Source organism: Sardina pilchardus, chromosome 21 (assembly GCF_963854185.1).
Source record: "Sardina pilchardus chromosome 21, fSarPil1.1, whole genome shotgun sequence".
Taxonomy (NCBI): Eukaryota; Metazoa; Chordata; class Actinopteri; order Clupeiformes; family Clupeidae; genus Sardina; species Sardina pilchardus.
In genome coordinates, this window is record NC_085014.1 from 30820763 (window position 1) to 30887728 (window position 66966).

Consider the following 66966-nt stretch of genomic DNA (forward strand, 5'->3'; position numbering starts at 1 on the left):
GCTGTTGGAATCCTGCAATCTGATTGGCTCAGAGAATACTGCAATCTGATTGGCTGTTGGAATCCTGTAATTTGATTGGCTGTTGGAATCCTGCAATCTGATTGGCTCCCAGAACCCTGCAATCTGATTGGCTCCCAGAATCCTGTGATTTGATTGGCTCCCAAAATCCTGCAAGCTGATTGGCTCCCAGAATCCTGCGATTTGATTGGCTCCCAGAATCCTGCAATCTGATTGCCCACCAGAATCCTGCGATTTGATTGGCTCCCAGAATCCTGCAATCTGATTGGCTGTTGGAATCCTGCAATCTGATTGGCTCCCAGAATCCTGCAATCTGATTGGCTGTTGGAATCCTGCAATCTGATTGGCTCCCAGAACCCTGCAATCTGATTGGCTCCTAGAATCCTGCGATTTGATTGGCTCCCAGAATCCTGCAATCTGATTGGCTCCCAGAATCCTGCGATTTGATTGGCTGTTGGAATCCTGCAATCTGATTGGCTCCCAGAACCCTGCAATCTGATTGGCTCCTAGAATCCTGCGATTTGATTGGCTCCCAGAATCCTGCAATCTGATTGGCTCCCAGAATCCTGCGATTTGATTGGCTCCCAGAATCCTGCAATCTGATTGGCTGTTGGAATCCTGCAATTTGATTGGCTCCCAGAATCCTGCAATCTGATTGGCTGTTGGAATCCTGCAATCTGATTGGCTGTTGGAATCCTACAATTTGATTGGCCTCCAGAATCCTGCAATCTGATTGGCTGTTGGAATCCTACAATCTGATTGGCTCCCAGAGTCCTGCAATGAACTGGTTATGTGTGCTAAATGGGCTTTGGTTAGCCTCAGACTCACTCACTATGAGGCTGCGCAGCTAATGCTAGTCATAGCTATGCTAGTTGTCCAAGGACTAGCGTACCATGCCCGTGAAGTAGCTGGTTGTGGTTATCCAACATGGCGGCGCAATGTTAAGTCTATGGAGAAATTTGTAATAGTTTTCAATTCATAGTTCAAAAAGTGTAAAAGTTCCAAAGTTGAAAAATTCATAGCTGAAGTCACATAAAGCCCTATTCGCACGGGATTAGTATTACCTGTGGACCTTTGGTGATTTGTGATAATTGCGGAGAATGCCTGAGATCTTAGTCCCGTGCGAATGTGCCATGTCTGTAATTTGTGAAGTAAAAATTCCGCCGCAAATTACCTACTGTATTTCGCCAAACACAGACGTCCGGTGATAATACTAATCCCGTGCGAATCTGCATCTCAGTGATTGCTACTGCAATTGCATATCTTTTCTACTTTCTGCGTTGTTTTCGGACGTTAGCATACGACATATCCGGGTGTAATGTCAGTGAAAATAGAGTGATTTACAGACTTTGCTTATCCCGTGCGAATGCGCTGCAAGTAACACAGAGGTGGGGCGATAATTTGAAAATGACCAGAGGTCCACAGGTAATACTAATCCCGTGCGAATAGGGCTTAAGTAAGATCTACGCGACACAGTTTGAATGAAGTTTCTACGTTAAACGGTTGAGGCTGAATTAGACGCACACATTCGTTAGAAGAAAAATAAGAAGATATCGGATAACAGTAGAGTGCATTTCCATGCACTTTAACTAGAGATGTAATTCCAAGGAAATTACGAGTGCATGAAAATGCAAAAATGGTGAGGACTTTTATTTTGAAACAGTTGTGGGTAGAGGATGCAGTTGAACAGGATATGTAGTCTTGAGAGAGCCAAAAAGCCTGAGACAGAGAGTTGCTGCCAGGTGGCTTTGAACTAGCCTGGATGCCAGACCGAAGTTTAGCCCCGCCTACATTCTTTTTCTGCAGGGAACTTCGGTCTGGCACTGCTCCGTTCAGCTGCTACTATTTGAGATACAGAGCTGTTCGGACCAATCACATTGTCAGGGCGGGCTTTACGTGATGATTGACAGATGAACAGCAGTGAGGTTCACGGCTGCATGCGTCCTCGTTCGACGAGTTGGGTGTGAGATGTGATTTTGATTGCAACAGAAACGCTACGGCTATGAATGCATAATTTGTTCATGCAGTTTGGCCTTTCGTTTATCTTAGCTATTGAAACGGAGGTTTTATCACGGATTCACACAACTATTTCTGAACACTTAGACCAACGTGGATATGTGGGAAAACTTCAGTTTCACTTTCACCAAGTTAAAACAGCATGTTTGGGTGATGTTGTTCCCGTTTGTTTAAAAATGTCTGTTTGCTCGTTGGGTTAACGACACACTTCCCCAGCTGTTCATTGCATACAGTTTGAAGGAATTATTTTTTAAAGCGAGGGAGGAGGTTTTCCATATAGCCTACCCTGCTACATATTTCGTTGTCTTAGATTTCGCAGATACTGACAGCCAATAACTTGTTCTGTTTGGTTTGGGCTATCCAATGAGTGCAGAGCTATCCCCCCCGCCCTGTATCAGTTGAATCACGCCCCATAATCGCAGCTGAATGGAGCAGTTTCAGACTCATTCTGACAAGAATTGAGTATGACGTCGTCAGGCTAGCTTTGAACACCTGGCTTAAGATTCTAATTGCTTAACGACTTTATTGTGATGTCATAATCCAATGTTAAAGGAACCGTATGTAAGAAATGTATTTCAATTAGTCATAAAATGGCCGTGATATGTCACTAGACATTTAGAAATCATGCTAATTTCAAATACTTATATCACTGACAACAGTAGTCCGGCCAAGATATTTTCATTTAAAAGTGAAGTTGCAGCCCTCAACTGATGTTGATGTTGTTATGTTGTGTTTTGGTTTGATGCGCCGCCCTACACTTATCTACGATTCCAAGGAATTACCAGTGCATAAAAATGCAAAAATAGATAGATAATGTAGATATGGTTACTAAGGTGTAGCTAGGGTAAACATGGTGGTTGCATAGTTTACAGAGAGTTGATAGTGTGAAGGTAGACAGTTTAAAGCTGAAACATTCCAGTTCTAACTTAACTAATGATTTCTATTCATGTTAAAATGTTAACTATGGTAACAATGATAACCAGGTTGATTGGTTAACTTAGCTACTAATTTCTTGCAGTTATGGTATAAAATGTTAACTATGCTAACTATGCTCACAGTGCTAACCTGGTTGATTAGCTAACTTAGCTAATGATTTCTAACAGTTATGCTAACTATGCTAGCAACGCTAACTATGGTAACAATGCTAACTTTACTAACAATGCTAACCGGGTTGATTAGCTAACTTAACTGATGATTTCTAGCAATAATGCTAAAAATGCTAACTATGCTAACATTGCTAACAATACTAACCAGGTTGATTAGCTAACTTAACTGATGATTTCTAGCAATAATGTTAAAAATGCTAACAATGCTAAAATTGCTAACAATGCTAACCAGGTTGATTAGCTAACTTAGTTGATGATTTTTTGCAGTTATGCTAAAAATGCTAACTATGCTAGCAATGCTAACCACGCTAAATAGCTGACTTGCTAGTGAGGACTTTTACTTTTAAACATTTGTTGCAAGGGTATCCATTGTGGCCACTATCAGGAAACAAGAAGTTACTGCAGTATAATCATGTTGGTTGGTATGGAAACGGTCATAAACGCTTAATTTTAATGGTTGCTATGTTGGTTGCTAGGTACATGGAAGTTTCATGTAGTTGACTGGGGGCATAGTTGATGATAACTGACAGTTGGAATGGTTGAACAGTTAAATAGTTGAGTAGTTTCAATGGTTAAATGATTTAATAGTGTATTATTACAGTGAGGACTTTTATTTTGAAACAGTTGTGGACAGAGGAAACAGTTTACAGGATATGTAGTCTTCAGAGAGATTGTATGCTTAAAGCCTGAGAGAGAGAGAGCTGCAACAGGTGGCCCTGGCCACCTGGCCTACCATTCTAATTGCTTATTATACCGCTCTCTAGAATGTTGAGGGAGCTCCCATTCACTTTGAATGGACCTCTCAACATTCTACCGGTCAGTTATGTACGGGATAATGGACGACACGCCGTGCGGTTATTCAAAGTTAATGCACGTTCTAGACGGTGAGGCTACCGCCGTTCATTCCGACATACCAGCACTCCGACATTGACGTCCAATTGTCGTAGTTATGGGAACTATATGTCTCTTTATGGGAAAAAGTCCCACCACTCCGACATTTGTTTTTTTCATGGTCGCAGTGGCGGTATTTAACTTTTTTATCAAACAACGTGCCATTCCGACATGAGGTCATTAATAGGCTATTATGTCATAACTATATCCAATTGTGTACATTAATAAAGATTCACATTTAAAATGTCATTGTGAAGACTTCTTGATATGGTTATGTGTCTGTTGCGTGCACGACTCGGGGAAGTGAAAGCAGTTGTATAGACATGGCAAGTTTTCTTCTCTGTCTCATTATTCGCGGACTAAGTGGAGCTAAATTAAGTTATTATTTTGCTGTCACTTCGTCTGTTTTATGGCCTAGAAGGTTGTATTTGGTATCTGTGGATAGCTCTAGCTCTCCTCTTTTATCTGACATGCAAGCCGTATCTTTTTAACCACGGTTTCACGAGTAAATCAAACGAAAAGTAGCGGTAGCCGAAGCTGATTCTTATTTGTTTGTCACTTCGTCTGTTTCTATAACACAAAAGGATCGATGTGTTTGGTATCAATGGAAAGCTCTGTTTCTCCTCTTTCATTTGATATGCGTGTTATGTCTGTGCGATGCCTGGTGCCGGAGTAATTCAAGCGAGAGCAGTGGCTGCGTGGGTGAACGCAGAGCAATATAGACTGTAAATATGATATAAATTCATGATTTTATTTTTATTTTCATACTTGATCGTACAGACACGTGTCTAGTCTCGTTGGAAAGTCCCGGTTCTGAGCTCTTTCATGCAATATAGGTCTCATCTCGCTGTGACTAATAATCGCGGACAGAGAAGAATGGGTGTGTTTTTGACGCACTTTGCGTCCGTCGGGCTCATAGGGTCCGTTAAATTGACGTGGAAAAAAATAGGATTTGTAAACTGTCGGACTGGGGGTACTAAAATGTGTCGGATTGGCAGCATGTCGGAATAACACCATGTCTGAATAGCGGCATGTCGGACGAAAGGGATGTCGGTCTGGCGACATGTAACCAGACGGTGATACGGCCCGACGCGAAGCGGAGAAAAGTGCATTAACTTTGAATAACCGCACGGCGTGAAGTCCATTATCCCGCTTAATCCACTGTTGCCAATTGCGTTGTGTTCGTTTCCGGTGCTAATTTAAATGTTTTAATCGCTAGAACGGTATTGTTTGTAGAACTACTTTTCCCAGACACATTTCAACTAATTTCTCAAACTGCGGTTACTAGTTCTAAATGGATGGTTGCTATGGCCAAAAGCCAGTCGTTAGTTCTAATCTCCCGTTGTCAAGCTGCCATATCCCAGGATTCTGATGAACGTTAACTTTGAAAGATTGCTATTTTTCTTAGCCTACTGCCACCCTATGCTGCCACCTAACTAGCTAAATGACACCTCTGTCATATGCTAAACGTTACTATGATCTGAACGTCTGTATTTTACAGCTTGTATGTAACGTGACATTTAAACTTCACAACGAGTTTGGCGAATTAATATTCAAGTGTGATACGGCCAACAAATTGGAACTACTTCATAGCCGTGCGTATATCTAAAGTTAATGCACACCCTTATAGAACGCAGGACAATGGGGAACTCAACCGAGCAGTGGAATAATTTTGCATAATGAGCGCTCTGAAGGTATAATGACCGCTGCCAATGGCAACGGGTTCACTCCGCTAGTTGTTGCGGAAGCCACGAAACGGTAGCCAAGTTATTGCTAAAGACACATTTCTTTTCTCGTTTTGGCAAGTAGCCGTATAATAAGTGCGATAATGTATAGAACGCCGGTCATTATCGGCAAATAATTCCCTTCAGGACGAAGCAAAACCCCTCCGCTGCGCGGCGGGGTTCAGTTCATCCTGTCCTGTCCTGTTGAACACTTAAAGTAAGAAGTTCACTCTTAAATGATGTAACACTTCTAATCAAATTATTTACAGTGTAGGCTACCTTAAATTATCTATATGAATTGATTTGAATCTCATTGAATTTCAATTCTACTTCCCTTAATTCAAATTCGAATTGTAATTCTGCATCCTGTTCTTGACCTCAATTCAAATTCAATTCAAACTCAAGAATTGAATTGGAATTAAGGAGTCATTCTCAATTCAATTCTGAATTTTGCACAAGCCTGATGTGTCTCCTAAAAGCCTCACATTATGATGTAAAAAGAGTAGCCTATAGACCCCTTCACAACGGTATAAATATCCGGGTTTGCGTGACGTCACTGGCGGCAGAAAAGTTAGGCGGCTATTGAAAAGCGCTAGGAGCCTAACGCGGCTAAAATTAGTCCGTAATTAACCTTTGCTGAAAACGATATAAACAGTATGTACATACACTCAGTGTACGGGATTGGGAGGATTATTTGAAAAAACTTACATTATCAGGTGGGACCATTCTGACAGATCCCTATTCTAAGTGAATGGAAAGAAGACGTAGCAGGATTGCCCTCCGTTGAATGGCCGGATATTTATAATTACGTTATTGAAAAACCGAGCGTCTACAGTAAGGACAAGTTGCGGGTGTATAAATCATTGGATATAACTATTTCCCAAATGGTCATGTCCAAGATTTACAATACAATGACGTGTCGGATGAGTTTTGAGTTGTAGCTGATGGCAGTTGATGGTTATTTTGCCTCCAGTGAACGTAGTGACGTAGGCTCAGCAACGGTCTATAGGGAGGGAAAGTAATCTCATCGCCCCCTACTGGTTGCGTTCCTAGAGGCTAGCGGGAGTGGATGGGATTTTCTTTTAGAAAAAATATATCTCGGCCCATGATGGGATCTTAGTTAAATGCCTTCAATATGCTATGCATTTAGGTCAGCTCTATTGCTTGTAGTGGTCATACTTTATTTTTTAGGATCAGTTTAATTGTTTTGAGTTTGTTTGTAACATGGTGATAACGAGTTCACCAGTTTGGGCGCTTCATCTCCAACTGATCAATACGGCAATGTGCTAAACTGGCTTTACATATTTTTGTAGTAACAGAGAGCGATAAACCGCGTGGTAATTACCTTTATGTTGGGATAACTTGTTGTACTCACACAAGAGCTGGCAGTAGTGTGATTGTCAACTAACTAACCAACTAGCTAACAGGCTAATAGACAAACCATGAGTAACGTTGAAGGGTGTCACGTCACTTGTAGTTGTAGTCCATTTATGAAATGAAAAGAGCAATTACGTTTTTTTAAAAAATAAGGCGAAATAGGGTCTGATATTTTAGACAGGGTCAATTTTCAAGAAATCAGAACCCCGAAGGCATTTTGTGATTAATTTAATTTAATTTTAATTTAATGTCGCTTATAGAGCGCCAATACATTACACATGTCTCAAGGCGCTTTACAGAGTGTTAGACATTCAAAGAGAGCCCATGAGTGACAGGGGCAAGGAAAAACTCCCTAGAATTGGAGATACATATAGGAAGAAACCTCAGACAGACCCACGACTCAAGGGCCCAACCCATCTGCCTTGGGTCAGTTACAGTACAGTCATTTGTAGTTTGAACGTTACAATGACAATGAAAGTTCAAATAGTCCAGTGTAGGGAATAAATTGTCCATTAGTAATCCATTAGTTATTTCGGAAGGTGATGGGTCGCTGGGATCCGAGGGCCAAAGATTCGGGCAGGGAACCCCAGCAGGCGATGTTAGGGCAGTCATAGGGATGGTGAAGGCAATGGCGATGGTAGGGCAGTCAGAGGGATGTGACTTCAGGTGTGATGAGGGACAGGCACAGAGATGGTTGATGGCTGGTAATGGTTTACCTCACAGGTGAGGTATAGGGGAAAGGGAAGAGAAATAGAGTGTGTTAGTATTACTGTAAGTCATATTAAGTATTAATAAGTATATCAATGGTGATATAAATGGTTATACTATAGAGGGTTTACAAAACGCTTTTACACACCTCTTTTGTGGGGACAGGTGCGTAGGAATAGGTTACCCAGTTAAACCCGAAGAGGCATCCCGCACATCGTCCACCACGCATGCAAACATCCACCCACCCACCACGCACGCAACATCCACCCACCCACAATGCCCCCCCCAATGCCCCCCCCCGAGGCGAACCCACACACCACCTCTGAACCGCGCGTCGGAGCAGCATGGCCGAGCATGGCCAGCCAGAGTCCGCCCACAGGCGGCGCCACCCATCCGCAGACACCCCCCACCACCATCCGCGAGCAGAGAGAACGGGGCCCGCGCCAGCCCCACCCCAACCACAACACCACGCGAACACACACCACGGCCCGACCAGGACACACAGTCTGATCCGCCCCGCCGCCCAGGCCCCCCGGAAGCAGCGCCCCCAGAGCAAAAGTCCAGAATGCTTCATGTCTTTGGACGTGTCATCCTGTCATCCTGTTGACAGGGTCAGGAGGCGTAGGGAGGAGATGTAGTGTAATTAAAAACGTTAAAATCATTGGACATTGGTGTAATGTAATTAAAATCGTTAAAACCATTGGACTTCCACTCTAGAAACACCACCCCAAGAAGGCCCGGACCGCGAGCCCAATCCAAATACAATGCCGCAACAGCCCTCCCCTCCGCCATCCACTCCCAGCATTCCCACCTCCCCCGTCCCCCCCATCCCACTAAATGCACAGCCGTGCACATCTGATCAGACCGCCTGCCCCAGCCAGACCGCCAATATACGCCCACGCAGAGCCACTGGCGAATGGAGCCGACACGAACCCCACCCCCCCCCATCTACAGACGGCGACGGGAGGCCCCCCGCGGACGAGCAACGCCACCCGCGAACGGACCCCGACCGGCCCAGAGCACCCAGCCACACCACCCAGGCGCGCAGCCCAGACATGATGCGCAAGCCCACCCGGGGAAGGCCCATGACCGAAACGGCGCAAATGGACAAAAGTCCGCATGCGCAGTGAATGAACAAATGCCCGCACGCGCAACAGACAGTACGCGGGACCCTCCCCCCCAAGCTACACTATGGAGGACAGGACAGGGAGAGAAGGAAAGAGGGAGAGTTGAGAGAGACAGAGGGAGAGGGGAGAAGAGGAGTTGTACGGCATGCCACATAAGAAGTCCATGACAGCGCAATGCTAAAGCAGCATAACTAAGGCATGGTGGAGGGTGGTCAGCACCAGCTCAGGTGTGGTCAGTAGCCACCATGGGATGCATGACTGGGGCACCAGTCACACAAGCCCACAGCAGAGGTGGTCCGTTCCAGTAAGACCCTGAGGTGGTTGAAGTTCCACACTGCACCATACCTAACTATAGGAAGCACTAAAGAGATATGTTTTAAGTCTAGACTTAAAAATAGGGAGGGTGTCTGCTAATCGAATTGAGGGAGGAAGATTATTCCAGAGGAGGGGTGCGCGGTAACAAAAGGCCCGCCTCCTACTGTAGTTTTTGAAATTCTTGGAATTACAAGAAGTCCAGTATTTTGTGATCGTAAGGGTCTGATTAATTATGTTATACAACTTTTCTAAGGGTATTAAAGGGTGCTGAATCCAAATCTGCTGTATATGAAGCTCAAAAATGTCCCATAATGCCTCAAAATTGAGATTCAAAATGGCCGCCTCCACTAGGCTGAAATCTATTTTTCAGTATATCTTTTTGGCTAAACAAGGTACAAATATGAATTAAATGTACTTTTGTAGGTTTTCCTACATGGGCAATTGGATGCCATATTCAGATTTGTGAAGTAATGTGAAGAACCTGCTTAGATATTGTAAATATAGTTGTTTTTAGCTATCAGTAATGACTCAATTATTATTATTATTACTATTATTGTTGATACTGTATTATAAGGCTGCATTTACTTTTGTTAATTTTATTTTGAGGTCAAATGTACAAACAAATACAAAAAGTTACTTTAAACTTTAAATATAGTTGCAAGCGGCGATGGCGGGCCCGAGCACCTGTGGTGCACAACCTGTGACATTTTGAAATCTAACAAAGCAACATGTGCGTTTGTCAAATGCACATATCTCATGTGTGTGCTCTTTGTTTTTGTTTTCTACATTGGAAGCACTTGCTCACTTCTTGTCGGGTGATGTTTTACATTGATGGTCACTTGGTGGCATTTCACCACAAACATGTATGGGTACAATGATACGCTTCCAAGTTTTTAGTTTGTGAAATACATTTTGTGATATGCAGTGCAATGCAATAACAGTTGGTAGTCATCCTACAAATCTGCTTCCAGCCTACCTGCTTGGAGGGGCGGGAGCTATACCAGACATGTGACTTAGGCATGTCAGTACAAGCCTTATCATAGTATCTAATATTTAAGAAAGTTTCAGACCAATTAACCAAAGTGTCAATGTCTGGGACATTTCCTATTTAGTCAGCTGGTGGCACTAGACCAGGTTAGCAGTTTGGGCATGTGGACATCATCAGATCTATTGAGTTGTTAATCAAATAAGATCAAAAAGCAGGAAGATCCATGAGTCATGGTGATATTCATTGAACTATGTAGAAGTTACAGGGACAGCTTATTTGCAGTCCTCTTCAGTGTTCTGGCAAGTATTGTCAAGTTTCCTGCAGTTGCATGCGCCTACATAGCCTGTAAAATCCAGGCCCTGATAATCTAGAGAGATTAAGGGTCTGGCCAGGAATAATGTAATGGGCCAACTCGAGGGGCGGCACCAAGCATGCATTTGAAAATCTCACTGCACACAACTGGATAACAGTATGACCAATGTTTACTCTGACTTCCAATGTTGGAGTAGCCTGGCAAGCCAAACTATACAGAAATGTATAGTCTGGGGTCGGACCATTCACAGAGCTGAAGACTGTGGGTGGGATGAACAGTTGTCTTTCAAACTGCCTCTGCACGTAATAGGCCAGCATTTGTGACCAATCGCAGCCGGTCGGCAAAAGGGCAAATACATCCTTCTTTAAAACGAAAGTCTAACTCTTCCCAAGCAGATTCAAATGAGCGCGCTTCGTTAGCCTCATCCATCCTTCGTTTTTCTCTATGGTTGTGCAACACGGTCTCACACCCAACTCGTCGAACGAGGACGCATGGTCCAGCCCCCTGGCGTCAATATCGGAAGCCGAAGGTGAGCTAAGGCGGGCTCAAGGACTCTGTAAACAGATGGAGCAGTCTGATTGGCTAGGCTGGTCTGGAGCCTAGCGCAGGCTTGGCCTCAACGGTGCGACCCTAGACCATCCCACTAGGCAAAAATATTTTTGCCCGCTAGGGTGCCTCTAGATTTCTAGGCTAATGTTGGAGTGCTGTCATCAATTTATTTTGCCTCTAGCCCACCTATATCATATACACCGATTTGATTGGTTCTGCCGATGCAAGCGGTAAAAGTAACGTGCATCAGTTTGTTGCCAGAGTGTCTCGCTGAGACAATTCATATTGTGCTCTCGCAAGAACTCTGGATTTCCAGGGTAGCATCTACATGACATCCTTCTGAACAGAATAGGTTAAATACAATAGAATAGTAAGATTACAACCAGTACAAGTACAGGTACATTGGAATACTCTACTAATCTATTATATTTGTGAGGCATCCCTTGGTACACACACATGAAGGGAACTCCCTGAAGGCTTTAGGCATCGGTAACAGAGACATTAGCTGGGAAGTTGAACCCCATTCCACTAAAGTGAAAGTATACCACTACCGGTGCCTTTTGCTTTTTTTAGCCAGTTGGGGTAAAGCAAAAACATTAATGCAAGAGCATGATGGTTAAAAGTGTTGTGGGTGTCAAAAATGTTTAGATACGGGTTTGAGGTAAAGGGTATGTGTGGTGGAATGTTCTAATAAGAATAGCGTTGTATCCATCATGGTCATGCTGATGTATTTGTGTTAAAAGCAAACCCTTGGTGCGATTAAACCAACATGTTACGCCAAAAAGAGAGGCTGATCATTTAAAGTACATCATATCAACTCATAGGTTCACAGAGCAAAATGGATTGTCAAGCAAAACTGCACTGTGTATGTTTTGTGCAGTGCAACATGAAGCCATTTTTGTGACTGAAATGGGGACTGACTATGCCAGACCCAAGTTTTTGTCCTCACAAAAATGCTTGGTTGGAATGGCATGTAATACCCAGAATACAGTATAGTCACAGAATCATGATTTACTACTTTAGTTTTGCTTACATCAGTACACACACAGAGACAAACACACACACATACACACACAAACACATACACACACATTCAATGCAACAGGTTTTGTGAACTCAATGATCTGAAGTGAAGATATTCATGTAAGCCTTACATGTGCATGATTTACAGTACACCATATCAACACACTGATTATCGTCTTAATGGATTAACAATCAGAACTGTACATTTTTGTGATTGAACTGGGGGCTGACAATGCAGACCCAATTCTCATCCTCACAAAACATGCTTGCCTTATGTCACATATTAATATCCAGAATTCAGTATGCATGTGCAATTTTTACAGCACACCATATCAACGCACTAGTTAAGATTTTAAATATATGGATGTCAAATCAGAACTGCATTTCGTATTAACCTGCCATTCAATAGAAAGTCATGCTTATGATTAAACATCCTCACAAAACATGCTTGTCTTACATGTCACATATTAATATCCACAATTCTGTATACATGTGCAAGATTTACAGTTAACCATTATCAACACGTTAAGTTGTCAAATATGGATTACCAATCAGAACTGCATTTAGTAGATATCACAATCAGATTCATCAGATTAGATGTATATGACATCTAAACACGTAATATTCCTGTCTGGTGTAGCATCACCAGCTGGCCAAAGTCAGAATCATTGGAATTTATTTACAAAATATTAGTTAAATAAATCTGATGATATCCACATGCCCAAACTGCTAACCTGGTCTAGGGCCACAAGGTGACTAAATAGGAAATGTCCCAGACATTGACATCTTGGTTAATTGGTCTGAAACTTTCTTTATATTAGATAGTATGATAAGGCTGGTACTGACATGCCTAAGTCACATGTCTGGTATAGCCCCCATCCCCCCAAGCAGGTAGGCTTGAAGCAGATTTTGTAGGATGTCTACCAACTGTTATTGCATTGCACTGCATATCACAAAGTGTATGTCATAAACTAAAAACTCGGAAGCGTATCATTGTACCCTACATGTTTGTGGTGAAATGCCACCAAGTGACTGCCATCAATGTAAAACATCACCCGTCAAGAAGTGAGCAAGTGCTTTCAATGTAGAAAACAAAAACAAAGAGCACACACATGAGATATGTGCATTTGACAAACGCACATGTTGCTTTGTTAGATTTCAAAATGTCACAGGTTGTGCACCACAGGTGCCTGGGCCCGCCATCACCGCTTGCAGCTATATTTAAAGTTTAAAGTAACTTTTTGTATTTGTTTGTACATTTGACTTCAAAACAAAATTAACAAAAGTAAATGCAGCCTTATAATACAGTATCAACAATAATAGTAATAATAATAATAATTGAGTAATTATTGAGAGCTAAAAACTATATTTGCAATATCTAAGCAGGTTCTTCACATTACTTCACAAATCTGAATATGGCATCCAATTGCCCATGTAGGAAAACCTACAAAAGCACATTTAATTCATATTTGTACCTTGTTTAGTCAAAAAAATATACTGAAAAATAGATTTCAGCCTAGTGGAGGCGGCCATTTTGAATCTCAATTTTGAGGCATTATGGGACATTTTTGAGCTTCATATACAGCAGATTTGGATTCAGCACCCCTTAATACCCTTAGAAAAGTTGTATAACATAAATAATCACAAAATGCCTCCAGCACTTTAAATAAGCACATTTTCAGAAATTCTGCCTAGACTATTTTCACAGGTAGTAGATTATTACATTATGCAGACTGAAAAAAATATTTTTGGTGGATAAGATCGCTGGTATAGCTGCGTAGTATAGAGCATATCGTGCAAAAAGAGGGGTGGATGATGCCAAAATCTACATATTGAATGCCATCCATGAACACCAAGAAAGCCCAAATTCTTTTGCACGACTCCTATTCGCGGATTTCCCCTCTGCCTTCAATACCATTCAACCTCACATGTTGGCCAAAAAGCTCATAAGTTTCAACTTAGATCATCAATTAATTCTGTGGATCACAGACTTTCTGACCCAAAGAACACAGAAGGTGCTGGTCAACGAGGTTCTCTGACATCAGCTACACGTCCACTGGCTCACCCCAGGGTTGTGCCCTCTCACCGCTGCTGTTCATCCTGTACGCAGATGATTGTCGAAGTCGCCATGCTGATCGTCACCTAGTGAAGTTTGCCGACGGCACTGTTCTCTTATCATTGTTATCTGGTTCTGTCCAAGATCACAGCCCTGTCCTCAGTGAGTTTGTGGAATGGTGCGATAGCTCCTTTTTGGAGCTAAATGTCACAAAGACCAAGGAGATGTTCATTAACTTCAACAGGCATGGAGGATGCAGGACCGCCACTACAATACATGGGGAACCAGTGGAAGTTGTACATGAGTACAAATACCTGGGCACTGTCATTGATGACAAACTGCGTTTTGACTCCAACACAGAGGTGATCCTTAAAAAATGTCAACAGCGCAAGTATTTTTTGAGAAAGCTATACTCCTTTGGAGTGAACAGGAAGATCCTCACAGTTTTTTACACCTCCTTCATTGAAAGTGTACTGACTTTTTCATCTATATGCTGGTTTCACTCCCTCTCCATCAAAAATAAGAATCTCCTCCAGAGCATTGTGCACAGCACACATGTTCTAAGATCATTGGCCACCCTCTTCAGTCACTGACATCGCTGCATGATAAGGCTACACTAAGGAAAGCCAAATCTTGGAAGACTCTACTCATGTTCTACATGGAGTTTTTGAATGGCTGCCCTCTGGCAGGCGTCTGCGCTGTCCTCTTGCTATAGGACTAACAGGAGGAAGGCAACCTTTACCTTTGAGGCTATTCGCCTTTTGAACTCAAATATGCCCCCAGCCCCCTTCTCCCTCTCCTGGGACTAAATATGCCCCTAAATATGTTTCGGGAGTATTTCAACCACGATTGCACTGTTATCTGGTCCGTCTACTTAGCTCAGCAAGGGTTGTTATAGCAACCATAAACTCTGAATGGGACGGCGCCTTTAACGAGTTCAGTGCTAGGATAAACGTTAGCTAGGTTAGCTAATAATAGTGTTCAATCACCGCTAACGTTATTTCATATACTGAGATGTTATGTTTTGACTATGTTACATCTGTTAAGAGCATTACAAATAAAGTGGCCAAATCTGCTTATGAGTCACATCGTAGCTGGTTAGCCTAAGGCATGGTCTAAAACTCTTTATATCCGGATTTTTCCAGAAGTCAATGGGAGAAATGAATGAGAAATTTACTTCCGGGCAAGCACCTCTCTCGGAGGAGGGGCGGGACTGTTGAGCTCTATCAGAGCCCGGCTACGGAGAGCCTTGCCACTCGCTATTAAGTCCCATTGTAACGACTTTTGGTTGCAGTTCCACCAGAATTCCACTGGGGGCGGTCGCCTGAGTGCAGAATGAATGGGAGTCTATGGAGCTAGACGGCTAAATTTGGTTCTTTCACCCAATTGTCGTTGAGAGATCTCAGATTTGATTATAGTTTTTGCAAGTTCAACATGGGTTATAGGTCAAAAGTTGAATGAACGAGTACTTCCTTCCGATTTCTTACAGGTTGAGTTGTTGTTGCCCATACCACGCTAGCATTCTGCTAATGAAGCTTGAGTGTATGACATCATTTACATTTTAAAAGACGTTTTAAAGCAAATAAGTGACTCTAAAAAGTCAAACACCACGCAATACGTAATTTCTTTGCATCCCCCTTCGAAAACAATATTCAAATTAATTGACACAAATGTATATTTTGAGAAAAGTGGATTTTGAGGGGTATAGAGCTCCACAGTCCCGCCCACAGCCTTGTCTGGAAGTAAAAATCCAATACAATTTCTCCATTGACAACTGGAGAATAAGCCATAAAATCGTAACCGTCCATGGTAGACTTAAAACCAGCTACGATGTGACTAAGCGATTATACCGGCTCATATAGATGTCAAAAGTTAACGGGGCATCAACCTTGTTTTTGAGAAAACAATGTTTTATTCAGGATTTAACGAGAGAGTACTACACTACCCAACACCCTACCGTGTAAAACTGGTGAAAGCAGAGCCTTTGATTGGTAGAGATCGCCGTTGCCATGGCAATCCCAGACAAACTGTAGGGGAGCGCCGGGTCAATTGAGACATGGGGCAATTGAGACACAGCGATTTCCTCGAAAACCATGCAAGCTTGAGCCGTCAGATTTTGACACTACGTCTAGCACATAACACATACCAATCCTGGCAAAGCTCGTGAAATTACGTCACGCCATTCAAAGGTTATTAGCGGGTACCGATTTTCGTCTACGGTAAGTAAAATCTTACATGCGGTAGTTTTTTTGTGATCAAAAGTTGTATTTTGGGTGCCATGCAATAATAATATGATCAAACAACAGATGAATTCGTACTTAAACAGGCCCTAAAGTATGCAATGTCATAGTTTTGAAGTTTAGAGGCAAAACAGGTTTAAGTGTCAGTAGTCGCTGGAGGTTCAATTGGTACAGCTGTTTAAATGTCCCTAACGCGAACCCGGACGTGGCCACATTACACGATCAATATCTGTATAAATCACCGAATTAATAACTGTTTTGCGATGAACAACAACTGATTTGAGTTAAAGGAATACGCCACCCAAAAATGAAATTAAGCTAGTCTCGGTCACCCCCAGAGTTAGAACAGTGAAAAAAACCCGGTTAAAATCCGTCCGGGCTTTCTCCTGCTTTGGGAGCAGCGATGTTAGCTTTAGCTTAGAACAGTTGCTGTAGATGAAGGGTGTCAGTGAGCACGTCCTCCAAAAAGTGACCGACGAAGCACCGCTAGCTAGGCGCAAAGTTTTCACGTAGCAGTCTTGTAAACTCCCAACTAGATTCGACTGGAACTTCACAAGTGGTGCTACGTGAGAACTTTGCGCCTAGCTAGCGGTGCTTCGTCGGCGATGAGGCTGAAAATAGTTCCAAGTAAAGATCTGCCCAGGTAATAGTCTCGTTCGATTTTGCATTATGATTTGTACTCGTTTTGAACACACGGCTCCCAAGATATATTTAGAAAAAAATGTAGACGTCTCGGTCACTTTTTGGAGGACGTGCTCACTGACACCCTTCATCTACAGCAACTGTTCTAAGCTAAAGCTAACATCGCTGCTCCCAAAGCAGGAGAATGCCCGGACGGATTTTAACCGGGTTTTTTTCACTGTTCTAACTCTGGGGGTGACCGAGACTAGCTTAATTTCATTTTTGGGTGGCGTATTCCTTTAACAACAACTTATTTGAATGAACAACATATATTTTGAATGAACAAAACATGAATCCACAGATATTCAGCGAAGTGAGGGAAACAAATTATACATGCGGTAGATTTTTTTTGTGATCAGAAGTTACGTACGGGACAAAAATATTTGTTTGACCTATTTATATTGCGAGAAATTATGTGAAACTTTCGGGATGACGAATACACTAGTATGTTGTCCGATATGCTCCATAAAAACGTGAGTAGGGTCAGTAGTTTCTGTTTAAAACATGCTGTATTAATTGCCCCTCCTTTGTGTCTCAAACGACACGCATAGGTGGGGCATTTGAGACCCATGTCAACTTACGTTCAAAGTTTGAAAACAGCGCGATCATCCAACATATGTGTTAAATTACACTTGTAACTAAGACACAACACATGTGAGTTGTTGATCACATGATAAAAATGTTTGTGTACATCACGTAATCTTTGAAAAGATTGTTTAACTGAAAAGTGTCTCAATTGACCCGGCTCTCCCCTACTCAACTTTCCCCGCGCCTATCGTCCGGCTAGCGTCTCGCTGGAACTTCAAAACTTAAAATGGCTGCAGGGCTGTCAGGACCGATGTGTGGTCTTCCGAAAAAGAACAGTTTTCTCATCTTGAAGGTTGAATTTACTCAATGGAAACGGTAGGAAGTAATCATCTTCTTTTCTCAGATTAATATGGAACCATGTTAAACTATCGTTAGGCTGCAAATGTTGGAAATGTGTGTACGTTTGCAAAGCATCATGGGATTTGAGTTCTCTAACTAGGAATTTAAGATATGTACACAGTCTTGTACCTTTCGCTTTTTTTACATTTTCTGTTCATTTTTTCACTCGAAATTACAAGTTATGCTTATGAGTCACATAGCTGGTTAGCCTAAGGCATGGTCTAAAACTCTTTATATCCAGATTTTTCCAGAAGTCAATGGGAGAAATGAATGAGAAATTTTCTTCCGTACAAGCACCTCTCTGGGAGGAGGGGCGGGACTGTGGAGCTCTATTGCTCCATAGACCTCCATGCATTCTGCACTCCAAATGTGAGCGCCTCTAATGGAACCAGCGTGGAACTGCAACCATTTTAAAGGAGTCATAGAACGCATTTTTTTACCATTACAAATTGATCTTTGAGCCTAAATAATGTCATATGTAAATTTGTGGGGCTGAAAACGCCCCAGGAGCACTGCTAGATCGCCTAATACAAGGTCATAAATAAGCCTTGCAATGTAACAGTTTGTTTTTCCCGCCCACTCAGCAAGTTCATGAATATTCAAATGAGATTCGCGCTGATTGGTCTATTGGCCGATATGTCCTGAAAGTTGATTGGCTCAATCCACCGGTCTGAAGCTAGAGCAAAGTGAAACTACGTTTACTGCTGGTAAATAAAGCCAAAGTCTTTGATAAAGCTATCAACAATGGATTTAAATAAGGAATACAGCCGTACATGTATAAACCGAGTCAGAAGAAGGTTCTGACGAAGATGAAGTGCAGCAGATTCCCCAACAGAATGAATGTGTTAGATTGGTAACTCTCCAAAGTTAGCTGTAATAACGCTAGCATTACAACGTCTCTGCCATAGACCACATATACTAGCATCGTAAGAGCAGTTTAACAAGAATTATTAATCGAAGGTATGCAAATGAGAGGGGGTGTATCTAAAGGGGGATGGGCGCCTATTACGTGTTATCTGAGCTCTGTTCAGATTGGAGCATTTCAACACGGCTGTTTCTATTTCCCAATTTGCATACGAAAGCAGGCGGGGGACGCGGTAAAGTCTTTGGTGTTGTCCTTTGGACACTGCTCGCAGCCTAAATTCAACAGGAACAAGGTGAATGTGGTTTTGAATTCTAGGACTCCTTTAAAACCGGAAGTATAACGACAGTGGCAGTTCTCCCCTTATTAGACATTCTCTGGCTCTATTTATTTGAAAAGTCGGTCTATGGGAGTAGGACTTATTAACATTGGAGCATAGACTGTGAAAAGCATGGGAGCTGCTCTTCGATAGGAACGCAACCGCTTGGGGCGCTGGTTTTCACTTTCCCTACCTATAGTTTTCTATCAAATTCCATCAGATTGGTTAGCCTATAAACTAGGCTATATTTGTTGCAGTTTAAAATAGTAGTTTAAATCTACAGAAACTACTAGTTCTATTTGTGCTCACATTTTTTTTCTAAATGTTAGGATAAGGATGACTTTAAAACGAAGATAATTAAATTCCGACTTTTATTTTGAAACAACAAAAGACGAATGACGGCCATATTAGAGTTTGCGTTGTCGCTAGTTACACGCAGTATCAGAAGGAGTTACATGCTGTTCTGTCCAGTTAGACATTGTCAGCAGACTACAATCAAAAGCAGGTTTGTCATCCACTTAAGTCTTTTGTTGATTATGTATTTAAACATACTACTGAATGGGCTATGAATCACAGTTTGTATCTCTGCCCCCCCCCCAACAGGGTATGACCTACGTTACTTCCCACACAGTAATTTACGCGATGGAGATTGGAGATCAAATGCATGGTCGATATTTAGAACGTGTTGTCTGTTTTGTTGTCTCTACGTGTAAAGCAAACACGTAATACCCATAAAACGGAGATTACTGTCTGTTCTTGTTTTGCTATCCGATCGACGCCATGTTGAATCGACGTCACGATGTAGATGAGAATGGTCTAGACACCTCCACTGGTATGTGCTTGCTTGCCCGCTGCGTCTCTCTGTACTTCTAGCTACCATGCATAGGCCTAGTTGCCTGAGTCTCAATCGGTCTCAAACGTCCCCCTGACGGACTCGCATAGACTTCCCGCTAAGTACTTCGTATGGGCCTGCTGTCCGTAGGTGAGATGTGCACGAGGTTCTCTACCCTTTCGGTAAATTAGCATTCATGCAGACCACCCAATAATTAGCTACAATTAATAGTGTTGTGACCTGACATAGGTTTTAAAACTAAACAACATTTTGCAACACGTTTTTGGTGTTGTCCATTTTAAAAGTGCTTAAGCTATGTTGGATAAGATCACTACTTTTGAAGTTCAAACCCAAAAGGACATCTTTTCGTCGGGGATTGGCTGAAACAGTTTAAAAACTATGGTTCAGGCTGGGACATGTTGTGTTTGTGGCCTAAAAAAATCAAGTGTTTGTCATTTTGTTTTGTTGCCATTTTATTTTCAACTCACTTGAAACTTAAACTAGCCTGCTTTTGTTTGAAATTATAGAAATTATATGTAATGAAAAATCGTTAAATTTAAAGTAGATTTTGTATTTCTTGAAAAAAAACACCAACAAACAATGCAAAACAGTGTGTACAATGTAAAATATATTTAAATATATATTTCTATTGTACAGCGGTAAAAGTTCGTCAATATTTTGTGGTCCATGGCAAATTTCTGCAGACGTCACTGAAAGAAGAGCCGATGTCTTGCTGTCTTTAACGTGATGATCCAGTCCAATCCAATAATATCCAATTTGCTTTACACAACAATTACCCATACAGCAGCTTCACATACTAGGCTAACCAGTACCTGTTGGCCTGGGGTGCGTTTCCCGATAACGATGGATAGACACACTTACGAGGATTTTCTACGATTCATCTTAAGATCAATCGTTTGGTTTTTCCGACTGTTTCCCGAACGCGCGTGCACTGATCTTAAGATGTTCTTAAGGGGAGCTGTCCACGTTAATGGTTCTGAAATATCCCCTAATTTGATGGTGATGTCAGGTGACTGCACGTCACAGCTAGGCTTACCGACTGAACTTCGGATCTATACATTAATTAACATCAATACTAAAATAGAAAACCATTGACATCTGCGTAAGCATCCCGAGTATATCCCACACACAGGCATACATTGTTATTATTTAACATTAGATTCATGGCGCATGCACTTACCCGCTACCCTACACATTTCTGATTCAAGCGATGGACTACTAATATTTGTCTATGTTCTGGTTGCTAGGTGACGGTAAACAAACTCGTAATTCTTGATTTTGCTCACAAACGGACGGTTTTACCCGTTCACTGAACAAGTTTATGGTAATTTAGCACCACGTTTCCATCAAAAAGATTGTTTTTAAAATCCTAACTTGTTAGATTCAGGTAGGCCATCCCATCTGTTTCTGCACGCATTACAGGTTTGGGTGCAAATAAGAAAATGCCTCCATTCCACTATTTACACCCGGGTGCAAATAATCTCTCAGAAATATGTTTTCTCACTCTGTGAAAAGAAAATCTACAAATCGTGCGTCCTTGTCCTTTATATTGATGAGGAAACAAGCGGAGGTTAGGCTACTTATATGAGCAGGGATGTGTGGGCGCGATCCAGATCCAGATCCGGCCGCCTTGTTTTGTTTTCGATCAATGCTCTCTGTGTGCACAAGTACAAATCGGTTTTGCACATCGCTAGGTGGTATAATTGGTGCAAAAGTATTCGTCCCCGGAAAACAGCGATGGAAACTCGCAGATGTAGACTCAAGCACTTGTATCAATTCACTTGTAGTCGTGCAAGACTTTTATTAATGAGAAAATATTTCACAGATGCACAACTTCTGTTGCATTAGTTCACATTTGGGTTTACAAATGCACAAACGAAACTGTTGGGAAAACAGAGTTGGGAGCATGGAATTGTCCAAAATCTGTTGGTTAATGCTGAAACAGTCAGTTCCTCTCACTGGAACTAATGGACCAAGCTTAGCTCAGGGATGGCCCCTTCCTGTTCTAATATAACTGCACCAGTGCACAAAGCAAGGCCCATAAAAACATGGAGGACAGAGTTTTGGCAGACACCTTTTGGTATGTTCTTTGCATTTTGTTATTGAAACGTCCGTGGCCATGCTCCCACTAGCAAGCTTGTTGCATTTTGCAAGTGAGATGTCCATGACCATTTGTGAGGTCTTTGCGTTCCACAAGGCGGGCCCACCGAAGTTTGAGAAACACTGATCTACACTAGTTGCTTATTTGATCATGGCCTTATGACCAATAATGACTGAAACTGAATTTTGAAACTGTATGGCATTTGATATTAACAATTGGCATGTAACATTAAAAGCATGTTGCATTAAAAGGTTTGGACATTTCAGTTAAACCTTTCTGCCTGTTAATTTCAGTGCTGTCTCAACTGTTCCTGATGTCGGAGGACCTTTATGAGAAGTTTCTTACACCTGAGGATCCCTGCCCGCTTCTGTCCCAGAGGGTAAACTTGAGTGATGATGGCACACCGGATATAAGCGAGTTTGAATGTCAGTTGTCCTCTTGTCATCGCACAGATCCACTGCATCGTTTCAACACCAACAGGTAATCAAAAATGTTCGAACAAGGGAAAAAGGCTTCCACCGTTGTTCCCGGCTTCCACCGTTGTTCCCTTGAGCAAGGCATTTAACCCCAAGTTGCTCTGGGGATAATGTAATTCCTTGTGATAAAGTTGACCTATAAATCACTTTGGACCAAATAAAGTGTCTGCTTCATGTAATGTGTAATAATAATGGATGTAACCACTTTGCCCCTTGCTGTTTGGTGCTGGAGAGAGCTCATTATTCGTTATTATAAATTGCTACCACTGGTTGCATGAGACAAGACTAAAATACTTGCAATATCAAAGACGTTTGTCGTAATGTCAAGACTGTCAAGACTGTAAACAAGACTGACTTAAAACCACTTGGATTGTCTTTGTACATGTGATAGATGAGTGTGCCCTTTCTGAGTGAGTGTTTCACTCTGACTTTGGACATTTAGTTTCCAACTGGTAAAGCATTTGAACATCGTATGGTCTAATGCCAGCTTATTTATTAGCGATACAGTTCTGTTTGAGCTGCTGCAATACATGTGTCGTGTGCTACCTTTGGTAGCAACAGCCTTTAAACATATTTCAAATAGAGTGCGTAAGTGTGATGTCATGTTTCCATAACAACCAAAATTTATGTTCTAAACAAACCAAATTCACAATGTGAAATCCTATGCCAGATGATTGTTTTACAGAAAAAGCCACGTTTTTGCGCAAATTAATTTACGAGTTGACATCGGTTGACATTAGCTAACTTCATGTAATCATAGATTAGCCTAGCTTGCCGTTACATTATAAACTTTTTTTTTCATGTTGGCGTGAACGACTCACGGTGAAAGTGTCACGTTGCCCCGGTAACGTGATTTCCTGTTCTAAACAAACAACCTGCAAGTGGCATTTTCTATTGCCTCACCGTGTTGTTTCTTTCAAAATGAAAATAAATTATTTTTAAGCAGTAAAAATCACTACCATGTCGAGGCGTTTATGTAAGGTTCTGGGGCCGGATTCACGAAGCCTTCTTAAGACAAAAATACTTCCTAAGTGGTGCTTTCTTCTTATCTTTTGTCTTAAGAGCAAATTTAAGAAGATTTGATATTCATGAATATCAAAACAAATGGTATTCTTGAAAACAAAGATCTTAAATGTATTCTTAATTTTCCTCGCAACTTTAAGACAACCCTGCACCTGTTTTTTTTCCCTTCCAAAGAGCACCTCAAACAAACTTTTTCTGAGTCCAAGAAGCGCTCCTAGACAAACGTTTTCTCAACCCTGCACCTGTCTTAAAAACGTTACATTGTAAAGTCGGGCCTCTCATAGTCATAAATATAAACACATTTACCAGTTTTAGACAGCTCGTTTGAAATATCAGCCTTTATTATGTGTACTCACGATATACGAGCCAAACATTTATTGCTAATTTTAGCTTGCTGCTATTGTTTTCGGTAGCTCAGTCCTCTGTCTGAAAACTCGCATAACCCGAAGGGTTCCTACCAGCACTCGGCGCACGTCGACGTCAGAGTAGAACACGTTTCATTTCTTAAATATCTAAAGTCCATGGAAATGGCTGTATTTTCTAGTAAAAACGGCAAATTCCAAGAAAGTAAGCCTACCGTTTCAAAGTTAAGATAACCGGGAGTGCCTGAAGGCAGACTTTTCCTCTTAGCAACGGTTGCCACTTGTAAACAAAACTCTACCGTTTGATCGCGTTTAGTGTACGAATGGTGCAGGGCATTCTTATCTAAGTTCTTAAGTGGGAAAACAAAGAAGTTCCTAAGATATATGACAATTCTTAAGAAAATATTGGTGAATAGCATTTAAGAACAATCTTAAGGACTTATTTATTTTCTTAGCAATCAACTTAAGATTTATCTTAAGATTGTTTTCGTGAATCCGGCCCCTGGTGTACTAAAAGGAGACGTTCACGCTAGCATGAAGTTAGCTAATGTCAACCGATGTCAACTTGTAAATGAATTTGCGCAAAAGCGTGTTTAGTGTTCTTGTGCAGTGTGTAGGAACTCTGACTTAACACCAAGTTAAACCGTTGCCAATGAAGAGAGAGTCCGTAGTAAGATTCAGCGTTTACTGACTTTCACATTCAAAAGACGTACGGTGAAAACTGTGAACAGTACAAAATACAAGTATTCAGTGTGTGTTCTTGTGAAAGAACGTAGCATTAAACAATGTATCTTTCTCCGTTAAGCACAGTCTAAATTGTTACAATTGTTTACCGTTACTAAGGTAACCAATGGCGTTGTTTAATATGCAGGCTACTGTATGATAGCAAAATCGCTGCTAAGTCAAGTAACACACATCATTTTAGTAATACTATCATTATAATCATTCAGTTCATTCTTCAATTCATATAATATACACATGCAACTAAACTTACGGCATTGCTTCTTAGACTTTGCGCAGTAGTTTAGAGTTAAGTCTCTTGGCTGTCTGTCTGTCTGTCAACCGGGTTCATTTGTCAACGAACTATCAATGACTTTAGAACGTCTTTGTCGGCAGACGTAGCTATCAACAATGCATAACAATTTTAAAAGGTACACTAGGTAACTAGGTAACATAAACAAGCAAATGAAATGCAGTTGTCAGCTTCTTAAATAATAATAGTAATGAAAGATAATCAAAACAATTGGTTATCGAATTATTTCCAAGCAATAATAAAATAAAGAAATTTGCTATAAAATAAAAACAGAAATTAAATGCCTTAAAGGCAACACAGCGTGGCTTTTTCTGTAAAACAATCATCTGGCATAGGATTTCACATTGTGAATTTGGTTTGTTTAGAACAGAAATTTCGGTTGCTAAGGAAAAGTGACATCACACTTACGTATTCTATTAAGAGGTAACTGAAAAGTTTGGCATTATGAGGTATGTTGATTCTGTTCGCGCCTGCACTAAGGCATTAATAATAATAACTAATAACGCGAATTTGACCAATGTTCAGCGGGAAAAAAGCATAAAAGCTTCTGGGGTTTTTAATGGCTATTTCTAAGTTCAAGATTTTCATATGAAGGAGGGCACAACCGTGCCTCATGTCCATGATAGCTCTTTGGTTATGCACAACCTCTCCTACATTTTTTTTATTATTTATTTGACTTTTGTTTATTTGTCTGTCTTGTATGTCTGTGGTGTCACGGGTAGCCTACACTGGCGATTACGCCGCTCCGTCCGACATGCCAACTTTGCCTTTTGGGACAAGTGTTTTTGTTAATCTATGTTATTTTATTATTTGTTCATTTGTTGTTTGGTGTCTGTCTTTGTATGTCTTGATGTCACGGGTACCCAGGCGATTACACCGCTCCGTCCGGCATCTTTTGTCTTGTGTCTTGTTATTTTGTAAATTTGTTTGTTCTTTGTTGCCACGGGTATGCTGGCGACTACGCCACTCCGTTCGGCACTGTCTATGTATTTGTGAAGCGCTTTGGGTTGTACTCTGTGCACGTGAAATGCGCTATATAAATAAAATGACTTGACTTGACTTGACTAATTCATCAAAACCAAGACAAAAATTGTTTTAATTCTATGTCTCCTTATTATTGCTGTGCAAGATTAACAGGATCCGCACGAGTGGTGTCTCGTAAGGATCTTGAAAAATATTTGATTTCAAACAAAAGGCACCTCTATCTAATTACTTCAATCCACCGAATTCATCAGAAAAATGTAAATGTATCAACACTGAAGAAAGACGTAGGAGGAACAGGATGAGATTCTGAGAATGAAGTTAGAGAAGGAAAGGCAATATGCCTTTTAGCTCACTAGTTTACGCATTGGCTGCAATATGCAAAATGTAGCTGTAGCAGACGGGGGTCATCATTTTACATCATTGAAAGCAGGAAGTCCTATTCATGGGCTTCTTTGAAATCCTTATTTCTCCCATCTCAAGGCAAACGAATGGAATGATGCACGACCATTCAAAAAAAAGACTGGTTTTCTAAAGATACAAAGCTTAATGCTAATCGGTGAAGTGTCCCTCTAATCTTTGCAGTTGGTACACTGGCATGTTTAACTGTGTGTAAGTGTAATGTTAGATTATGTGTCATTTCTTAAGTGATTTCTTAACTGACTGTGCTCCCACATTTTTGTCTGTGCTCCTAGAACTTTTAACTTGGGCACACAAGTGCTCCTAGAACAATTAATTGTGTAGAGCCATGTATATTACAACATCTTCTCATCTCAGTTATCACACGCATATCATTGCACTACTTAAGTTTTGCCAGTTGATGTGAAACATTTTACAATGCATTAACTCTGAATTTACATCAAATGTAATAATTTCATCAGCAGTGCAAAAATCCTTTCCAGATTCTCAGTTGATATGAGATACTGTCTGTGTAATCTACCCATTGCATGTTTTCTTCTGGTAATTTATGTAATGAAATTGGTTATTTTTCTTTTGCAGATGGAACCTGACATCTTGTGGCACAAGTGTGGCAAGTTCAGAATGCAGCGAGGAGTTGTTCTCCTCAGTGTCAGTTGGAGACCAGGATGACAGTTTCTCTCTGCTAGATGACCAAGAGTTTACCTCCTATGATCTGTTCCCAGAAGGCAGTGTCTGCAGTGATGTGTCGTCATCCATCAGTACATACTGGGACTGGTCTGACAGTGAGTTTGAATGGCAGGTATGATGGTGTTCACATGATTTGTAACATTATTTTTTATTTCCTTGTCCTGAGATAGATACTAATGCTTTTAAGCAAGATTTGAACGAAACTTGGCATGCTGATTTAGTCATATGACAATCCCACATACAGTAAATTGATTTGCACTTTTCTTGCACCAATATTAACCCTCTGGAGTCTAAATCTGGAGATGTGCAATTTTTTTTTTTTTTTTTTTTTTTTATTCAGGGAAAATTGACTGAGCATCAAGCTGAATAATTCTTGGAATTTGTTCCATTTATTAGATGCAAAAAATGTAAAAGCTAATTTACCAAATTCTGATTTAATTTGAGGAGTTTGAAGAGATATAAAACCCTGTGAACGTGTATTGTGGCAGATTGATTTCATATTCAGAAGAGAAGTTAGGTAAGGAGGTAACTTTCCCAGTAATGCCTTATAAACAAAAAGGAGGCAGTGCCTTTCCCTCCTATCATAAAGGGAAGTCCATCCTACATTTTCATATAGTGTGCAGTGATGAGTTCTAAACCCATCTCCAGTTATAAAACGTAGTGAACTGTGGTAAACTGCATCAAGTAATTTCAGAGTGGAAGGAGCTGCATGCATATACACAATGTCACATGTCCTAGTAACATATAAGTGACACCATTAGAAACCTTTAATCAACTAGTTTCCAAATATATATGTTTTAGAAGATAATGTATCAATGGCACTTTGTAAAAACAATCAAAGAAAATCCTAGGATTTCAGTCCTCTCACCTGCAGCTGGCCCATTCAAAAGGCCCATTCACCTTAATTTGCATTTGAAAGAGCTACTCATTAAACTAGAAATGCAATTCCAAGGAATTACCAGTGCATGAAAATGCAAAAATAGATAGATAATGTAGATATGGTTACTAAGGTGTAGCTAGGGTAAACATGGTGGTTGCATAGTTTACAGAGAGTTGATGGTGTGAAGGTAGACAGTTTAAAGCTGAAACATTCCAGTTCTAACTTAACTAATGATTTCTATTAATGTTAAAATGTTGATTAGCTAACTTAGCTAATGATTTCTAGCAGTTATGCTAAAAAATGCTAATTATGCTAGCAATGCTAACTTTACTAACAATGCTAACCAGGTTGATTAGCTAACTTAACCGATGATTTCTAGCAGTAATGCTAAAAATGCTAATTATGCTAACAATGCTAAATTTGCTAACAATGCTAACCAGGTCGATTAGCTGACCTAGTTGATGATTTTTTCTAGTTATATTAAAAATGCTAACAATGTTAACAATGTTAACTATGCTAACCATGCTAACTAGCTAACTTGCTAGTGAGGACTTTTATTTTGAAACATTTCTTGCTAGGGTATCCATGGTGGCCACTATCAGGAAACAAGAAGTTACTGCAGTATAATCATGTTGGTTGCTATGGAAACAGTCATAAACGCTTAATTTTAATGGTTGCTATGTTGGTTGCTAGGTACGTGGAGGTTTCATATAGTTGACTGGAGGCATAGGTAAGGGATAATGTATAGAACGCCGGTCATTATCGGAAAATAATTCCCGACAGGACGGACAGAACCCCGACGCGCAGCGGAAACCGTTGTGGACAGAGGAAACAGTTTAACAGGATATGTAGTCTTCACAGAGAGATTGTATGCTTAAAGCCCGAGAGAGAGAGAGAGCTGCTGCAGGTGGGGCTGGCCACCTGGCATAAGATTCTAATTGCCTATTATGATGTCAGTGCTGGTTTGTACTTTTGAGTTTTGTATTAACAGCAATATGCAAAATGATAAAAAGTCATCTGTACTCATTAATTTTGGTGAGCCAACTCTAATAAATAATAAATGATTTTATGTGTACATTTAGTGACTGTACACCAACTGGCCTGTAGATGGCCTGACAGTTTTCTGTGAATATCTTGAGAACCGTAGGGCCTAGGGGCCATGTCAACCCATCCCATAACAACTAATTTCATGTATAGCGCCACCTAGTCAAAGTTGAGAAAGCAAAAATGGGGCTTTGTAATCGCAGGTATCTTTGGTTGACAGGTTCCAAACTGCATGAAATTTAAAGTGTAGGATCATTATGACTCCCTCTGAATATATGCCAAGTTTGGTGCAATTTGGTTCACGGGGGACCATGTTGTGTACATGTAGCGACTGTACACTACACACACACACACACACACGCATACACACACACACATATAAAGATCAATGCATACACATGTAGACACACACACACACACACACACACACACACACACACGTAAACACACATACTTGATCACACAGCTATCCTGATTGTTTCCTAAGAAACTACAGGGTCTCAGCCTTCCAAAGAGGTCATTTGCTAGGCCAAAGTATGTAGGAGCAATGCCTTCCTAAGTAGATGATGTGCAATGCTGGGCAAAAAATGGGCATATGCATAAGAGTTTAAACACAATCATATATTTTTTTTACTTAATGTGCATGTTTTGACCTGCTCTCAGACATAAAACATTAAGTTCTAAATGTGTAAGTCATGTGGGATTATTTGTTTCAAGACTACTATGTTAAAAACATAGTGTATTTCCCCATAGTGTAAGTTCTCATGTCATTTTACACCCGTTTAGACGAGATGTCCACTGTAATGGACATTAAAAAAATATTTTTGTCACGTTTAATTCTTCATTGGATAGGAGTAGGAATTAGCGGAATATTATTTTGTTTGCTCAACAGATACACACTGCAAATACACTGCTCAAAAAAATAAAGGGAACACTTGTTCATAGGAGTATAGCATCAAGTCAGTCACACTTGTGGGATATTGATTTGGCCAGTTATGCAACAGAGGTGGTTGTGATTCAGGTTGACCTGCTTTGATGTCAACAAAATTTACTACAGGTGTATTACAGGGCCAACTGTGAGACGACTCCCAAAACAGGAATGGTTTTACAGGTGGTGGCAACTGGTAATTTTTTCATGATGCTGCCTGCAACGTCATTCAGCATGACCGGTTTGGTGGTGGCTTAGTGATGGTCTGGGGAGGCATACCCATGGAGGGATGCACAGACCTCTGTGGGCAAGACAACGGCACCCTCACTGCTCTTAGGTATCGGGATGAAACGTTCTGACCCTGTACTGGTGCAGTGGGCCTTGCGTTTCTCCTGGTGCACAATGATTGTCACATGTGGCGAGATTGTACAGGCAGTTCCTGGAGGATTAAGGAATTGATACCAATGACTGTCCCCCACACTTCCCTGACTTAAATGCAATAGAACACCTCTCAGACATTATGTTTTGGTCCATCCAACACCCTTCTTTCATTTCGTAACACATTTACCAGTCCATGTCAGCATAGATATCCAGCATGATGTATCTGATGTGTTTTCAAAGCGTTCCTTTTATTTTTTTGAGCAGTGTACTTATGCCCACTGGCCTATTTTAAGGAAAACATTTATTTATTTAAGATACATTCTTCATTCACAAAGAACATTGGTGTCCTTAACCCTATGAGCCCGACGGACGCAAAGTGCGTCAAAAAACACACCCATTCTTCTTTGTTACATTGCTCCGTGATTATGAGACCTATACTGCACGAAAGAGCAGAACCAGGGCTTTCCAACCAGACTAGACACTTGTCTGTACGATCAAGTATGAAAATAAAATAAAATCATGAAGTTAAATCAAAGTATATCATATTTACAGTCTATATTGCTCTGCATTCACCCGCGCATCCAGAACTCTCGCTTGAATTACTCGCTAACCCCGCATTGCACAGACATGAGGAGAAACAGAGCTTTCCATAAACACATCGATCCTTTTGTATCATAAAAACAGACAAAGTGACAAACAAATAATAATGTCATATAGCTTCGGCTACCATTGCTCTCGTTTGATTTACTCGTGTAACCGCCATCAGAAAGATATGACACGCATGTCAGATGAAAGAGGAGAGCTAGAGCTATCCACAGATACCAAATACAACATTCTAGGCCATAAAACAGACGAAGTGACAGCAAAATAATAACTTCATTTAGTTACCCCATGTTTTTGTTGGGCATAATAGCCTATGTTAATAATCCAACGTTATCATGTGTTTCTCTATGGCAAGTCACGTTCATAATACGGTTTTGAGATCCTAGCAAACTCCTGTATGGTATCCAATTCAAGATTCATATTGCATCCAAATTTGTTTGACAAATAAACACTTTTCTGCGTTTACTTTGTTCATTGCAATGCAGTAAAAAAAATATTATAGAGAATCATCATCTGTGCATGTCATGTGTGCTACCAGGCAAACAAGTCAGGTCAGATCAGCTAGTGTCACAAATATGGAGCGCAAAAAGTGTCAAAAAGTAATTTCTCAGCACTAAATAAAAATGGCCATTTATTTCTGGAAGGCACACACACCATATTTCAGTAAATTGCTCAGCCCCACAGTATACCTCCACCATGGTTCTTATATTGCCATTTTCAGGACAGTCAGGCCTACACAACCATGCAAGTCATGTCGAGCTGTCATCTTGCTGTGGTGAGATACATGTCAAAATGTAAGAATTTGTGTAGTATGCTTTTCAAATTTTTATCATTTCAAAATCTAAATCAAATCAATGCAAGTATTTATACATATTATTATGGCAGATCTGGGTAGCCTAGACAGTGCTGAAAAAAACAATGTAGCGTGTGTGAATGGCACTTACAATGACCAGGATAAATGCTTCTAACTAGAGGTAGTGAAAATGCCCTTAAAACAGCTTAGGGCTCATAGGGTTAAAGGTATACTATGCAACATTTTTCAGTTAATCAATTCGTTCCATACTGTTATGTATGATTAAATGAGTCATTACCGGTCGAACAGTGTTTTTTTTTGGCCGCTCTAGTGGTCTGTAGCGGTAGAACCACGCTTGCAACTTCAGGAGACCTCGGGCACGCACCCATGCTCTACTCCAGGAAGTGTCATGTAAAGTCTCATGAAAAGGCACGGCAGACTGACCGATTGAGGAGTTTTGTAAAATATACACGCTAAAGCTGAAAGCGAAACCGGCGATGAAATCGCCAATCCTGCATAGGGATTTTTACTCCTTTTTCAAATTAAGGCATGAAGATCAATTTACAAAAGATGATTTTGTATTCCTCTTTTTAGTCAACATAGCAAGAGGGCAAATACTTTTTCACAGCACTGTAGGTCCACATTTCAATGTCCAAATAGGCTTATTGGATACCTTATTATTTTGCTGGGTCAATTGCACTGTTTTCCATTGTTTAAAACTTGAGTAGGCCTAGTAATTGTTCAGAGAGGCCTGATGGTTACTCAGCCTGAGATGGCTTATTAAAAATGGCATTAGGTCTTTGAGTTCTGACATAATAATAAAACATTGCTTATAAAGTTAAATAACAATAAAATATCCTCATAAATGTTCAAAAATGGTCAAATCCACCTTTATTTTGTGATTAACGAATAATGTCTGTTGACTTGGGTCGTGATGGCTTGTGACTTTTAAACTATGGGTCCCCAGAAAAAACGTTTGGGAAACACTGGGCTAGAGCATGGACAGCAGGATGTGTCCACTCTAAGACAACAAACTGATTGCTGCTAAATCTTGGTCTCAATCATTCGTCATTCACACTCATCGGACTGCAACACAAATCGCACGTAGGCCTTATTCACTTCAACTCTGCCTAAATCTATTAAGTGTCTTCTCAATCGCTAACCTATCTCTGAGTCTGAACCCCTAAATATTCCTTCTTGGACACCTCCCCTCAATCTAGACACATCAGAACTCATTCTATGACACAGGAGGGAGAGGGAGACACTCGTATACACACACGCGTATACACGCGCGCGCACACACACACACACACACACACACACACACACACACACACACACACACACACACACACACACACACACACACACACACACACACACACACACACACACACACACACACACACACACACACACACACACACACGTGGGCAGAGTACTCATAATTTAATTGAGCCTTATGTGAACTCCACCTTAGAAATACATAAATATTAAGCATTATCGCAAGAGTGGGAGTGGTGTTGTTGGCCTATATCGCCACGGCTGTGGTTAGCCGTAGGCACGAAGCCGAAGGCTGAGTGCGTTAACGCTTTTATACAACAGTTCCATTGCCAACAAAAAAAGATACCAAAGTGCTTTTTTAGGAAAGATAATTTATTATTTACCATTGTTTTTTTAGTCCAGTTCCTCTGCTATGCAAAGTAGGCCTAGCTCAGAACGCGTGTGGTTGCTATGCAACTGCTAAATCAAACAACATGGAATGCCGTCTCTGGTTAAATCAATGTGAAGAATCAACCGTCTCTGGATACATTGGCAGAGTGATTATTAGCTGTGAAGAGTCACCAGTGGTGATATTGCTTAATATCATCACGGATAAGAACGCGGCTCGTACAAGTGTGTCAGACAGTGTGTTGCTATGCAACACCTGATACTTTCAAGTTATATTCGCGTGAAGCCACGACATTTAAACATTATAATTTAAAAAGACTTGGCTTGTAAAGTACTGTAACAGGATGGTTGGCACTTGTAAACCAGTGGTTCTTAAAGGAGAATTCCGGTGTGAAATTGAGCTTAACTGTACCGAAACATGTTAAGGTGTACTCACACGTGTTGTAAGACGCACCTTCGCTCACCCCCAGCATTCCGAACTCATCCGTTTTCAGCCTAGCTTGCAGTAGGCTTGAATCTATTAGATTAGGCATCACGTAGCCTATGCAGCTAAATCGCTAATTTTAAACCATTAAAAAGGTTCCAAGTAACTCCACACTGCATTGGTAGACCTCTGAGGGTCCTGACATTTAAAACGAGATACTTAGAACTTTGGAAGGGCACAGGAAGTTTATTAAAAAAGACTGTTTATTCAAGCAGTACCTTCATAGAATCTCTCCGCTGGGCGCCATCTTGTGGTGAAGTCGCGATAAGTCGACTGACGAGCACAAACGAACAGGAAGGACAGGGGGACATATTGCAAACATTTTGAGCTTTGTTACTCATCATGCTCATGTAGACAGTATAACTATATATTTCCTATGGAATTACTTTAGCAATATGTTCCCCTGTCCTTCCTGTTCGTTCGTGCTCGTCAGTCGGCTTATCGCGACTTGATTCCAAGATGGCGCCCAGCGGAGAGATTCTATGAAGGCACTGCTTGTAAACAGTCTTTTTAAATAAACTTCCTGTGCATTTCCAAAGTTCTCAGTATCTCGTTTTAAATGTCAGGACCCTCAGAAGTCTACCAATGCAGTGTGGAGTTACTTGGAACCTTTTTAATGGTTTAAAATTAGCGATTTAGCTGCATAGGCTACGTGATGCCTAATCTAATAGATTCAAGCCTACTGCAAGCTAGGCTGAAAACGGAGGAGTTCGGAATGCTGAGGGTGAGCGAAGGTGCGTCTTACAACACGAGTGAGTACACCTTAACATGTTTCGGTACAGTTAAGCTCAATTTCACACCGGAATTCTCCTTTAACTGGTCTGGCTTTGGGACCCACAATCTCCTATGTTGCGACCCATATATTTATTTAGCGTACGATCCAACGGATATGGTGAGCTACATGGTGACATACAAAGATCTGATAAGGTAGCATTTTGAATAAAAGCTCCGCGACCCACCCACCATTTTTTGGGTCCCGACCCACCAGTTAAGAAACACTGTTGTAAACATTGTGATATTTGTTCTGTAGTATGAAAAATGTGAACTCCGGTCATGATTTTATGTTTCAGCTGCCCGGAAGTGACATTGCCAGTGGAAGTGATGTGTTGTCTGACATCATCCCCAGCATACCAAGCTCACCTTGTCTGATCTCTAAAAGAAGGAGCAAACTTCACAGAAACCTTGATGAACTTCCCTGGAGTGCAATGACCAATGATGAACAGGTACCCAGTTATTTGGAGATCTATCGGTTCTTCTGAGATCTGCAATGAACAATTTTGTTCAAAAGCCAAAATTTCAACATTGTCAAATAGTACTTATAAACAGTGCTGTGGTCACATGAAATCCTGGATTCTCAGTAACCTCAGTTTTCAGTCTCATGGACCTTTCTCTGGTGTGTTGCTTTCTAGGTGGAATATATTGAATACCTCAGCCGAAAAGTGAGTACTGAAATGGGTCTTCGAGAGCAACTGGACATTATAAAGATTATCGACCCAATGGCACAGATATCTCCGACAGACAGTGAATTCATCATTGAGCTGAATCGTCTAACAGATGAGAAGCTCAAACAGGTAAGGAGTCTGCAATCTGACATCAGTAATATCTGGAAGAAGCATTGATGCTTGAAGGCTCAGACATAACAGAGAAAATTAACTTTTCTTTTCAGTTTTGACTGTGAACTTGTCTTTGAACAATCTAAGCTAACAGAGCAATGGATAATCAATCAGAAGTTTTTATGTTTCAATTTAATTTCAATTTTAGAGCGCCAGAACATTACACATGTCTCATGGCGCTTTACAGAGAACATTCAAAGAAAGCCCATGAGTAACAGGGGCAAGGAAAAACTCCCTAGAATTGGAGATACATATAGGAAGAAACCTTGGACAGATCCACGACTCAAGGGCCCAACCCATCTGTCTAGGGTCAGTTACAGTAGAGTAAACTCATTTGTAGTATCAGAAAGTTAAAATAGTCCAGTGTAAGGAATAAATTGTCCATTAGTAATTTCAGAAAGTAATGGGTCGCTAGGATGCGTGGGCCAGGAATCCAGGCAGGGAACCACAGAAGGCGATGGTAGGGCAGTCATAGGGATGGGACTTCAGGTGTGATGAGGGCCAGGCACAAAGATGGCGGATGACTGGTAATGGTTTACCTCACAGGTGAGGTATAGGGGAAAGGGAAGAGAAATAAAGTGGGCTAGTATTAAAATAAGTCATGATGATTAGTATTAATAAGCATATCAATGGAGATATAAAATATTATACTAGAGGGAAAGGGCCTAGGGGGACAGTGACGTAGAGCGGGGGTTCTTAACCTTTCTGACCTCGAGGCCCAATTTTTAAAGTACAAAGTGCCCCCCCCCCCCCTCCCCCGACATGTACACACACACAATGCAGTATATAACATATAGAATTATAATTTTTTGTTGTAGAAAATACATTTGTTAAGAAATATGGTTAACATGATGCTGTTTAATTCATTTATAAATGGTGCACTGTCACTTTAAGACTCTTGCCGGCTCCATTCAGTGGCTGCAGTGCCCTCCCACAGTAGATTGCTCAGGAGTGAAACTATGTTGTCTTCGCGTTTTTCGATTCTTATAAAAAGGAGATATGTTATCAGCAATGACAAGCCAGCTGGCACTCTCTCTCCTTTTCATGCGCGCTCAAACGCGTTCCCAATTAGCTACGTTATGAGTAACGTTATGAGTAACATAATTAGATTTGCTGCAATAGAGATTTCAAACATCTCTATGCATCATCTCTATGTATCAAACATCTCTATACATGCTGTTTTGATATTGATATTGTAAATGTAAACGTTCTCTAAGAAGAGTGTAAGGCAGTTTGCAGTAATGTCAAGCACAACGTCGTTGCTGGAAAAAAAAAAAAAAATGGCGAATAGCCAATGATAACCTAAGTGCGTGGCGGATCTGTGATAAACTAATGCATGCTCGGCGGGCCGAATTAAAGTGCGTGGCGGGACGCAGTTGGTTTGGACACCCCTGAAGGCAGTCCCGCGGCCCTTGCGGCCCACAGATGCAAAACTGAAAGTTTGTTTCGGCCCTCGGTGGGTTGCTGGCGGCCCAGGTTTGGGCCGCGGCCCTATGGTTAAGAATCACTGCCCTAGGGGACATGTTGTTTAATCAGGTGCATGTCACTTTAAGACATTTTCGTTTTTGGTTAAGAACATGATTGAATATGATGCACGGCATGAGATGTTAGGAGTTCCACGGTTTTTCTGGCCGTGTTGGTCGTGTCAATTGTATGAGTATGAACTGTGCTGTTTATTACAATAAACATTCGAACATTAACTGGAAGACAAGACTTTTAATAAGAACACGCTTCAGCCATAGGACTCCTATTAGATAAGTTTCGTTTATTGGAACCGGACCTACAATGACTTTCTCTTTAGCATTGTCTAGCTAAACGTTAAAACGAGGCAGATATGACAATGCAACAATGTTTACCAATGTAACGTTGCAAAGATTATGCAGACTGTTACGATGGACTGACACACGCTCACCCACACATTAGCCTGTCGAAATCATACGCCGGACGGGTCTTTCTACATGGGTTTAGTTATTGGGCTATAATGAGACCACACTTTTGTTACAATTGAAGACGCTAGCTCCGCTTTGCAGGCTACTTTGTAATGATTTTCTGTTTCCAGCGTTTCATATTTTTTTCATCAATGTTGTTAAAAGAAAGAAAGATGCTTTAGGGCGCCCTCCAATAGGGATGCACCGATCCGACTTTTTCAGTCCCGATACCGATACCGATGCCTGGGCTCTGCGTATCGGTCGATATCCGATACCGATCCGATACCATTGTTAATTAATAAACTGTATACCTCACTGTGGAAAAGACTAAAGGCATCAGGCTTGACTTCATTCTTCATTCTTTCCCTAACTAAACATTACTTTCCTTAAAAAAATCTAACAAAATAACACTTAGATATAAAGGTAATGTATTATTATTATTATTATTATTATTATTATTATTATTATTATTATTATTGTTTTTTTTTTTATTATAATTATCATCATCATTATTGATTATATTACTAGTTTTAAAAATAAACAGTTGTACACCAGCAGGCAGGAGCAACTTGGAACAGCATTCAAATTCAAGTTCACAGTTATTACTAAATAATAAATCTAACAAAAAAAAAACAATTTTGCAGATAAAAATCCCATATTAGTGACATACATTGAAACACCCCTGCCAAAATGGTGTCACCCGCGAAACCCCTCTATTTACTCATAGTGGTATGGTCCCGCAGTTTCCCCACGATAAATGAATTAGTTCACACGGAGTTTGAATGGTGGTAAACGGTAGAAGTTGTACGTTTTATCTAATAAATGATAAGTTTTTAACAGCCAATTTGAACATTTGCATGTCTTTATACCAAGAACAGTTTATACAGATGAGATGAAAATGACAATGTGTTTAGTTTGAGTAGCCTATTTTGTTGACTGTTACACATTAACGTGTTGCCTAAATGCAACAAAACGCATGAAGATCGTAATTAATCTATGACAAATGGTGGTTAGTATAGATATTCTTTTGATTTTATGACATAAATTTGGTATCTGTATTTATCCCATCCATGAATTTAGACACTCAAAGCACACAGTGAGGTGAGGCACACTCTAACCCGCAGCAGTGAGCTGCGCTAAATGGCTGGTTGCGCGTCATGGCTCAGCCTTTTTTTGAGACTATATTAAATTCGGATCGGCCCATGGATCGGCTCATTTTTTCCGATCCCCAATCCAACTATTTTGTTCATATCGGGGCCGATATCCGATCCAAATATCGGATCGGTGCATCCCTACCCTCCAACCAATTGGCACCCTAGGCTGTCGCCTTAGTGGCCTGTAGGAAGAACCGGCCCTGAACATAGCCTACGGTTTCCACACCGTGTTTATCAACCGTGATGATAATAATATTTTAAATGAACACGGTAATATAGTCAACATTTGTATCATAGTTCACCGTTTCACCGGTAATCGCTACATATAGTCACCAACTGATAACGAACAGATTGAAGAAAAAGAAGAATGGATTTGGAGTGACATTTCTTGCATGTCTGTGAGAGCGCGAGGTTGATGCTGAAAGCCTGAGTGTCTAGCCAGGTGCAAGAGTTGTCAGCTCCAGAGCTGTCAACTCTGAAATGCAGGGATTAAAGTTTTCCGGCACCGTGCCGGAATTCCGGCGTGCGGCCATTGACTGCGTTGATTTTTTAAAATATTATTTATTTGTTAACGCTATTGAAAAACACGCAGCATTCGTTAAGCTGAATTTCCTTTCCCTGCTCTATCTCTCTGTCACTCACGCGTCACGCACCCTTTATATTAATACACACTCACACACTCACACACACACACACACACACACACACACACACACACACTCAGACACAGACACGGACTCCCCTTCGTGCACACCGCGTCTGTCTGTCTCCATAACGAGATCATCCATGGAAGCGCGGTCGCACTAATGCACCTGACGCTGCGGGTGGAAGCATAAGTTCTTCCGCAAATTTTGTAGACTATGCGTCCAACTTTACCAAACCGTAAGTAAACGAATTCTCCTTGGCCCGCTCTCGTGCGCACTCAATGGACACCCGCCCCTCGACATGCACATTTAATCCAAACAAAACATTCACAATCGTGAACGCAATGACGCACAGAAGACGACTAGCTGAATTATTGTTAAATACGGTTAGCATCATTAGTAGGCTATGCTGCACACATCTGATTAAAACTCTGCATTCAAGTTGACTGACCAACTAACTCAATACCAATGTTTTTCAACTGCAAGATTTAAAGGGCCTGTCCCAAGGAGAAAAAGTATGAGCTTACCTTGAAACTTAAACACACGTGGGGACACTGAACAGTTCAACCAGCTAGAGTATGATAAACTAGCCAACTATGCTACATTGTTTACAATATTTTGAGGCTTATCAAACAGCTGAATTTAAGAGGTTGAGTTGTAATATGAATAGCAGGCTATAAGCTGCATAAAGTTTGCTGTTATGAATATCAGAAATGTCAGTATACATTGTGTGTGTGTGTGTGTGTGTGTGTGTGTGTGTGTGTGTGTGTGTGTGTGTGTGTGTGTGTGCGTGCTTTACATCTTGTTAGAAAATCATTAAATAAATAAATTCACATTATATGAAAGCAAAGTGATAAAAAGTCAGACATGAGGCGACCACCACACATTGCCTTCTAATCTGTGGGAAACACTGTTATTACTCTTTAGAAAGAGAATCAGTGTCTTTTTTTGAATACCTTAACCTAAATGGTGGCAAATGCCTGCCTTCCAATTTCACATATCCTGACAACATGACACCTTATGATTGTAGGTCAATTTGTAACCTGTCAAAGACAAAGATTAGCAGCAAAACTTGATATAAAAAGAAATCCTAAATGCTACATGTAGCATATTGTACTGTGTTGGACTACTATTGCCACCTATTGGCCTTTCTTGGGGTCCAACATCACAAACAAGGCCTGTGTCGTGTGCAAACACTCCAAAAAGTGAACTGGTTTCCAATCGATCGACCAACATAGTGTCGTATAGAGTCGCATGCACGAGTCTAAAAAAGTTCAGGCTCAGGATTTTTTTTTGCTTTAATCCCTGGAAATGTGTATAGCCTACAGATGCGCGAAAATTGTACTATACCTTGATCCACTTGGTGTTGATTCATTTTAAGAGCAAAATGCGAATGAAAGGGTTAAAATCAGTATTCGCACGTGTGCGACAATTTTTTTTTTTTCATTCGCACTAATATATATTTACTCGCATTTGCGACGAGCTGCTCGCAGTGTTCAGCCTTGTAACACGCACTTTTTATTTAGATGTAAGAATTTATCAGGGGGTGTTATTGGTCAATTGACCACATTACTAAGACGTTATCCCTAAAATGTACAGTTGAATTGGATGAGTTTTCACGGAAATCTATAACAAAACTCATACATTTCACAGAGATGAAATAGCCTACTGATAGGCCTACTTAGAACTACGCGTATAAGAATAATAGGCTAATAATAATAATAATAATAAAATGATAAGGGTGTGTGTACTAGGATCCAGCAGAGACTTCACTTTCTACGTAGACTTAGGGTGTTTGGTGTACAACAGAAGGTGACGTTGCTTTTCTATCGTGCTGTGATTGAAAGTGTATTTTGTTATGCAATCCCTGCCTGGTTTGGCAACTTAACTGTAAAGTTGAAGTCCCAAATCAACAGACTAGTTCACACTGCATTTAACACTAGAAGCGCCTTGCCGTTCTGACCCGCTTATACCTAGAAGCGCCGCGCCCAGGTCATTAGACCGCTTTGACGTCCTACTAGAAGCGCCGTGCTGGTGTGAACTACTTAAAGCGCGGCTGAGGCGGTCAAAAGACCGCTGAGTCCTCAGACTGGGACGCTGTTACTTACACATAATGATAGCTAGATGGCGCTTCGTGCACAAATCAAATCGTTTGGTCATAAATTCAGTTTGCACTAAGCCATGTGTCATTCGTGTCAGACCGTGTTGATAGTCTGTGGTTGTTTCATTATGACATAGGCTACAGCACGTTTGAGTTATCTGTTCATTTATTTGTGTTGTTTGAGGTAAGAAAAGAGGAGTTCTTGAACAAACCTTAAACAAACTCGACTTTCAACTTTTTCATAGGCCTAGTTTTTCATTTTTTATACTTAGTTTTTAGCCTACATTTTGTATGCTACTTAGAAATGTTATTTATAGGCTATTTTAAAACGGAGGCTTGCGTTCTGTGATTAGGAGCCTGACCCGACTGAACCGAGGAATGAACAATTTCGACCCAACACCGGTGTTGTTGGATCTCGAGATCCGTAACACCGGCCCGCAGTTCGGGTTTGGGCAGATAATCTAAGTTCTAAAATGAATGTGTGGCTAGTAATTAACTTCTATTCATTTAATAGGTAGCCTATGTTCGCGCAGCCGAAAATGACCACGGACCTGGAACAAAGACGAAGCCTAACCTAGTCTGGTTTCAATAACATAGTAGCCAGGGTTTTATGCCACATTTTACAGGCTACCGCGGCTACTTTCTAAAACTAAGAAGCATCTTAGTTTGGGTAGTTGTCCTCAATGCCGCATAGGTGATGTCGTAAGTGAACTGGTTAGACGAGTGTATGGGGGAGGGGGAATGATCGCACAAGACAACTAGCCTATGCTAATTGCTCTTCTATCGAATGCCTCCATGTGCGAAGGTTTCAAATAGGCTATGTTTGCAATGGATAGTGTGTTATGTAGGCCTAAAGTGCTGCGCCAATCATCGGCCGTCTGTACCGTCTTTAAGCGTTGTTGTGCCTCTCTGAATCCGATGGAGACTGAACAATAATAAAAGGCAATAATAACTGAACTGAACAATAATAATAATAATAATAATAATAATAAAAATGATCATCTTGCTCTAAAATGGGGTGTCAAAAATGACAAACTGTCAAAATGGCAAAATGGCAAACTGTCCTAAACATTGCGTTCGTTTTTGTGACTTATGAAGCATATCCGTGGTAATTTGAGCAGACTGCTGTTTCATTGAAAGAGGGTAATAAGCATTTATCTCCCTCTCCATTGACCAAAAGTCTCCATCTCCATTGACCATCTGTACAGCGTCAAGTGGCGCAATGATTTCTCTCTCGTCTAGGACTCAATCGACCCGGGTTCATTCCCAGCCATTAGTGGGATTTTGTAGCTTACATTGACTGAATTCGTTGACCGTTTTTCAACGCCGATGAACAATTATTTTTCGTTAATGGTAAACAGTATTATGATTTCTATCCGGACCTTGATGAGGCGGTGTCGTGAACTTGGACTGTGCAGGAGGCGAAATCAGTCTGACGTAGACAATCGTTCAAGTACAGCTCGCTGATATCCCCGCCGTTTGTATATTCCAGATAGTTTGTTATTAAAAACCATTAATGAAAAATAGTTGTTCGTCGACGTTGAAAAACGGTCATTGAATTCAGTCAATGTAAGCTAGGCCTACAAAATTTCGCTCATGGATGGGATTGAACCCGGGTCGGTTGAATGCTAGACGAGGGGGCTAGCTTTGTGCCACTTGACGCTGTAGTTTATGAGCAGAGGTATCTGTTTGGTAAATTGATAGAAACTAGTAGTTTATTTACAGCAAATATGTAAGAAAATGTGTATACATTAGTCTGAGCTTTAAAAGATACTAATAGAAGATATACAACTATAAATGTACGTAGCCTAGGTATACTAAGTAAGCCCAAATAAATCCATAAGAGAACTTTGCCCAAGTCCATAGTTGCCCGCAGATGAATGATTTGGCCGAAACTAACTTAATTTCAACGAGTTTCATCTGGAAATAATTCATAAGAATCGCTTGCCAATGTCCTATGTTAGTTGTGCGCAGATGAATGATTTGGCCGAAACTAATTTAAATAGGCTAGGCCTACGACTAATTTCATCTGAAAATATTTTTTACACACGTAGGCCTATGCCTAATAGAACAACGTCGCAACGTTTTCAAAACAAACTTGCATTTTACCACTGTAAATCGCCTTCATAGACTATGCCATGTAAATGAAAAATAAATCACATATATAATACATATTGCACATATATAAACTATATACAGTGCCTATAGAAAGTCATCATACCCTTTTGAAATAGTTACTTTTTTTGCCTTACAGCCTGAAATCAAAACCCATTTTAAAAAAAATCTTTTCCAGTTTCATTTACAAATTTAGCTGTACAACATCAAAATAATGAAAAAAAGGTCAACAGTTCTGAAAATTAATAAAAAATTAAAAACTAGAATAACAGGGTTGGAAAAGTCATCATACCCCTGACTCAATACTTTGTAAAGCTTCCTTTTGCTTTCATTACAGCCATCAATCTGTTTGGATATGTCTCTATTATAGCTTTGCACACCTAGATAGGGGAATATTTGCCCAATTTTCCGTACAGAAATATTAAAATTTAGTCAAATTCTGTAGGGAATGGCGATGGACTGCTCTCTTCAAGTCAATCCACATATTTTCTATAGGATTGAAGTCAGGGCTCTGACTTTGCCACTCAAGGATATTCACCATCCTATCCTTAAGCCACTGCTTTGTTCTTTTGGCAGTATGTTTAGGATCATTGTCGTGTTGGAAGGCGAATGACCTCCCCATCCTCAGCTGTCTAGGAGAGGGACGCAGGTTTTCCTTAAGAATTTTGGTGTACTTGGCAGCATCCATTTTCCCTTCTATCCTGACCAATTGCCCAGTCCCCACTGAAGAGAAACATCCCCAAAACATAATGTTGCCCCCACCATGCTTCACAGTAGGTATGGTGTGTTTTGGGTGTGTTTGGGTGTGTATACTGTGTTTGGTTAGCGCCTGGAGCTCAGTCCAAAAACTTCAATCTTAGTCTCCAAAAAGTTCGATCTTAGTCTCATCTGACCATATAAGCTTTTTCCACATGGTAGCAGAATATTCCAGATGTGTTTTTGCACTGAACTCCAAGCGCAATGTTTGGCGAAAACCAACACAGTACACCACCCAAAACACACCATACCTAGTGTGAAGCATGGTGGGGGCAACATTATGTTGTGGGGATGTTTCTTTTCAGCGGGAACTGGGCAATTGGTCAGGATAGAAGGGAAAATGGATGCTGCCAAGTACACCCACATTCTTAAGGAAAACCTGCGTCCCTCTCCTAGACAGCTGAGGATGGGGAGGTCATTCACCTTCCAACACGACAATAATCCTATACTGCCAAAAGAACAAAGCAGTGGCTTAAGGATAGGATGGTGAATATCCTTGAGTGGCAAAGTCAGAGCCCTGACTTCAATCCTATAGAAAATATGTGGATTGACTTGAAGAGAGCAGTCCATCGCCATTCCCTACAGAATTTGACTAAATTTTAACATTTCTGCACGGAAAATTGGGCAAATATTCCTCTATCTAGGTGTGCAAAGCTATAATAGAGACATATTCAAACAGATTGATGGCTGTAATGAAAGCAAAAGGAAGCTTTACAAAGTATTCAGTCAGGGGTGTGATGACTTGTCCAACCCTGTTATTCTAGTTTTTAATTTTTTATTAATTTTCAGAACTGTTGACTTTTTTTTCATTATTTTGATGTTGTACAGCTAAATTTGTAAATAAAACTGGAAAAGATTTTTTTTCAAATGGGTTTTGATTTCAGGCTGTAATACAAAAAAAGTAACTATTTCAAAAGGGTATGATGACTTTCTATAGGCACTGTATGTTTTATGTTTTAGTGTGCTAAGGCTAGATTGGAAATGACTCTTACTCAGTCTAAGAACCCAGTGGTGAGGAAAGTTGCACCTACAGTTAAGGCAGGGAGGAAGTGGAACCCAGAGCAGGCAGTTCAGCAAGCTCAATCAGCATTGAGGCATAGAGACATAATGGGTCATGTGCAGCATGGGCGGGGGGGTCTAGGTTTAGACATAAGTAAACCTTTGTGGAGCAAGGCTTCTGCAGGAGAAAGGAGGAAAATGGTAGTGGAGGAAATGCATAGGCAGGAGGAGACTGTTAGATGTACCAAGGCAGTATCGCAGGCAAGACAAGGGCAGTGGGTAAACTGGGAAGGGGTGGAAAAAAAGCAGATTAAATTGAAAGATCTATGGGGCATGGATGCTGGCAGGATTAGATTTATGCTAGGTGCTACATATGATGTGCTCCCATCTCCCAAGAACTTAAGTCAATGGTTTGGTGAGGATGATAAATGTACAATTTGTTCGTGTGTGGGCAGCCTCCACCATATCCTATCAGGGTGCAAGGTAAGCCTCACTCAGGGGCGCTATACATGGCGTCACAACCAAGTACTGACATGTTTAGCAGCAGAAATTGAGGATAAGCGGAGAAGTTAATTCATTAGCAGCAAGTGAAGATGTTAAGCAAATTAAGTTTGTACGTCAGGGGGGTCAACATCGTTCCACGAAGGCCAGGTGTAAAACCGGCTCTTTAGTTCATGGAGCGGGGTGGGAAATGAAGGTTGATCTAGGCCAGCAGATGGCAGTACCTTCGCATACAGTGAGCACTAGGTTGAGACCCGACCTTCTTCTTTGGGCAGATAGAGAAAAAGTAGTTTTCCTGGTAGAATTGACTGTTCCTTGGGAAGACAGAGGAGAAGAGGCCAATGAGTTAAAGAGAGCAAAATACACTGAAATAGTAGAGGAGGCAGCCCAGCGAGGTTGGAGTGTGAGATTAAGGCCTATTGAAATTGGTGCACGAGGGTTTGTGGCCAGATCTGCTATTGGCTTGCTGTCTGAGTTGGGCATTCGTGGACAAAGTCTAAGGCAAGTGGTTAGTAACATGTCTTTGGCAGCAGAACGAGCAAGTGAATGGTTGTGGGTGAGGAGAAGCTCTCCTTCCTGGGGTAAGGTAAGCTAGCTGGCTTATTTGTTCTGTGTTTGTGATACGGTGCCTAGGTTTATGGTGTGTTCATGTTGCTGAGTTGACCCACAACGGCGCCGGCAACATGGTAGCATAGCTGGCTTATTTGTTTTGTGTTTGTGACACGGTGCCTAGGTTTATGGTGTGTTCATGTTGCTGAGTTGACCCACAACGGCGCCGGCAACATGGTAGCATGTAGCATAACACAAGCTAAACTAGCTGGTTGTTGCAATGTGGTAGTATGGTGTTTATGTTGCTGAGTTGATCCACAACGGCGCCGGCAACATGGTAGCATGTAGCATAGCTGGCTTATTTGTTCTGTCTTTGTGACACGGTGACTAGGTTTATGGTGTGTTCATGTTGCTGAGTTGACCCACAACGGCGCCGGCAACATGGTAGCATGTAACATAGCACAAGCTAAACTAGCTGGTTTGTTGCAATGTGGTAGTATGGTGGCAGCATGGAGGGGAGTGTCTCCAGGACGCTGGTTTCACTGTTAAGCCTTCATGAGGTGTCGTGGGCCTAACTTAACGAAACATCGGTGAATGAGGGTGCCCACTTGATAACTCCAATGACATGCTGTATACCGTATACTGCTGTGGGTTTGGCCATTTGTCTTGTCTTGTCTCTGTTTGTGACCATTGGTTAACAGATTGGTGGTTAGCCTGCTTCTTTAAGTTAATTTTGGACAGGGGCTTCTTAATGTGTTTTTGCCTTGGATTTTGGCACAAGGGATTTTAACATCTAATCCTGTGTAATAATGTAATGGTAATATATTATTCTCAAGCCCGACTGACAGGAGCCCTTGCGCCATCTGCTGTGAGAAAAGAGAACAGCAGCCTGAAAAAACATGCCCGAACGTGAGACTGGCAGTGTTGTCACAATAGTAAGAGCAAAATAGCTCTAAACTAGCTTGTACCGGTGTGCTTTTGATCATGTAAAAATAAAACACGTGTATTTAGGAAAAGTCGTGAACGTAGGGTCCTGGAATTTAATCGAGTGAAAAGATTTTTTTTTTGTAATCACTGCGGTCAAAAGACCGCACCCCGGCAGTTCTAGGTACATCTAGGTCTAACCAACATGGCACTTCAAGTAATACGTCTCAGCGGTCAAATGACCGGCGCTTGGCGCTTCTAGTGTTAAAGTGATGGGAGTCAAGGACCACCCCACTATTCAGACAATAATTGAGGAAACTGTACTGAGAAAAGAGTTATTCCGTGTCAAATCAGATAAGGTTGTTGCTGCACCGTCTCATATTTTGTTCAAACCTTGTCTATATCATCAATGGGTCCTACAACCAAGGCCTGTGAAATATTTCTGTGCAAATCATCTTCAAATCTTTTTCAGACCTTGAAATTGTATCATTTTTACAGCTTGAAAAACACATGCCATGTTTTAGTTACGGAACCTAAACATTGTGTAGACAAACTTTGAAGAAAATCCGAGTCGGTGCTGCACCCGTTTTCCTGGATTTTGTCTGATTTCACACGAAATGACTCAAAAGCTAAAAAGATTATTGCAGATCCCTCTCATGCCTTAAACCCAGAATATAAACTGCTACCTTCTGGCAGACGTTACAACATTCCAGTTAAAAATAAGCACAGGTATTTGAACCGGTACAAATTGTCATTTATTCCACTCTCTGTTAATCTGTTGAATTCAGGCCGTCAGCGGAGGTTTCCTGTACTGTAATGCAATGTATGCATGTACAGTCATGGTTGAAATTGTTGGCACCCCATGCTAAAGTTGACTAAAAAGAAGAATATAAAATCATCTTTTGGAAATTGATTTTAATGGCTTAAGTAATAAAATTAGGAAAAATCCAACCTTTAAGGACACACCAATTTTCTTTGTGAATGAATAATGTATCATAAATAAATAAATGTTCTTCCCAAAATACTGGGGTCAAAAATATTGGCACCCCTATGTAACCCTATGGGAATTTAACACATAGGGTTAGGCAGTTTTTTTATTTTTAAAGGCCACTTATTTCATGGATCCAGGATACTATGCATCCTGATAAAGTTCCCTTGGTCTTTAGAACTAAAATGTACCCACATCATCACACACCCTTCACCATACCTAGAGGTAGGCATGGCGTTTTGTTCAGTTTTGTTCAGTTAGCCTATTAGCTTGTTTGATTTGCATTGAGTTCAATGAGCATCAAAAAGGCTAATAGGCTAACTGAAGAAAACTGAACAAAACACCATGCCTATCTCTAGGTATGGTGAAGGGTGTGTGATGATGTGGGTACATTTTAGTTCTAAAATTTGATATTCCTCTTTTTAGTCAACTTTAACATGGGTGCCAACAATTTCAACCATGACTGTATGTAGGTATGTATAGGTACTTTATGACTGCACTGTCAGCACTTTCTGGTGTTATGTTATATCTGATGTAGCAGCCTGTTTGTCCACGACAAATTTCCCTTGAGACATAATAAAGTAATCTTAATCTTAAAAACGATTGTCTTGCTCTGAAATGGGATGTCAAAAATTAAACAAAAATCAGGAATGGAAAAATATTGCCCTTAATAGAATTTCAAGTCGTTTTCTCCCAATGGATTTTCATGTCATGTATCAAAAATGGCAAATGTCCAGTTTCCATTGCAATAAATTGAAGAATTGAGATGATTATGCGATTTCCTGAGCGACAAGCACGCAGGCATACTTCGGTGGAGCCTCTCAATAATGGTTAGGCCAAGCCTTCTTAAACTGCATGCTTTTGAAAGTTAACGTAATGGAGATGTTCAAAATAACTAGCCTACTTTTTGGCTAGCAAACAAAGGCACCCCCGTTTAGCTAATGGCAAACTGTCCTAAACATTGCGTAATTTGCGTTCGTTTTTGTGACTTATGAAGCATATCCGTGATAAGTTGAGCAGACACTGCTGTTTCATTGAAAGAAGGTAGGCCTAATAAGCATTTCTCTCCCTCTCCATTGACCAAAACTTTGCCCTGGCATCTCTGCTGGACTGACTGAGTTACGTCGCGTCAGAGAGCTTTGAGGTAAAACATTCGAAAACTCTGCAACTGCGGTCAGAGATGCCGAGCGTCATGTCTCTTTTCTCCACTTGTCTCCAGTGCGGTGTCTTCGGGTTTTTTCGTGTTTTTCCGGCATAAGCCGAACCTGCATGTTATTAGGGCGGTCTTATGTTGCCCCCTTGCGGTTGCAGTTTTAATTACAAATCCCACACCTGCGGCATTCCCGATGTAATACTTTTTAGAAACATGTCACCTGAGGTAAAGCTTACCCTGCAACCCTGATTTGCATTTGTATAGCCTCCCTTAGAGTTAGGAGGAGGGGGGTCATGGGGGAATGTCTGCCAAGCAAGGCCCACGTTAATTTCTGGCAGTTCACGGCAGTTTTCGGGGTTGCCTGTTAATTGCCGTGAACAGCCGTAAACCTGAACTTCCATGACAATCTACAGTGCCGCATACTGACGAAAATCCCACTTTTCATGCAGTGCACCTTGATGTTTGTTAACCCATATATCTAAGAGCATAACCTACACTAGCCTGTAGCCTACATCTCGCCAAATAAGTTGCCACAACAGTCAGTTTTAATCAGTTGAGTGATCTAATATGGCAATACGCCATGTTTTGTTGTTATTCGTGTGTATTTTTGTCCAGTTTGTTGACCAGTCATTTTTGTTCACAATTAAATGTAAAGTTGAGTTATAACTCTCAAATAATTATCGAGAAGCCTGAAGTTTAAAAGGATAGATGTAAGACCGCATTTATTTCTTTTCTAATGTCATTATTTATTTTTCGAAGATCTAGGCTGTAACCTATTTTGTCAAAGTGGTCATTGATACGTTGCAATCGCTACCTGTTAAAATCTGTCGATGCCATAATGCAATGTGAAAACTCAACCTCAACTCGTGTAATTCCTTAATAAATGTAGAGAAATATCAGTCCTGTTGTGTGTGCGTGTGTGTGTTTTGCCTTAAAGGTAAACTATGCAACGTGTTTCAGTTAATCAATTCGCTCCATACTGTTATATATGATTAAATGAGTCATTACCAGTCGAACAATGTTTTTTTTTCTGTAGTGGAACCACGCTTGCAATTTCAGGAGCCCTTGGGGCACACACCCATGTAGTCTATTTGTATAATTATCTGCACAGCACTAAGCATTCAGTGACCAGAGTAGGCTACCCATGTCACAGATGCACCCATGCACAAGTCGTTTTGGATGTGTGTAGCCTAGTCTCAAGCAACAATACGTTCACTCGAGACCTTTTACAATGTGACAAATATGCACGCTAAAGCTGTAGGGGAAGCTCTGCAGAGAAATATGCAAACATAAAACGAGCGAAAGCGAAAGAGAAACCGGCGATGAAATCGCCAATGCTGCATAGTTTCCCTTTAATGTGAGTGGGGGCAAAACCATGTAGATAGCCAGAGAGATTGTTCAGTAACGTCATTAATAGTCAAACATGAAAACTCCTGTAAAGTCCTAATCCTATGTATTACTTATTGTATTATCTTATCTTATCTCTTTTTCATTCATTAACAGATGAAGGTTTTAATCTCAAATGTATTAAGTAAATCATACAATTCAATGGTGCACAGCTTGTTAAAATGAACAAATCCTTGATTAGGCCTAAATCAATCACTTTAATCTTTGGTGCAACCCATCCTAAGTGTTACTTTAATCATTCTTCATAGTGATGTCACTTATGCCTATGTAATGCCATAGAAAGCACTTGCACAAACTTTGTTGCCTGTGTTTTGCATAGGTGCGGAGCTACATCTGTGATCATGGACCACGTCAGCGCAACAGCAGTCTCCGAGAGGGCTGGAAGCGCAGTTTAACCAACAATGGAAGTACCAGTGGTGTGAGCAGCACCACCAGTGGCCAGAGTAACACCAGTAGTAGCAATGCCAGCATGGTAAGCACAGCCAGCAGTGCTACCTCCGCTGGTTCTAACTTCACCAACAACTCCATAAGCCGCGCACACAGTGAAGGAAACCTGCCAACTGCAGCTGAGCGCATCCGTGACTCTAAGGTTTGAGATTTATCTTCATTCTCAACTCTTAAACAGTATTGTGTACAGACTGCAAGCATGAAGTGCAAGCAGGTGGTTGTTCAAATATGTTCATCCTTACAGCTGAACTGAATTATTACATTGCATGTCAATTATATTATGATATTTACGATAAAAGAGTTCAAAAATCCCAAAGAGTTAACGTTGAGACGCTTTGGCGGCAGAGATGGATTGTTACGTAGTGCTCATTAAGCTGTAACAGCTGTGGAAACATTCTACCATGCCACAGCTGGTAAACTTGGACGTTATCGTCTCCTGCCTACTCCTTACTTGATTTGCTTGTCGTCACTGTAACCGGTTAGCTCTAGGTAATGCTAAAGACTGTCAAACCTAACGTTAACGTAGCCTAAGCACTGTATTTAGTCGACAACGTTTGCTTTGCTCCTGGCTAACGTTTAGCGTCGGGCCGGTTGCAGCCAACAGGGTAGGCTACCCGTCTTAACTCAGTGTTCTAAGTGAAGTCCAACCTGATAGACATGGCAGTTGTACCATTTAGCTAGGCACGTTGACTAAGACAGCCAGGCAATCATTTAAAGCTTTCGATATCATTCACAAATTAAAAACCTTTGTTAACAGCTTATTGTACATTCCTAGGATAGTAATACACTTGGAAACTCTTTGAAGAACCTACATACTAGCTCATCCTAAAGGCTATTGTGTAGCCTACATAAAATGTTCTACCGTAAGCTAACGTTACATTTGCTAGATATCATCTTTCTTTTAGGTCTGTGGATATCATACCTGTTGCTGCATCATCGTTGAAGTTGTTTGAGATTGTATTCCGTATTCCAATGGGGTCTAAGCCTATGTAGACTATCCTACTTTTTACCTGCATTAAAGTGTATAGGCTACCTACATTATGTAAGCTATCCTACCACTGTAGGCTAGTTGAACCTCATAGGCTACTAAACAAAGTGTCAGCGCTTGCAACTCGTTTAGAGTTGGCAACTTCATTTCAGTCTTTTATTCTAATAAATGAAGAGTTTGCCTAGGCCATTTTCCTAAATAGGCTACTATCCACAATTTTAATGCATTTTCATAAATCACTTTTTAAATGCGGGGTTCCAAGTAATTTCAGTGGAACTGTAATTGGGTTATTGTTATGTAGGCTATCTATTCTTTACTGTGTCATACAGTATGTTGTCTTTTTAACTAATGCTATGTTTTACACAGCAACCTTTTTGCATTTACATGCAATGGTAATTTCATCCATGGAATTACATTTTCTAGTTATAATGTAAGACCATATGTAATTATGGTAGTGTAACGTCCTCTAAACGGTCCTCCGGCTTGTGTGGTGAAACTGCTACAGATGGTCCAAAATGCGATGGTTTGTCTGATTTTCAAGTAACCTAAAAGGGCACACTTTACCCAGCTGTTAATTGAGCTCCACTGGCTAACATTATGCGGGCAGCAGACCAAGCTGATGGTTAGGTGTCTGATAATGTCTGGTCTGTCAATGAGCATCTGTAGCTCCAGTTGGTATGGTGTGCGCCATTCTAAATCCCCCCCTGGTGATTTGAAAAACTGTTCCAAACATGCATCTCAATTTTTGATAGTTTTTGTCCTAGCAACATATAAGTGGCATCATTTGAAACCTTTAATCAACTAGTTTCCAAATATATACAGTGGGAAGCACATGTATTTGATACCATGCTAAAACAGGAATATAAAATCATCATTTGACAATTGATCTTAATGCCTTAATTAAAAAAAATAGTAAAAATTAAACCGCCAAGGACGCCAATTTTCTTCGTGATTGAAGAATGTATCGTAAATAAATAAATGTTTTCCTTAAATGCTAAGGGAAGGAAGTATTTGACCCCCTATGTAACCCTATGGGAATTTAACACATAGGGTTAACATAGGGGCAGGCAGATTTTTATTTTTAAAGGCCAGCTATTTCATGGATTCAGGATATTATGCATCCTGATAAAGTTCCCTTGGCCTTTGGAATTTAAATAGCCCCACATCATCACATACCCTTCACCATAGCTAGAGATTGGCATGGTGCTTTTTTCAGTAGGCCTATTAGCCTGTTTGATTAGCATTGAGCTCAATGAGCATGTTAACCCTATGTGTTAAATTCCCCAGGGTTACATAGGGGGTCAAATACTTCCTTCCCCCTAGCATTTAGGAAGAACATTTATTTTTTTTACGATACATTCTTCAATCACAAAGAAAATTGGTGTACTTAGCGGGGTTTTTTTTACACATTTTTTTTAATTAAGACATTAAGATCAATTGTCAAATGATGATTTTATATTCCTCTTTTTAGGCAACTTTAGCATGGTATCAAATACATTTTCTCCTCACTGTATGTTTTAACCCTCTAACCGCCCAAAGCGCCGTACGGCGACAAGCAACGTCACTGATTAAAACAGACGCTAGATCCGAGTAGGGTGACAAATCTCCTTTGTACTCTCCACCACTAGTTGGCAGAAATCCAGAGCTTCGATTCAAGCCCAAACTTGAGTAACAAAGTGAGAAGATATAGAGATTAGATATAGGCCTTTAGTTAGTTAGGATGTTAGGGTCAAGGCTAGGTTTTTTGAGTGATGGCTTGATAACAGACATCTTAAACTGCTGTGGAACATGTCCTAATGACATTGAATTATTTAGAATCTGAAGTAACGTATTATCGAGGAGGGGGAGGGCGGTCTTAAGAAGGTGAGTGGGAATAGGGTCTAGCAGACTAGTTGCAGATTTTGATGAGGAAATTGTGGAGGTGAGCTCTAATGTGTCGATAGGTGTAAATGAATTAAATGTTGTTCTAGGTTGCATCTGTGATTCTGTTATGTTTTCGCTATTATTTAGCAATGGAGTATGTGTATTTGGTGAAACTGACTGGTTGTTGATCTTAACTCTAATTGTTTGAATTTTATCATTAAAAAAGTTCATAAAATCAATACTATCTAAGCTTAAAGGAATAGATTGGCTTACTTCATTATGGCTCTTCGTTAAGCGGGAGATTGTGCTAAAAAGAAATTTTGTATTATTTTTATTTTCTTCAATCAGTGAGGAATAGTAAGCTGACTTGGCCTTGTTAAGTGCTTGTTTGTAAGTGATGAGGCTATCTCTCCATGCTTGGCGAAAGACTTCCATTTTAGTGGTGCGCCACTTTTGCTCTAGTTTGCGTGTTTTTTGCTTAAAGGGATATTCCGCCATTTGTGGAAATACGCTCATTTTCCACCTTCCCTCGAGCAAAACAATCGATATTTACCTTGTTCCCGTTCATCCAGCCATTCTGTGAGTCTGGCGATACAACTTTTAGCTTCAGCCTAGCATAGATCATTGAATCGGATTAGACCATTAGCTTCTCGCCTGCTAGCTTCATGTTTAAAAGTGACTAAGATTTCTGGTAATTTTCCCATTTAAAACGTGTCTCCTCTCAAGTTAGAAAGTGCAATAAGACCAACTGAAAATGAAACCTGGCGTTTTTCTAGGCTGATTTGACATGGAACTACACTCTCATCTGGCGTAATAATCAAGGCAACTTGCAGCTACTGGCACTACTACTGCTTGTTGTCTATGGGGACTATTTTCAGATGCTGCGTACGATATCACTGCGCCTGCAAGTTGCCTAATGGTTGCCAAGCTAATGGTCTAATCCGATTCAATGATCTATGCTAGGCTGAAGCTAAAAGTTGTATCGCCAGACTCACAGAATGGCTGGATGAACGGGAACAAGGTAAATATCGATTGTTTTGCTCGAGGGGAGGTGGAAAATGAGCGTATTTCCAAAAATGGCGGAATATCCCTTTAAGGGTTTTAGTCTCTGTGGTATACCATGGAGCGCATCTTGTTTGTTTCCTTGTTTTCTTTTTGAGTGGTGCTACAGAGTCTAGGGTTGAGTGTAGTGCATTCATTACATTATCAGTTAGTAAATCGACCTCTGTTGGGTTAAGGGAAGGACCTTCTGTTTTAAGAGAAGGGCCCTCTAATATATCCTGAGTCACAAATGTGGAAAGGGTTAGTGGAATTTGTTCTAGAAAGTCTGCATTAGTTTTTTCAGATAGGCTGCGACTATAGTAGTAAGTGGAGTTAGGTACTAAATAATGTAGTGTCATTTCAAAAGTAATTAGATGGTGATCAGTTAGGGTGGGGTGTTGTGGTATGATTGTTAACTTTTCTATGTTTATGCCATATGACAAGACTAGGTCAATAGTATGGTTATGACGATGTGTGGGTGAATTAACATTTTGGGAGAAGCCGAGATGGTCAATTAGAGATTGGAATGCAATTGTGAGACTATCGTTCACATTATCCATATGAATATTAAAATCACCCAATATAAGTATTTTTTCTGTTTGGACAACTAAAGTGGAAAGAAAATCGGAGAATTCTTCTAGGAAATTAGTGTAGGGGCCTGGGGGTCTATAAAGTGTGACCACGGTTTGTGGCAGATTAGTTTTCCAATCTGGATGTATAAAATTAAGAATTAGGACTTCAAAAAATGTAATCTTATGTGCGGGTTTGGGAGATGTGAGAGGGCTAGAGTGATAAATTGTAGCTACTCCAACACCCCTGCCAGTATGGCGTGGTACATGGTGGTTTAGATAGGAAGGAGGTGTGGACTCATTCAATGGAAGGTATCTCACGTGAAACAGGCCAATTTAAAGCAACGCCCACTGTATATGCTACATTACAATTGTATTGCCTGATGGGGACCAAATAATCAAACTAGTGGTGTGAAAGCGCCCTTAGGGTACGTTCAGACTAAGCGTCTTTTTCTCAGCTGCCGGCGTCTGTTTTATATTATAACCCTATTTTTTTTCAAAAAAGTTGCCGGCTTCTTTTCAAACGCGACTTGCAGCCGTCTTTTTTCTGCAGCTCGAAGTTGAGAAATGTTCAACTTCTGGCGGAAAAACGCCTTACGTCATGCTGTCTTTTTTACAACTGACAAATCACAAGCGGATTAACGAGACCTGTGGTTTCCCATGACAACAGGTAAAAAATGGTGAAGGTGACAGAACATTTACGAGAGCGGTCGAGAGACTCGTTTTAGGTGTCTGAGCTATTGGGAAATGTTTGACATGACTTCACAACTTTGCCATAACATACTAAAAGCAATAGTCAACCCCATTTTTCTCGCAATATTTTGTGTCCACACGTACGTTAGTCACTTTGCCTATCGCAATAAAAGTGCTTCCGGCTGCTTTTGGAATAAAAACGCTGGCAGATTTTTTTTTCAACATGAGAAAACGGTCTGCACAACTTATTTTGTCAGAAAAAGACGATAAGTCTGAACGTACCCTTAGGGAGCGACCTGGATTCGTTGAATCCGATGGTTGGGTTGTTTTTGATAATGTGAACGCAACTGTACCGAACTCGGTTGCGGACCTGGGACTGGACCTGGGTCTGCCTGAAAGAGGTGGTCTGGGGTCCGGTTTGCTAGAACGCTGGAGCAGGTTGCTAAGCAAACGTTCTAAACAATCTAAAGAATCTTTACCTTTGTCTTTTTCATTGCACCGCCTTCTACTGATTGCCAAGCAGTATTGTAAATATTCGGTTGTTAAGTCTGACGTCACGGACCCAGCAGCTATTTTGTGAAAAGACGTTTATTAGCGCAGCCAGACGGGTTTTGCTACTTGTAAACTTTGTCATTACCACCTTCGTTTTAGCGGTTTTAAAACAAAATCGCTAAACTTTAACAAAGTAATCACTGTAGCTATGCAGCCAGATGATACATGAATGGGTAACGTCCAGGCTTCCGCGAAAAATATAGATTTGATTAGATTGAGGCAACAAGTCCGTATAAGGTGAAAAATTTCTTAAAGGCTAGTCAGAATAGCGGAAAATAATAGTTTATTTGACTGTCTATGGAGAATAACATGTGAGTTTGAAAGCCGTTGGACCCGGAAAACTATTTATTATCCCATTATTACATCATCACTTAATAACCGAATAGCTACCAGCAGCAACGAGGGGGCCAAGCAGTTAGACTGACGTTGCCAAGGCAACTCAATGCTGTTACATCAGACAAATTGTCATAAGATGTCGGAGTAAGTGTCATGTCTAGCAACCAAAGATTGCCTGAGATGTAAGGTCACCATAATTGTTCATTATAATGATTCATTACACATAAAGTGAAACATTTCAACCGTTTTATTGTTAATCTTTATAATTAGGCCTTACAGTTCATGAAAATCAAAAATCCCCCCTCCAGGATTTCATTGCCCATACTTTGATTGATTGAGTGGGGAAGTCTGCTGCTAAAGAGGAAGTCAACCTCAGTTGAATGATCATTTTATTTCACTGATTTACAAAGTTTGAAAATAAATGTGTTGTATGCATAGCAATTTTGGGACCTTTATTTTTTTTCCATTTTCTCCAGAAACGGTCAAAACAAAGAAAGCTTCAGCAGAAGGCTCTGCGAAAACGACAGCTTAAAGAACAGCGTCAAGCACGTAAGGAACGTCTCAGTGGCCTCTTCCTTAATGAGGAAGTGCTGTCCCTCAAGGTGACCGAGGATGAGGACCATGTTGATGATGTAGATGTCCTTATGTGACAGCAGTGAATCCCTCAGTGTTCCCTCTATGCCTAGAGCACCAGCAGCTTCCCACTACATACTAACCCCTGTTCCATCCCCTATCACTTCTATGTTGCATGTCAATTTTGCATTCATTTTGGCCAAGAGTTTTTTTTCCCCCAGCTGTTTTATCTTTAATTCTGACGTGTTTGTTTATTTTTTTTTCTATATAATGCTGATCATTTCCTATCTTTAACTATTGTTTACTTATAGCCTCTGCCCTACTAGTCAGTATAATTGCATTTGCCTTTAAACCTTTAAAAAAGGCATATAGAGGGAACACTGAAACTTTTCAAATCAGGTCTAGAAATCTTTTTGAAGCAATGACGACCTGTCTTTCAGAATAACATTTAATCCCAAAATCATCAGTACCGTTATCCAAAATGCTGTCAAAGCATGGAAAATGGAATTGCATTCCATGGTCTAGTTTTATACCTATCTACATTTGGATTTCAGTTGTGTTCAAGTGTTAGAGAACCCTTGAGAAAATTTACTTTTCTTCCGAGTGCAGTTATTGCATCAATAATGTTATGGTATGAGATTGCACCACCCTATTATTATTATTATTATTATAGACATGTTTCAATTGACATTTCATTACCCTGTATTTCATTGTCATTATGTTCCAAAAATATTATGAGCATAACTCATGAGTATCAAGAAGTGTATTAAGACTGCAGTAATATGCAGTCATGAAATGTGTCAATTAAGGGACTAAAGACAGAAAGCATCATGGACCTCCACAAAAGATGCCCCATTATGCATTTTGGTGGGTTTTAAAATGTGCAAAATGCTGCAGAATGTGTGGTCAGTTGAAAAGTTCCCTTAAGCTAAGTTAAGGATGATGGAATCGTATAAAATTACCCTAATGTCTGATGCAATCACTGTATTCATGGTGGTCTTAAAACTTTTGATCATTGCAGTACTTTATGATTTCTCTACATTCTGTGTAAGGTAATTAAGTATCTCATGCACAGGTTGTACAAAATGTCACTACTTTTTTTTGCTTTATGTATAATTCACACTTTAGTAGTTTATTGGGGTATGTGAAAGGAGCAAGCAATTACTTGGAGAATGACAAGTTGATAAAATTCCATGCTGATCTTTTACTGTTGGAGGCTCTACCAGATTTATGTTAACAAACTTCAGTAGAATTTCAAAACACACTACAAATGGTTTATTTGAAATGGTCTTAATGTGCCCTGTGGATCAATGGACTATGAACAATGAAGTTGTAGCTGTTTGACATGTTGATAATCTGTCTAAAACTTCATTTCTTATGTACAGCTAAAATGTATGTCTTTGAACACATTTTGTATGATAGATATAAATGGTCAATTTCACAAGAAATGGAACATTTGAGAACTATATACATGATTTTGCTTGATGTTAATAGCCAGGAAATGTAGAGAGTAAAGATGATCTGTGTTCTTCATATTTAAAGCGCATATTTATTTTTTGTACATAGGTACAAAAATAAGATGTACAATGTGTTTGTCTCAAATAAACATTTCTATACACTGCTTTGATACTTGTCCCATCTAGCTGCAGATGGATGTTAATAGCCAGGATGGATGCAGATGGATCCAGGACACTATGCACCCTGATAAAATCCCCTTGGCCTTTGGAATTATCAACACCATACCCTTCACATACTAAGGCTTAGTTCACACTGGCAGTCGAAATCGGATGTCTTGCATATCCGATCAGAGCCTGATCTTTCTGACTGACTGTTCTCATTGCATATTGCACGTGATCACATCCGATCACATCCGATCTTGGCGTGCAATGCTCAGATCCGATATAAATTACACACACCTGGATTCATTAGGTAGAGTTGTACACAACCAAGTCGTCATGGATGAAAGTGGATTTATTTTTTATATTTTCCAACTTATTATGCGTAGCCACGGCGCAAATACCTCGTCACCCTTAACGGTACAGTTTTCCATGTTTCACCATAAAATAATGACTTGAGTCTGACGTTGGTTTTTGTTTTGCTGGTAGCCCTGGCGCATGCGCTGAATCAATCAATCAATCACTTCCGTCACTCAGAATTACGTTGCAATTGTTTGTCGCAGTGCAAATGACGAAAGGGGCATGTTGAAATCCTATTCAAGTGGTTCGACTGTTCAGATTGAGTCATATCCGATAGTAAGTGATATTGAAACCACCTCCGTATGTGGTGCGAATCAGCATTGGAAAAATCGCGTTTCATGCGGTTTTGTGCCGTTCAGACTACCCAAAATTCAAGCTAGATACAATCCAGATAAGCAAAAAATCGGATTTTGACTGCCAGTGTGAACAAAGCCTAAGAGTTTGGCATGCTTAATGTCAGTTATTAGCTGTTAGCTAATTAGCTGGTTTCATTCTCATTGAGCTCAATGCAATTCAAACCAGCTAAGCCAAGGGGGTTTTATCAGGGTGTATAGTGTCCTGGATCCATGAAATAACTGGCCTTTAAAAATAAAAACAAAAATCCTCTTTGGGAATTTCCAATACTTATGACCCCCTATATTTTCAGGAAAACATTTATTTATTTATTTACAATACATTATTCATTCACAAAGAAAATTGATGTCATTAAAGTTTGAATATTTCCTCATTGTTTCATTTAAGGCATTAAGATACATTTTTCAAAAGATGATTTTATATTTAACTTTAAGCATGTTTTCCAATACTTTTGGAGGGCACTGTAAGTGGTTAGCTACTATTAAAAGGGATCATTGGACTCCCACAAAACACTCCAGACTGTGCAATGAACACTTTATTTCGGGTAAGTTAATTCCTTAACACTAGGAAGCACCAAGTGCTGGTCATTTTGCCTCTGAGACGTATTACTAGAAGCACCATGTTGTTTTGACCTAGATATACCTAGAACTGCTGGGCTGCGGTCCTGGGATATATATATATTCACTCGATTAAAGAAATAATTCGGAATTTTACGCTTTAAGCCCGTTTTCTGTATTGCCTAGCATGAAAACGAGTGTTTGACAACGAAATCTCGACGATTGAGCCTGTTTGTGGAATTTGGCAGCTTTGGAATGGAGCTCTGTATAGCTTAAAGAGACCCTATACAACTTTTTCATAGTCATAAAATCGCTCAGAAATCGTTGTTTTGCTTGACTGACCAGTTTCATCGAAAACAGTAATATTGCCTCCCGCCCCCAGTGTCCCTATCCGTTATTGCAACCTTGCAGTTTCTGAAGGAGACGTATCGCCTCCTGTTTACATCTGGAAGTCTGAGACGCGTAAAGAACAAGAAGAACCACGCTTGCAATTTATATATTTATATATAGCCTATATATGTATAAATATACGCACTAAAGCTGTCGGGGAAGCTCTGCAGAGAAATATGCAAGCATAAAACGAGCAAAAACGAAACCGAAACCATAGATGAAATCGCCAATCCTGCATAGTTCCTCTTTAACATTGCTCGCTTTGTGCATGGTCTATTCTGTCCTTAAAACACCCCTAAACGTTACTGGTCTTCAACGATCTTCTATGGCAAGTTTCGCAGTGAAATTCAAATTCTGTTGTGTTATATTAGGCACACACGGTTGTGAGATATCTGAAAAAGTACTTCCGGGATTTCGTAAATCCCTGATAAAAGATGACAGAAGCTGTATTTCGCTGCTAAACTTGCTATAGAAGATTGTTGAAGACCAGTAACCACTCGGTGAGCTGCACATTTTTAAAAACGAACGTTTAGGGGTGTTTTAAGGATAGAATAGACCATGCACAAAGCGAGCAATGTTAAGCCATACAGAGCTCCCAGTGTATCCCATACATTGACTTACCACAATATCAGCATTGACCACCACACCATGATTTTTTATGTTGTGCTATCTAAATTGGACTGAGCTTTTCACTGTAGGTGTGTGTGTGTGTGTGTGTGTGTGTGTGTGTGTGTGTGCGTGTGTGTGTGCGTGTGCACCTTTGTGCAGCCTGTCCTTGTCTCTCTCTGTCTCTGAACAGTCCTACATGCCTGTGTAAGGAGAACATTACCAATTGTGTAGGTAGGGCATAGAGGACCACAATCTGGTTAGCATCAGAACCGCTTGTTAAACTGTTGCATTCAGGTTGATTCTGCAAACTGACCACCACAAATAGAATTAATTTCTGTGGGAAACACTGGCTCCATTCTAAAGCTGCCATATTCCACAAACAGGCTCAATCGTTTTCATGCAAGGCAATACAGAAAACGGGCTTAAAGTGTAAAATACCAAACTATTCCTTTAAATTCCAGGACCCTATGTTCACGACTTTTCCTAAATATGCGCGTTTTATCGCCCAGTATTTTTACATGATCAAAAATACTGCACTCCGGTACAAGGTAGTTTAGAGCTATTTTGCTCTTACTTCTGTGACATCACTGCCAGTCTCACGTTCGGCCTTGTTTTTTCAGGCCTTTTAAAGCTGTGGTTCTCTTTTCTCACAGCAGATGTCGCAAAGGCTCCCTCCTATAAGTTTCCTGTCAGTCGGGCATGAGAATAAGAGTAAACGAGTGTAGTATTATGACTTATTTTGCAGGAATTTTGCAAATGATGCAAACTCATTAATAACACTTTTAGAGAGCAATTGACAAGTGATAAAAGATGATGACGACATGGGCGGGATCATTGTATTCACATTTGCATTTGGGAGACATTGGGAGCTAGAAATTAGTCCACAAATCTACAGCCCATTTATGGGTGGCTACACTTGGGTACAGTTGCGCGGTGCATTATTTACAATGGCTAAAAGAATGAGATACAGTCCCCAGCTAGCGCTGGAACTGCTGTCGAACATTGATGAGATGGAATCGGAGTGCAAACCATGTGAGGTGTCGGATGGCGCTGATGAGAGAGAGGACAAAGGTGAATTGAATCTGAATCTTGAATCTGAATTGAATTGAAATTGAGTATGGGGGCTCATTTCAAGAGACAGCCAGAGAGACGGTAAGGTGTGAGCTGAACAAACTGCTGGCAGCATTCGGAGCAGAGCGTAAGAATGCAATATAATGAGAGAAAACCCAGGGTCCACAGATTATGCCAAGGACAATGTCAGAAGTCCACTGAGCAGTTTGCTGTGTTTGATTGACACAGAAATGATTCGAAAATACACTCAGGCTGAGGCTGATCGAAATAATGCTGATAAATTCAAACTAACAGCTAATGACCTGAAAGTATTCGTGGGTCTCGTTTATCTGGGGGGCATTACGGGGGGTAAAAGCATGAATTTGGATGACTATTGGTCGGCTGACTTGGGAAATGCTATTTTCAAAGAGACGATGTCTCGACAGAAATTTAGAGACGTCATGCGTTATCTGCGTTTTGATGACAAGAACTCAAGGTCTGCCCGCCTTATCCAGTCCACCTTATTCCTTAACCCGGAAATATGTATCGTTGCGATCAAAGATTCTAGAACAGAGCAAGATGGATCACTGGCCGGAGAATACGTTGGATTTTTTGAAGTACATTTTAACGCTCCATGGGCGCCATTTTGGTAAGCCGAAAAGTAATAAATCGTGCCTTTCACACGGCCAGATCATTACCGAGTGACAAAACAAAACAAAAAACAGCTGGCAACGGCAAAAACAGCTGTTGAGGTGGGTTTATATGATTGGAACTGTGTCAGAAATGTTGCTGAGCTTACCGAAATGGCGTCCTGTACCGTACTTCATTCTTTTGACGCAACTGATCCATCTTGCTCTGTTCTAGAATCTTTGGTTGCGATGGTTACGATACTGTTTTCAACTTCCGTTCATTCTGTTAACATGTCAAAGTCAAAGTCAAAGCCTCAACTTAGATTTCTTTCAAAATGTTGACAATTCTGCCCTCAGCATGTATATACTACATCATATATAACCGATATAAAATGGAAAAGTTTACTTTTATATGCGTTATGATATGTTAAGCACCGTCAACCGTCATGTTAAAATAGATACAATGCAGCTTCGCCGGAATTGAAAACCGTTTTCGGTGTCATGGCGACCCCCATTGTTGGCTGCGGAATATCGTGATAGCAGATATTCAATAAAGAAACAGCATTGCTTCTTACACTCCCGGTGAGAATATAACGGTTATGAACAGCTGTTCCTGACCAAGGCGCGTTGTCGCTTCACACAATACATGGCCAATAAACCAGACAAATTTGGTATCAAATTCTGGGTGGCTGCTGACAAAATACATGTTGAACGCATTTCCCTATCTAGGTAAAGACGAAAGTAGGCCGGCTGGTGAACGGTTATCCGAAAATGTCGTGTTGTGCCTGATGGAGCCTTTCCTAGGGAAAGGAAGAAATGTCACAACAGACAATTTCTTAACCTCGCTTGCACTGGCTAAAAATCTCCTTGCACACAAAACAACTATTGTCGGCACGATGAACAAAATCAGACGGGAGATGCCCCCATGCACACAGGCACAGTCTGAAAGATATTCCACAAAGGTGCTGAGCAGAGGCGATTGCTCATAGGGAGGGAAAGTAATCTCATCGCCATCTAGTGGTTGCGTTCCTAGAGGCTAGCAGGAGGGGATGGGATTTTCTTTTAGAAAAAATATATTTCGGCCCATGATGGGAACTTAGTTAAATGCCTTCAATATGCTATGCATTTAGGTCAGCTCTATTGCTTGTAGTGGTCATACTTTATTTTTTAGGATCAGTTTAATTGTTTTGAGTTTGTTTGTAACATGGTGATAACGAACTACAGTACTAGCTACAGTAGCATTTGACGTCACCAGTTTGGGCGCTTCATCTCCAACTGATCAAAACGGCAATTTGCTGAACTGGCTTTACATATTTTTGTAATAACAGAGAGCGATGTAAACCGCGTGGTAATTACCTTTATGTTGGGATAACTTGTGTTGTGCTCTACTCACACAAGAGCTGGCAGTAAGTGTGATTGTCTACCAACTAACCAACTAGCTAACAGGCTAATAAACAAACCATGCTAGGCGAGTAACGTCGTGGAAGGGTGTCACGTCACTAGTAGTTGTAGTCCTTTTATGAAATGAAACGAGCAATTACGGTTTTTTTAAATAGGGCGAAATGGGGTCTGATATTTTCACAGTTAGTAGATTATTACAGTATGAAGACTGAAAAATATTTTTGGTGGATAAGATCGCTGGTATAGCTGCGTAGTATTTATTTGAAAAGTCGGTCTATGGGACATTGGAGCTGATTTCGATAGGAACGCAACCACTTGGGGCGCTGGTATTCACTTTCCCTCCCTATTGAGTGCAGGGGAGGCTCAGCCTCCTCTAAAATATCACGGAAAATTGTATGAAATAATGCCTATTATGAGCTACATTAGCAAGCCAATATTCCAACTAGAACATGCTAAAAACGTGTTCAACTTCATGGCTATATCGTTATAGTTTCGTTTTGCAACAAGGTTTTGCCTGTCATCTATCGTGATTTCGCACGTCTAATGCATTGCTGTGACGACACGATCCATTAAAATCCCCATAGAGGCTCGGCCTCACTGGACTTCGATGGCACTACGGAGTGGGCTGGTCTCAGTGCAGGAAAAGCTAGATTAATATTGGATAAACGCCGCAAAATCGTCATATCCAGGGAAGCCCGGCCTCTCTGGGGGTGAATGGGACAGTGGGATGGCTCGGATGCCGAGCTTCTGTACGATGATTGGAGGAACCGTCATTTTTTTTGATTGACAAGCATATTTCGCGATTGCACAGGAAGTTTCAACAGAGACGGGCTCTGGTTTCAAGTTCAGGGATGCGTGAAAGTTACGGAATCTTACAAGGTTGGCAGGTGAACTCGACAGGCAAGGCTCAAATTTTTAATTCTAGTGCATGTTGTACACGACATATCCTATCAATAAAACTGTAATGTGGAGTTACAGAGTTCGTGATTTGCATTTGTTTCAGTTGTGTATTTAGGCTAAGTTGTAGGCTAGCCACATAGCTCGCTATAATAACTGTGTTGCTTGGCTAAATTGCTAATGTTTACTAATATAATAATTTTATAAGCTATTTGATAGCATTCCCCACCATGGGAGATTCCAAATGAAACAGCAAGGCATATGAACGTAGAATAGTCACGTACTATAACTCTAGTAGGCTACCAAATAGCATATTTAACCCCCCAAAGTGAACTGGTAAAATGTAAGCTTAGTTCTAATCTAACCAAGCCAGCTGCAATGTCTCAGAACCCTACTGTACGTAGGCTATCTGACGAATCTAGCGCCGGCTACTGTTTGGTCTATTCTGTTTTAGGATATATTTCCCCCTCAAATAACAATATAGCAGCAATAATATTAATTTAATAGTTGACCATTTTTATCAGAGCTTCCCCTATTCCAATGAGCAGCAACCGCCACTGGTGCTGAGGCCTGGAAACGCTACACTCACGATTTAGGGAAAGCCAAAGAAAATGTATGCATCTGTAAATACGTCACTTCTCTGGACCAATGAGGGAACAGGAAATGGTCGAAGGAAAATCCGTGAAGCATCCGCGCGCTGTTTGAGACATTAATTGATTATAACCCCTGTTGAATCCTAATAAAGCTGACTCCGCCAAGTATGAAAATGGTTCAGTTCAAAGCAACATTATTCTCAGGGGTCAGGCTGGAGAGCCATATGTGCCTTCGAAAGTAACATTATTTATTATCCGGGATCAGGCTTATGTGGGCCATACGGGCCTGACCATTGCTAGTTCTGTGTCTTTCTAGTCTTTCTTATCGACCCCGTATCGTTAGTGATGTGCTGAGGGTCCTATTCTCCTCCACAGCCGGTTAATTCGGGCGGTTCCTGTACGAAATCATTGTTACTAGTCTGAAAAGGATTCAGGGGCTGCCCCGCTGACTCGGACTGCTATACTCATCAAAACGAGCTGAACGACAATCACATGCTATGCACAGAGGGTTCTGGCGGTGCTAGGATGTGAGTGCTCGATTCAGACATCGTAGACAAACTGCCCACCGCTTCATAATACTATAGTCAATTTCAAAGACAGCTTGCCCCTTTCAGTGGTTACCTCCTACAGCGGCGGTAGCTAAACCCTAGCCATCC

The 66966-nt window shown here is 40.7% G+C and overlaps 1 protein-coding gene across 3 annotated transcripts; it reads left to right on the plus strand.

Moving 5' to 3' along the window:
- Window positions 1-19643: 19643 nt before the first annotated feature.
- Window positions 19644-60551, plus strand: fam199x (family with sequence similarity 199, X-linked). Of its 3 annotated transcripts, none has more exons than XM_062524192.1 (7): window positions 19644-19745; window positions 22488-22674; window positions 27069-27288; window positions 35031-35183; window positions 35370-35531; window positions 51112-51381; window positions 57758-60551. In XM_062524192.1, exons 2-7 carry the CDS (start codon window positions 22508-22510, stop codon window positions 57929-57931), a joined length of 1146 nt encoding a protein of 381 aa, XP_062380176.1. In that variant the 5' UTR covers window positions 19644-19745; window positions 22488-22507; the 3' UTR covers window positions 57932-60551. The 3 variants fall into 3 exon arrangements, with proteins under 3 accessions (XP_062380176.1, XP_062380174.1, XP_062380175.1); XM_062524190.1 differs by lacking the exon at window positions 19644-19745 and adding an exon at window positions 19957-20072; XM_062524191.1 differs by lacking the exon at window positions 19644-19745 and adding an exon at window positions 20166-20222.
- Window positions 60552-66966: the final 6415 nt, after the last annotated feature.

Excerpts from the sequence above, each read along its gene's own strand:
- fam199x (XM_062524190.1), top strand. The coding sequence starts at position 20,021 with ATGTTGAATCGACGTCACGATGTAGATGAGAATGGTCTAGACACCTCC. Across the intron at positions 22,675-27,068 it reads CATCGTTTCAACACCAACAG|ATGGAACCTGACATCTTGTG; the intron begins GTAATCAAAAAT and ends TTTCTTTTGCAG. Across the intron at positions 51,382-57,757 it reads AGCGCATCCGTGACTCTAAG|AAACGGTCAAAACAAAGAAA; the intron begins GTTTGAGATTTA and ends CATTTTCTCCAG.